The sequence below is a fragment of the Nicotiana tabacum genome, chromosome 8 (assembly GCF_000715075.1).
Source record: "Nicotiana tabacum cultivar K326 chromosome 8, ASM71507v2, whole genome shotgun sequence".
Classification (NCBI taxonomy): Eukaryota; Viridiplantae; Streptophyta; class Magnoliopsida; order Solanales; family Solanaceae; genus Nicotiana; species Nicotiana tabacum.
Genome location: NC_134087.1, coordinates 178,250,614 through 178,322,702, shown reverse-complemented (window position 1 = coordinate 178,322,702; position 72,089 = coordinate 178,250,614). Strand labels below are relative to the sequence as shown.

General features: G+C 37.7%; 3 protein-coding genes across 4 annotated transcripts; 2 read left to right on the top strand and 1 right to left on the bottom strand.

The window, feature by feature from the left end:
- Positions 1-17,776: 17,776 nt before the first annotated feature.
- LOC107778010 (3',5'-bisphosphate nucleotidase AHL-like) lies at positions 17,777-23,193 on the top strand. The gene is made up of 4 exons (XM_016598185.2): positions 17,777-18,120; positions 21,069-21,753; positions 22,061-22,422; positions 22,662-23,193. Exons 1-3 carry the CDS (start codon positions 17,961-17,963, stop codon positions 22,362-22,364), a joined length of 1,149 nt encoding a protein of 382 aa, XP_016453671.1. The 5' UTR covers positions 17,777-17,960; the 3' UTR covers positions 22,365-22,422; positions 22,662-23,193.
- A 1,344-nt stretch (positions 23,194-24,537) lies between these two features.
- Positions 24,538-41,167, top strand: LOC107778011 (peptidyl-prolyl cis-trans isomerase CYP37, chloroplastic). 2 transcript variants are annotated; one of them, XM_016598187.2, is made up of 12 exons: positions 24,538-24,795; positions 25,576-25,841; positions 25,923-26,012; positions 27,037-27,132; positions 27,719-27,826; positions 28,219-28,268; positions 38,081-38,183; positions 39,110-39,163; positions 40,093-40,251; positions 40,341-40,463; positions 40,589-40,638; positions 40,750-41,167. In XM_016598187.2, the coding sequence occupies exons 2-12, from the start codon at positions 25,578-25,580 to the stop codon at positions 40,862-40,864; spliced, it is 1,212 nt and encodes a 403-aa protein (XP_016453673.1). In that variant the 5' UTR covers positions 24,538-24,795; positions 25,576-25,577; the 3' UTR covers positions 40,865-41,167. The 2 variants fall into 2 exon arrangements, with proteins under 2 accessions (XP_016453673.1, XP_016453672.1); XM_016598186.2 differs by having other exon boundaries at positions 24,542-24,795; positions 25,584-25,841.
- Positions 41,168-57,082: 15,915 nt separating this feature from the next.
- Positions 57,083-60,826, bottom strand: LOC107778013 (uncharacterized). Its single transcript, XM_016598189.2, has 3 exons — positions 59,905-60,826; positions 57,701-57,827; positions 57,083-57,621 (listed from the first exon to the last, which is right to left on the bottom strand). Exons 1-3 carry the CDS (start codon positions 60,170-60,172, stop codon positions 57,597-57,599), a joined length of 420 nt encoding a protein of 139 aa, XP_016453675.1. The 5' UTR covers positions 60,173-60,826; the 3' UTR covers positions 57,083-57,596.
- Between the last annotated feature and the right edge of the window lie 11,263 nt (positions 60,827-72,089).

The window sequence follows — 72,089 nt, the reverse complement described above, 5'->3', positions numbered from 1 at the left end:
AATTTTCTTGCTTTTAAAAGATGATCTTACTTGTTTCTCCCTTGCACAGGCCTCACAAATTTTGTCTTCCTTGAACTTGATGTTAGGTAACTCTATCACCAGTTCCTTGGAGACTAATTTGTTGAGTTGATTCAGACTTGCATGACCAAGTCTTTTGTGCCACATGAGATGATCATTGTCCAACACACTCAAGCAAGTGAGTTCATTTTCTAAAAGAGTGGACGAATCTACAATATAAATATTGTTAACTCTTTTTCCCTGCAAAACAATCTTGTCAGTGGTAAGATTAATCACAAAGCATTTAGTAGAGGTAAATGCTACCAGGTTACCTCTGTCACACAGTTGTGATACACAGATTAGGCTATATTTCAAGCCATCTATCAAGTAGACATTCTCAATGGAATGTGTGTCTGTCTTACCTACCTTTCCAACCCCAATGATCTCACATTTCTTCCCATTTCCAAAGGAGACATTACTCCTTTTAGATCCTCAAGTGAAAGGAACTGGTTCTTGCTTCCAGTCATATGCTTTGAGCATCCACTATCCATGTACCATATTTGGCTACTTCCCTTCACTTGGACCTGCAAAATGAAATCAGGGGTTAGTCTTAGGAACCCAAACTAGTTTGGGTCCCTTTCTATAGGTAAAGGGGTGAATTAAATTCCTTTTGGCCCCATCTAGGCAGTCTATTTTTCTCTTGAACAAAGGTTTTGTTCTTTTGACTGGCCTTTTCTTTTGCATTACATTCACTTTTGTAATGACCAGTCTTGCCACAGTGTGTGCAGATTTTGTTTTCAGGAAGTGTGATGTATTTGCTTTTGGGATCTAACTTAGGTGTTGGGGTCCCATAGCCAAGTCCTCTCTTGTTGCTACTGTGGTGCTCTTGTAGCCAGGATAGTGCATCAGAGGACTTATTCCATTTGCAAGTTCTATCTAGTTCATGTTTCACCTTGCCTAGATCTTCTTTTAGGAATCTTATCTGCTCATCTTTCTTGTACAACTCATCCTTCATTTTTCCTAGATTTTCTTCTAAGGTGAGATGTGTGTGATCAGATTTCTTCTTACCTGTTCCTAATATCAGTTTTAAATTTTCAGACCTAAGTTCTAAGACACTGGTGTCAAGTTCAAGAATCTGGTTCTTCAACTCAGCATTTTTACTATCACTCTCACTAGCCCTAGATTCTAGATTTTTGCACTTGGCTTTTAAGATCACACACTCCCTAAATAGTTGTTTCTTCTCATTGTTTATTACCTCAGACTCATCGATGAAATCTAGCAATAATTTAGATAACCTTTCTTTAGACAATAATTTAATCTTGTCTTTGAGATGAATCACACTTACCTCTTGTTCATCATCTGATTCTCCAATGGCCATAAGTGATTGTTCATCTCCAGCTTCATCTCTTGAATCCTCATCTAATGTTTCTCCTCAAGTAGTAACCATAGCCTTTGTTGATCCGTTGTTCCTTTTGGGTTGAACATGTTTCTTCTTCATGTTCCCTCATTCAGCACTTTCCTTCTTCCATTCGATTTCCCACTGAGGATAATTCTTGATCATGTGATCAGTTTTTCCACATTTGTAGCAGCTCTCGTTTGTCTGTTTCTTAGGAGCCCTTGGTTTGTTGAAGGTTGTACCTCTTGAAGAACCCTTTCCTCTCATCAGGTACTTCTTGAAATCCCTTGTGATCATGGTCATTTCATCATCCTCTAGATCTACACCTTCAGCTATTCTGAGAGCCAGACTCTTTTCCTTCTTGGGTGCATCCATTTTCATGGTTTTCCTTCTCAGTTCATAGGCAGTAAGATTTCCAATTAGTTCATCCAACTTGAGAGTAGCAGTGTCCTTTGATTCCTGAATAACAGTGATTTTGCTTTCCCAAGTTACTAGTAAGACCCTTGTCAAGATTTTTTCAACCTTGTCTTCTTCAAGGATAATTTTTCCAAGAGATTTAAGTTCATTTGTTAGTGTTATGAACCTTGTGTACATCTCCTGGATAGTTTCTCCTTCCTTTATGGTGAAATTCTCATATTGAGAATATAACAGTGTTCCTCTTGATCTCTTTACTTGAGGAGTTCCTTCATGGGCCACTTGTAGAGTGTCCCATATCTCCTTAGTAGTGGTACAGCTTTGAATCATGTTGTACTCGTCTGGACCTAGTCCACACACAAGCCACTTCTTGGCCTTGGCATTCTTTTCCCATTTCTTCAAATCTTCAGCAGTGCAGTCAGCGTCTTTGGCACGTCCACTCCTTCTACATTCTTCTTTGTAGTAGCCAGGGGACTATCAGTGATAATGTCCCAGAGTTCATAGTCTTCTCCTATGATGTGGTCTCTCATCCTATTCTTCCACCAAGAATAGTACTGACCATTGTGAGAAGGCACGGGAGAAAATATGATATATTGATATTGTGTGTTCAATACAATACAAAAGGTCCTTATTTATAGCTATACTATACAAGGACATACTACTCCTATTCCAATGTGGGACAAGACTATATTATGTACACATCTAACACTCCCCCTCAAGCCGGTGCATACACATCATATGTACTGAGCTTGTTACACATGCAACTAATACGAGAACCAGTAAGAGACTTAGTGAAAATATCTGCTAGTTGATCATTCAACTTTACAAACTTTGTAACAATATCTCCTAAAAGTATTTTTTCTCTAACAAAGTGACAGTCGATCTCAATGTGTTTAGCCCTCTCATGGAACACTGGATTTGACGCAATATTAAGAGCATCTTGGTTATCACACACTAGTTTTATCCTGTTGATTTCTCCGAACTTTAACTCCTTGAGCAACTGCTTGACCCATACTAACTCACACATTGCCATAGCCATGGCCCAATATTCCACTTCGGCGCTAGATCGAGCAACTACATTTTATTTCTTGCTCTTCCACGAGACCAAATTACCTCCTACTAGAACACAATATCCAGATGTAGATCGTCTATCAAAAGGTGATCCTGCCCAATCAGCATCTATATACCCAACAATCTGCTCGTGGCCTCGATCCTTGAATAGTAATCCTTTGCCTGGAGATGACTTTATATACCGAAGAATACGAACAACTGCATCCTAGTGACTATCACAAGGAGAATCCATAAACTGACTTACAACACTCACCGGAAAAGAAATGTCAGGTCTAGTCATTATGAGGTAATTCAATTTTCCAACCAACCTCCTATATCTCGTAGGGTCTCTAAGAGGCTCCCTCTATCCAGGCAGAAGCTTAGCATTCGGATCCATAGGAGAGTCAATAGGTCTGCAACCCATCATTCCAGTCTCCTCAAGAATGTCTAAGGCATACTTCCGCTGTGAAATAACAATACCTAAGCTAGACAGAGCGGCCTCAATACCTAGAAAATACTTCAGTCTGCCCAGATCCTTAGTTTGGAAGTGCTGAAAGAGATGTTGCTTCATATTAGTAATACCATCCTGATCATTGCTAGTAATAACAATATCATCAACATAAACCACCATATAAATACACAGATTCGGAGCAGAATGCCGATAAAACACAAGGTGATCAGCCTCACTACGAGACATGCTGAACTCTTGAATAATAGTGCTGAACTTACCAAACCAGGCTCGAGGGGACTGTTTCAAACCATATAGTGACCTGCGCAATCTCAAACTGGAGCTATAGGTGGTAGAACTGGAGCTATAGGTGGTGGAACTGGAGATGTAGAAGAAAATGGATGGGAGATAGTGACTGAATCTCCAAAAGAAGAGACTGGTAGTATCTCAGAAATATCTAAGTGATTACCTGGACCTGTGAAGTATGATTGGGTTTCAAAGAAGGTAACATCAGCGAACATAAGGTACCGCTGGAGGTCAGGAGAATAGCATCGATACCCCTTTTGCGTTCTCGAGAAACCAAGAAATATGCACTTAAGAGCACGGGGAGCTAACTTATCTGTTCCTAGAGTAAGGTTATGGACAAAACAAGTGCTTTCAAAGACACGGGTGGAAGAGAGAACAAAGGTAAGTGGGGAAACATAACAGAGCATGGAACTTGGTTCTGGATAGCTGAAGATGGCATACGATTAATAAGATAGCAAGATGTAAGAACTGCATCCCCCCAAAAATGCAACGGAGCATGAGATTGTATGAGTAGGGCACGAGTAGTTTCAATAAGATGTCTATTCTTTCTTTCAGCTACCCCATTTTGTTGAGATGTGTACGGATAAGATGTTTGATGAATAATCCCATGAGACTTCATAAACTGTTGAAATGGGAAAGACAAATACTCTCGGGCATTATCACTACGAAATGTGTGAATAGAACCCCCAAATTGATTTTGAATTTCAGCGTGAAAGGTCTGAAAAATAGAAAACAACTCAGATCGATTTTTTATCAAAAATATCCAGGTGCAACGAGAATAGTAAGTCATCAATGAAACTAATAAAGTAGCAGAATCCTAAGGTAGAACTGACCCGACTAGGACCCCAAACATCTGAATGAACTAAAGTAAAAGGTGCCTCTGCTCGATTATCAATACGTCGAGGAAAATGAGAGCGAGTATGCTTACCGAGCTAACAAGACTCACACTCTAGAGCTGACAAGTGAGATAAAGCAGGTACTATTTTCTGAAGTTTTGACAAACTAGGATGTCCCAACCGTTTATGTAATAAATCTGGTGAATCAGTAATAGGACAAGTTGTTGAAGGAAGACAAGATATGAGTCCATGTGATTTAGCAAGGATAAGGTAATAAAGTCCATTTGATTCACACCTGGTACCAATGATCCGCCTGTACTGCGTTCCTGTATAAAAACATGGTCATCAAGAAATAAAATGGCACATTTAAGTGATTTGGCTAGGCAACTAACAGCTATGAGATTAAAAGGACTATTAGGGACATAAAGAACTGAATCTAAAGGTAAGGAAAGAATTGGGCTTGCTTGACCTATTGCGGTTGCCATGGTTTGAGACCCATAGGCCATTGTGACTCTTAGAAGAGATTGAGAATACGAAATAGTAGTGAAAAGAGAGTTGTTACCAGAAATATGAGTCGATGCACCTGAATCAATGACCCAAGACTTAGAGGATGAAGACTGAGAGACACAAGTCACGTTATTACCTGTTTGAACAATGAAAGCTATCTCAGAAGATGTCTACTTACCTGCTTTGTACTGAAGAAACTCAAAATAATCCACTAAAGAAATCATCCGACTATTCGAAGTATCGGTTCCCATGTCGCTACAATTAATAGTAGTAGGGTTAACTTGAAATAGTGAAAATTAGTAACTCCTTTGGGAAAATTGAAGAAATTGCTGAGAAAACACTGTTTACAGCAGAAAAACAGAACACTATTCTGCGCCGTAAAACACTGTTAACTCCAGAAATACTGTAGCTCTCGGAATATTACTGTAGCAGCCAGAAAAAATTCAAAGTGGTCGGAATGAAATAAAAACAGTAGGGGTAGGATCGGAATTACCAGACGACCCAACTGTTCTGAAGAAACATTTTCAAAAAATGGCCGGAAGTCCATTTCTGAAATCACTGTTCACGCCGGAAAAATATAAAAGTGGTCGGAATTTGGTGAAACCCGGAAGGGTAGGCTCGGAATTGCAAGGGGAACAATCTGTCCTGAAAAATCGTTGCCAAAAAATGGCCGCAAGGTGGCCCACGCGACGTCAGAACTTCGGCGGAAAATTTTCTTCTCACTGCTACACTACCGCCAGAGATTTTCACTGGGGTTTGGTCGTCGGACAGTGACTACTCTTGTGGTAGTATTAGATTTTGCACAACACTAACCGAGACAAATCAGGCGCAAAACAACTTTGAAAAGTCGCCAGAAAAAAGGGTTTCGGTAACTGATTTCACTTCCCGGAATCACTGGAATTTATGCACAGAGATAAATCTCTCACGATAGCTCTGATACCATATGAGAAGGCACAAGAGAAAATATGATATATTGATATTGTGTGTTCAATACAATACAAGAGGTCCTTATTTATAGTTATACTATACAAGGACATACTACTCCTATTCCAATGTGGGACAAGACTATATTATGTACATATCTATCAACCATTAAAGAGTGGGGACCTAGCAGTGGATTGCCCTTCCTAGTTTCTAGGCGGTGCACTTATCTTGATCTGTTCCTAAGGTGTTAACCTCTTCAAGGATAACATGCTCTGATACCAATTGATGTTTTAGACTTCAATACCACACAAGAGGGGGTTGATTTGTGTGGTACCCAATTTTCGCTTAACTTGATTATAGAAAGACCTGGTTCTTCTATGTGTTCCAACTACTAATGTTGCAAAATGATAAGTACAAAAAATAAAGAACACAGAGATTTTTACGTGAAAAACACCTGGCTCAAAAGGTAAAAAAAACCACGACCTACTATTCAATAGGATTTTCCCAAACTTCCACTAAAATCATTGATCCAAAAACTGCATTTAAAAAAACTCTTTTGTAAATCTAGGATTAACTCTAATCCTGTTGTGGCACACAGCCTCAACTGTTGTGACAACTTCAAGTTAACTCTAACTTAAACACTCTAAGTACCTAATACAATTGCTTCTATAAAAGCTGAAAGGTACAATGTAAAATTACTTACTACAATTGAACTAGAATAAAAGATAGACACTTGGAACTGGTTCTTCTATCTGGTTCAAATAGCTTCAGGATTGCACGCTTGAATCACACATAAATTACTTGCAAAATTGCCTTGCTATTTCGCTCTCAATTCATATTTAACTTCTGCTTATGTGCACAACACTGATATTTAAGGAGTTAGTAATTAGAGATTAACTGGGATACATATGCTACTCTTCTACGGTAGAAGAGTTCTAGTTGATCACATACTCTACCTCTATCCTCTTCCTAAACTGCGTTCTCTTCGCGTAATTTCTCTCCTTTTCTAATATGCAACCTTTTCGATCATATCAGGAGATATTACTTCTGATAAGTTAGATTTATCTCCTTCACGTGCATCTCACATACTTGGGTTGATACAACTGTGCTTCACAAGATGGACCTGGTCCATGTCTGAGTTTGTTTATCAGTCTTCAAAACTTCACATTTACTTGGGCCAACACTTACAATGGTTGTTGAGTCTGCTATTTATAGTTATACCTAGCGAAACAAGATCATAGGATCAAACCCCTATTAAATGACAATAAAGGGGCCATTGATGAATGTGTAACGGCAGGCTATGAATGCAAATATTCCTTGCAACGGCTGCCCATTTAATGCTAAGACATATTCTTCATCGAATGCCATCTGGTGACAAATATTTGATCCGCTCACATTGATTGTGCTCCCTTCGGGGCCCGTCCAATACCAATTGAAGTTGTTGTTCCCGATATTGATTGTTACTCAATTTATCATTTGCCTATCTTCGATTCCACGTGTCACTCTATCATTCAATCATTTAATATAAACTAATTTTACCCTATACAAAAATTATGGTTTAATTTGGTTTAATTTAAGGGATAAAATAATATAAAATAGAGGTATAAAAACTATAAAAAAGAAGTACTTGCATACACACATATAATTACGTGTTGTTTTGGAGAAGTGTTAAAAGAGATAAAAAGTTGTTAAGCCTTTGGTAGCAACACTTTTTGCTTAAAATGGCTTAAATATCTTTAAAGCTATTTAAAAAATATAAAATCTAAAATACTTTTTTACATGAAAAATAACAATTGGTGGAAGCTGATGTCACGACCCAAATCTGCGTGAACGACACCTAACACACTATTCAATATGGGTGAACCAAAACCGTATAAGAATACTAATCTATATGCCTCTTACATGCATACAAAAAACTTTTAAGAAACTATAATTATTTTAAATAATTAAAACCATGAATGAAACATCATCTTAAATCATCCACAACTGGAAATATATAAAGATAACAAGGTTTCTTTATGCATGCCATATGAATAACCTTAGATTACAACCCCAAAAGAACAAGAAATGTCTATAAAATCTCTAAGACGCAAGTATAAAGTAAATAACTGAGATATGCGCCTTTGACTAAAAAATATAAGGTAAATATCTCTCCACGGTTACAAGCGGGTCTCTCCAAAAGTGTAGTAGAATATATAAAGCTATCCTATCCTTGAGATTCAGGTTGTTCCAGACCTATTCCTAAAATCAGAAAATAAAAATTTGGTCAACGGGCCTAAGCTCCATATGCCTAGTATGTATCATGAACCGTTTCTCAAAAATCAGACAAAATTTACAGAAAATACGAAATATGCATAGATATTGATTAAGAATAAAATATTTATATCAATTCACAACTTAATTAGAAAATAATATGAAATTTTATTAAAATAAAACACATTTCAAAGTCCACTTTTAGCTTTAAAGTCTAATCTAAAATCAAGTGAGACTTTTTATTTACTTGTAGCACTATACCAACACCCGACACAAATGTAAGGTCAACTAGATAGGTTATGTATCTAGTGGCAAGTATCGTTTATTTGCTTAGTCATCTCATCATTTATCGTATAAATCGACTCAGCACGCTAATAAAGTAGTACAATAGTATCCTCTCATGAGGATATTCTGTCGCAGTTTCAAACAATTAGGTAGGTCCTACACCTAAACCGACACGTGTATTTTTATGTCGTAACATAGAACGATATCCGAACCCGATCTCGATAAACACACTTGACTTCCAAAATATTTAATTTTATCATTTATGACATTCATCGTCAATCCAACCATTTGTGAGCATTTAGGTGTAAAATCAAACATCATATATTTTTATTTAACAAAAATACTACAAGTGCTATTTTCCTTTTATTTAGTTTTTAAAATCAAAATAATATTATATTTTAAATAATAATAATAATAATAATAATAATAATAATAACAATAATAATAATATAAAATCACTAATGGCATTAAGCCTTATTACATCTCAACCCGCTCGTCTCCCACAAGCTAGAATCCACATTTAGAATATAATTCTATATTATTTTCTATATGAATTTGGAGAAAAGGTTTCGATAATAAGTCTCAACAAACCTTAAATTATTTTTCGAATCTTACCCCAGATGCAGTAACATCACTAATGATTTACAATATACGTATACGAGCTAACATAAATCAATAACGTGTCACAACAGTACCAACTAAGTCGACTAAGTGTCTAACACTTTGTTCTAATTTCACAAGTTAACAAATATCCTCATTTCAACATTTGAAGGTTACTCCTTGAATTTTAACTCTAAATCCTTCATTAAACATGTTGTGGAATCTAGTCGCTCCATTAGAAAGAACTTAAAATGATACCGTTTAGGTAAACCTAATGTTATTTATTTTCTCTACTATATATATCAGCATTTCTAATTTCAAGGCTAGTTTTCTAGGATTTCATATCAAATATTTCTTCATAAATATACTCTACTACATATGTAGAGTATAACATATAAGATTGGAGCGAAGGGATTATTTTTTTGTCAAACTCTAAATTTCATGACCTGAGTTTTTGAAGTGTTCTTGCCATTTGTTCTCTTTAAGTTTGTTGTACCTTGATATTAGTACTAAATGATAGAAGCATATTTAGTTCCTCATAGGTGCTCTTGAAGTTCATAAAATAAGCAGCAAGAGATTTATCATACTTTTTAGCATGATAGAAGGTTTTGCACACATTATAAATTCAAGCCACATTTTCTTTGGATTTATTTTTAGAAATAGCTATATTTACAAGTAGTAATTAAAAAATAGTCATTGTTTCAAAGTAATCGAAATTTAACTACTTTCTTCAGGTAAAGATAAAATTTGAATAAAAATACTTTTAAAATTCGAAAAAATTCCAGCATAATATGCTGGAGCTCTAATTTTTCACATATGAGATTGTGCTGGAATTTCATAATGTTCTGAAGTTCCAACATAATATGCTAGAAGTTTATGCGCAGATGTTGAAGTTCCAACATAATATGTTGGAAGTTTATACGCAGGAGTTCCACAATCCAACATATTATGCTGGAATTTTCCGTGTTTCAGCAATATAATGGTTATTTTTCAATAATTTTGCAAATGCTAACTATTTTTCAATTATCAGATCGAAAACTTGCTAGACCGTATTATTTTCACCATTTTCTTTGACACATAACCCATAAACTCTTTAACAATCTCCTAGTGAATAGTCAAACTAACAACCTCATTTTCGATAGAACTTCTAATTTCCAAGAGTAATCGTGTATTATCTCTCATCCAAGTCCGTTTGGTGTCATTCTTAGGAGGATGTTGAGTCAAGTTCATCTTTATCAATACTATGCAAATAAACTCTAATAATTGTACTCCATTCTTAATAATTTGAACCAATCAATATATGTTCAGTACTTTTGGACATTGCTAGATAATTCTAGTCACAAAAGCATTAATAAGTCATTTTGAAGCAAACATATCACAATAACCAAAAATAAAATTCAATTGTTCCAAACAAATAAATTGGGTGAAATTTAAAAATAGCCAGATTTACAAATGGTAATTGAAAAATAGCCATAATTTCAAAAGTAATCGAAATTTAGATATTTTTCATGTAAAGATAAATTTGAATGAAAACACTATTCAAAATCTGGAAACTATTTCAGCATAATGTATTGGGCTTCCAGTATATTATACTGGAGTTTCAGTATAATATACTGGTCCAACATAATATGCTGAAAGTTCATACACAGGTGTTTCAATCTTCAGTATATTATGCTGGAACTTTTCGTGTGTTGGAGTTCCAGCATAATATGCTGGAAGCTTATATATAGGTGCACAAATCTCCAGTATATTATGTTGGAATTTTCTGTATTGCAGCAAAATAATGACTATTTTTTAATAACTTTACAAACACTGACTATTTTTTAATTACTAGTCTAAAAATTGGCTGGCTCGTGCTATTTTGACAAATAAATTATATCAAACCCAACGGAATAGCAACTGAGAAACCCAAATTATTTCCCGACCAGGTCGATCTAAACCGAGAATTGAAGATTGCAAAACTCAAATCTACAAGCTTCTCACACAAATAGCCGTCAAAATTAAAGAAATGAATCAACAATCTGTAGAAAAATGCAAATCTGATCAAAGCAGCGATCAATGTCTTCGAAGACCAAGAAGGATTGAACCTTGGATTAGAGTTCTGGACACTAATTGCTGTAATACCATGTATTCTTTGTATGGGTCAAAATTAGATCAGAGAAATTCGGCACGCGGAGACGTAAGGCCAAGGTCGGACAGGCCAAGGTCGGACAAGCCAAGGTCGGACAGTCATCAATAAGGCCGAGATCGGACAAGCCGAGGTCGAGCATTGATGAAACAACTAGTCTTGTAGAAACCTCAAAAGGAATATTCTATCGAATATTCCCTCTAAATTGTACCTTTTTTTAGGAATTTTCTATGGATACCCTTCTTATAAATAGGAGGGGAGGAGTTCCCAAAAGGGGGTCGAGCTCTCTCTCCCTCTCCCTCTCCCTCTTTCTAGAAAATATGTAAACACACATCTCCAAAGAAATAAGAGGATCTGTGATCTCATATCTTCATCAGATTCAAAAGGGTCTTAAGGTTCTTGTATTTGTCTATCATTCATCTTTATTAAATGAAAGAAGATCCGTCTCACTGAAGATCGGGTGAATATTTTCCTTTATTCACATTTTTGTTACTTAATGCATCTTTCTTTATGTTATTAAATCTGGCCATAATCGCTGTCAACATTTATATTCGGCTATGTTTTCTAATTCGTATTATTCATCTCGGATCTAGAGTTAATTATCCTTACTAGGATTAACCCCTTCATCTTCTTTGATTGATTTGCTTTAAAAGAGTTTAAAATCTTTTGAGACAAACAATTTGGCGTCGTCTGTGGAGATTTTCTAGTTAAGATTCTAGTTTTCTCTAGATCTCTAAAATATATGGTTAATATATTCAATCCAGATGAGTGGTATCTTCAACCTAATCATTCATATTTTTTAATTCTCCTCCCTTTAATCCATGCTTGTTACTGTAAATGGAGGGAATGGAAAAGTACTCCTACTACAGTATTCTAACACTAGCATGACTTCTTATAACCAACCATTTCTTCCAAATATAATATTACATTGTTAAATATTATTCTCTATAAACGAGACAAAGCAAGAATCTGCTCCTGATTTTGATCGTAATATCTCGCTTTTTTTCTATTGACCTGACTTGTCTTTTTGCTTATTTGATTTGATTTCTCTAAAATAATAAAAGTCTTAGTTGAGGTCCTATCTACCTCTACAAAGTTAAGGTGTCTAGCTAACACCCCGCGCCAAGTTTGAAGAGCTATTATAGTCGGCCTTGAGTTTACCAAGTATATGAATAGTACACAAACGAGTTTTACATAGACTACTGATATATCGAATTCTCTCATGGCCCATTTAGAGCTACATACGAAACCAACCAACCAAACAGTGACACTCTACTCAATTACGGCTTATCCTACCTATGCAGATGCCTCCACTACTTATTTGCTCACCTAACTAGCGAGCGAGAAAGCTTACAATTAGTATTCATTTACATCTACCAAGTTTTTTATATATATATATAAGATAAAAGTTTATTAAAAAGGCACCAAGATTGGCAGCTTTCTCACCGGATTGTGTTGCGTTTGGTTCTGCGGCCACTCTACAACTTTGAAACAATCAAACATGGATATATTTCGGAATGTTCGTTGTCAATGAAGTCACAGAGACTTTCCAAATCAAGAAACAAATATTACAAGAATACCACGCCGAGATCCGCAAGCCGTTACCCGAGTTCGACGAATGCCAGCTCGATCAAATCTCTCGAGCACAGGATATCGAAGCAGATGGCCTTGCCAAACTGGTAGCGGCCACTAAAAGCATAACCAGAGGAGTGAACGTGGCCCCTCCTCTCCACTCGCCGACCGATTAAATCTAGGTAAAGAATGATTTCATTTGGTTTAACTGAATATTTTTCTAAATGGAATAGAAGCAGGAGCATTCTCCCAGAGACACGAACAGGGAATGATCGCCATCATAACAAAAATCCGAAGACGCCGAGAGACCATATAAACTGGGACTCCCCCAGGAAATACATCGTATTCTCCAATGCCAGCAAAATTAAGCAAATTGGGACTCCCCCAGGGAACACCCCTTAAGACCAAGGGCCTTCGCCAAAAAAGAAGAGCGACATCGACCAAACGACAACAGGTTAACATTTCGATACGTTCGAAATAACACCCTTAAGGTCACGGGCCTTCGCCAAAGAAGAGTTCGACCTCGATCGAACAACGTCGTGTTAACATTTCGATAAGATCGAAATAACACCCCTACGGCCAAGGGCCTTCGCCAAAGAAGAGTTCGACCTTGATCGAACGACGACGGGTTGACATTTTGACAAGCTCGAAATAACACCTTTAAGGCCAAGGGCCTTCGCCAAAGAAAAAGAATTCAGCCTCGACCGAAACAACATTCGGGCTCGTCTGAATCAACATTCGGCCTCGTCCGAATCAACATTCGGCCTCGTCCGAATCGACCTTACAGCCAAGAGCCATCGCCAAGAAAGAGGTGGTCGACCCTTACGGCCAAGGGCCGTCGCCAAAAAAGAATAGGTCGATCCTACGGCCAAGGGCCTTCGCCAAATAAAAGTTCGACCTTGATCGAACGACGACGGGTTAACATTTCGATAAGTCGAAATAACACCCTTTAAGGCCAAGGGCCTTTGCCAAAAAGAAGAGTTTGACATCGATCGAACGACAACGGGTTAATATTTCGATACGTTCGAAATAACACCCTTAAGGCCAAGGGCCTTCGGCAAAGAAGAAGAGTTCGACCTTGATCGAACGACGACGGGTTAACATTTCGATATGTTCGAAATCACACCCTTAAGGCCAAGGGCCTTCGCCAAAGAAGAAGAGTTCAACCTTGATCGAACGACGATGGGTTAACATTTCGACAAGCTCGAAATAACACCCCTACGGCCAAGGGCCTTCGCCAAAGAAGAGTTCGACCTTGATCGAACGAAGACGGGTTAACATTTCGACAAGATCAAAATAACACCTTTAAGGCCAAGGGCCTTCGCCAAAGAAAAAGAATTCGGCCTCGACCGAAACAACATTCGGCTTCATCCGAATTAACATTCGGCCTCATCTGAAACACTCAACATTCAGCCTAGTCCAAATCAACATTCGGCCTCATCTGAATCAACATTCGGCCTCGTCCAAATCGACCTTATGGCCAAGAGCCATCGCTAAGAAAGAGGGGGTCGACCCTTACGGCCAAGGGCCGTCGCCAAAAAAGAATAGGTCGACCCTAAGGCCAAGGGCCTTCGCCAAAGAAGAAGAGTTCGACCTTGATCGAACGACGACGGGTCAACATTTTGACAAGCTCGAAATAACACCCTTACGGCCTAGGGCCTTCGCCAAAGAAGAGTTCGACCTTGATCGAACAACGACAGGTTGACATTTCGACAAGCTCGAAATAACACCTATAAGTCCAAGGGCCTTCGCCAAAGAAAGAGAATTCGGCGTCCAAAACAACATTCGGCCTCGAACGAATCAACATTCGGCCTCGTCCTAAACATCCATCATTCGGCCTCGTCTGAATCAACATTTGGCCTCGTCCGAAACAATATTCGGCCTCGTCCGAAACAACTTTCGCCCTCGTCCGAACCAACATTCGGCCTCGTCCGAAATAACATTCGGCCTCATCCGAAACAATATTCGGCCTCTTCTAAATCGACCTTATGGCCAAGAGCCATCGCTAAGAAAGAGGGGGTCGACCCTTACGGCCAAGGGCGGTCACCCAAAAAAGAATAGGTCGACCGTACGACCAAGGGCCTTCGCCAAAGAAGGGTTCGACCTCGATCGAACGACAACGGGTTAACATTTCGACAAGATCAAAATAACACCTTTAAGGCCAAGGTCCTTCGCCAAAGAAAAAGAATTCGGCCTCGACCGAAACATTATTCGGCTTTATCCGAATTAACATTCGGCCTCGTCTGAAACATTCAATATTCGGCCTAGTCCAAATCAACATTCGACCTCATTCGAATCAACATTCGGCCTCGTCCGAAACAACATTCAGCCTCGTCCAAATCGACCTTATGGCCAAGAGCCATCGCCAAGAAAGAGGGGGTCATCCCTTACGGCCAAGGGCCGTCGCCAAAAAGGAATAGGTCAACTCTAAGGCCAAGGGCCTTCGCCAAAGAAGAAGAGTTTGACCTTGATCGAACGACGACGGGTCAACATTTCGACAAGCTCGAAATAACACCCCTACGGCCCAGGGCCTTCGCCAAAGAAGAGTTCGACCTTGATCGAACAATGACAGGTTGACATTTCGACAAGCTCAAAATAACACCTATAAGGCCAAGGGCCTTCTCCAAAGAAAAAGAATTCGGCATCCAAAACAACATTCGGCCTCGTCCGAATCAACATTCGGCCTCTTCCGAAATATTCATCATTCGGCCTCGTCCGAAATAATATTCGGCCTCGTCCGAAACAACATTCGGCCTCGTCCGAAACAACTTTCGGCCTCCTCCGAACCAACATTCGGCCTTGTCCGAAATAACATTCGGCCTCGTCCGAAACAATATTCGGCCTCGTCCGAAACAATATTCGGCCTCATCCGAATCGACCTTATGGCCAAGAGCCATCGCTAAGAAAGAGGGGGTCGACCCTTACGGCCAAGGGCGGTCGCCCAAAAAAGAATAGGTCGACCCTACGACCAAGGGCCTTCGCCAAAGAAGAGTTCGACCTCGATCGAACAACGACGGGTTAACATTTCGATACGTTCAAAATAACACCCTTAAGGACAAGGGCCTTCACCAAAGAAGAGTTCGACCTCAATCGAACGACGACGGGTTAACATTTCGATACGATCGAAATAACACCATTAAGGCCAACGGCCTTCGCCAAAGAAGAAGAGCTCGACCTCGATCGAACGACGACGGGTTAACATTTCGATACGTCGAAATAACACCCTTTAAGGCCAAGGGCCTTCTCCAAAAAGAAGAGTTCGACATCGATCGAACCATGACGGGTTAACATTTCGACTAGCTCTTAATAACACCCCGAGGTCCAAGAGCTATCGCCAAAAAAGAAGAGTTCGGCCTCGTCCGAATCAACTTCATCCTCGACCGAATTCACAGTAGGCGACCTCCTCCAATGCCGCCATCCTTGCCAAAGCCGCTATCCTGGCCTCGACGGCCTTCCCCAACTCTACCATCTTCTCGATCGACTCATCACTCGAGTCATTGGCCCTGATCAAACTCTGCTAAAGATCAGCTTGCGGGGATACCACTTTGACCTAAAGATCGGCACCCTCATCCGCGATCCACACTAGTCGACCTCGCCATCCGAATTTCTCGAACTACGATTAATGAAGTTCGCTCACCGAGCTCGACCAAGAGACGACCTTGATAAGCGAAGGGCCTAACTATATGGGTCAAAATTAGATCAGAGAAATTCGGCACACGAAGGCCAAGGTCGGACAGGCCAAGGTCGGACAAGCCGAGGTCGGACAGGCCAAGGTCGGACAATCCGAGGTCGAGTAGTGATGAAACAACTAGTCTTGTAGAATCCTTAAAAGGAATATTCTATCGAATATTCCCTCTAAATTGTACCTTTTTTAGGGATTTTCTATGGATACCCCTCTTATAAATAGGAGGGGAGGACTTCTCAAAAGGGGGTTCGAGCTCTCTCTCTCCCTCTCCCTCTTTCTAGAAAATATGTAAACACACCTCTCCAAAGAAATAAGAGGATCGGTGATCCCATATCTTCATTAGATTCAAAAGGGTCCTAAGGTTCTTGTATTTGCCTATCATTCATCTTTATTAAATGAAAGAAGATCTGTCTCACCGAAGATCGGGTGAATCTTTTCCTTTATTCACATTTTTGTTACTTAATGCATCTTTCTTTATGTTATTAAATCTGGCCATAATCGTCGTCAACATTTATATTCGGCTATGTTTTCTAATTCGTATTATTCATCTCAGATCTAGAGTTAATTATCCTTAACTAGGATTAAACCCTTCATCTTCTTTGATTGATTTACTTAAAAAGAGTTTAAAATCTTTTAAGACAAACATTCTTCTGTCCCAATTTATGTCATACGATTATTTTTGGTCTACCAAAAAAAAACGTCACCATATCTAGAACCATTTTAATTTAAAATTCTTCATTTACCAATATTGACATAATTTACAATCGTACAAATATCTACGACTTATTTTAAATAACAAATTTCAAAAGTATATGTTTTTTTTAAAACTTTGAATTATCAAACGCCATCATATAAAATGAGACAGAGAGAATAATACACGCATGGAGAATAACTTGCAGGGGGAGTTGCACAGCCCTAAGAGTGGTCAATTGATCACCATTCATCGAAAAACTATACTGTATATATAAGTAAAATATTAGATTTTAGAGGTATATAATATATATTGAAAACCCTTTATTGGAGATTTTTTTTATTTCTTTCAAGTTTGAATGCTCTAGATGAAATTTTTGATTTCACCACTAATAACTTGTATGTTATTCCAGCATGTGAGAGGTATACTGTATATACATGTGCAAGGAACTCTAGTTAAAAAAAAAAAGCTAAGTAAGAAAAGAATCAAAAGATCCTTAGACTTTGGCACTATGCACATTACCCTAAAGATGTCTACATTCATTGTGTAACATAAATCTTTTAATCAATAAACTAACATTCATTTTAATATTAAAAAAAAAGATTTATATGTCTTTGATGGTAGACGGCGAGTCAAAAAAGAAAAAGAAAAAAACAAAAATAAAAAGAAGATGCGAAACACAACTGACAGCACCACTTTTTGTGGAATACCGTGGCTGTGCTTCTCATTTTACTCTCTCGAAACCAAAACAAATGCCAATGCCATATAAAGCAACCCTCCACTTTACCAAATCTACAGGTGGGATTTCTGTTTTCTGAAATTTTTTCTCCATCTGGGTCTGATCCAAATTTGTTGGAATTCTCATCAAATGGATCATAATGAGAAATACTCAGAGGAGTTAAATGTGGCCGTCAGGGTTGTGCATATGGCTTGTGCTCTCTGTCAAAAGGTGCAAAAGAGTTTGCTCTCTACCACTTTTGATGATGATGTTAAGTCCAAGGATGACGATTCTCTTGTTACTGTTGCAGGTGCTTTTTTGTTTTTTTTCTTCATTTTTCTCGTATTGGGTTTCTGCAGAATGTTTTTTTGTTAATAATTTTTTTGTTATAATGGGGATTTGAACTCCATCCCCGGCCCCAAAGGAACTAGTAGTTTTGTTTTTTAATATGAAACTCATTTGTTTCGCTAGAAATTTAGCAGCTTTCTTTAGGTGTTGATAGCACACCCTGAAATATGGCTTTGTTTTTAGTGTTTTCTCATATACTGGGAGCTTAAAAGTAGGATTGAAGTTGTAGTGGGAAAAGGATGATAATCCCGAAATTTGAGTCCTCATTTGAATTGGATACGCAATTGGGCCATTGTCCATTAAGGGATAGACGTAATGTTGGTCTTGTCAACCGATTTTATCCGATGCATAGTAGGCTACACGGATAATTTTGCAGAGTGAGCGAACAAAGTCTACATTGAAAGTTGATAAGGAAAAAAAAAACTACATATAAGGTGTAGGAATACTCTTAATGCTAGATTGTTTAGAAAAATCATGCACACTTGGCGCAGAGTGGATAATATCTATCATGTTAAGAGAATTTTTGGGTTGCTAGCCCAACTAGTGGTATTAGAGCTGATGGTTCGGTGAAACGAGTATAAAGATGACATAGTGATGCGTAAAACGAGCCGACTTGATGTATTTGCCCATCTACAGCCCAATTTACTACTTTTACCGTTATTTGGATATGCACACAAAAGAAGAAGCTTGTGGGCTTTGGTGACCATAAATACTCAGATGATGGAGATGATGGATGACACACAGTGAATCTCCAAATAAGTCCATAAATCTTGGTGATGGATCATGCTACTTAGTTCAAGGGGAGATTGTTGGATGTGCGAATCGGTACTCTTAGTAGTGTGAGGCTCTCCGAGGGAACCTGTGTGAGTTTGATCCAAAACGGACAATATAACACCATGTTAAGAGTATCTTTAGGTTGGCTTAGCTTGACATATTCAGCTTGAAGCTTGTAACTACTTTCACACAAGGCAAGAAATTACTGCATTTGATTATGTCTTTCACCACAAAGAAGACTTCGTCAACAATGCCTATGCAGGAACTATGTCTTTATTAGTTAGACTTCATACACTATATAAACAAATAGTTGAAGCGTGCGATAGAAAGCGGAAAAACTACGTATACAGTGTCGGCCTATTGTCATAATTCAGGCTTGTATATGCGTTTGGCCATTTGGGTCTTGGAATATAGTTGTTTTAAGGGCTTTACCCTCTATTTCCAAATTCAAATTTGTTCCGTATTATTGTAAGTGGTATCAACCTTACACACACACACACATATATATATATATATATTATTTGTTAGAAAATTATAATTTAGACAAACATATTTAAGGAAATATTTACGAAATGGTATCGGATGATACCCTTGCTAAAGGGTCTCTAAGCCACTGCTCGTCAGCATAGCTGTTTCTCCTTGGAGTCAAGTAATGTTAGTGGAACACCATCTACAACACGATCCATTAACGTGCAATAGGAGTTGGCTGAATGTGTCACAAGCCATGCCGCTTCCATAGATCGTACCTTGTTTTTATGGATAGAACTCATGACATGATTGGATAGTCTGTTGAGTCTGTTAAGACTTCTTGTATAAATAGCACATATTGCACTACGATGGATATAATGCAATCATCACAGAACCAGTCAATCAACTTCAGTTCAATTATCCTTTGTCTTTCAGTCTTGTACTTGCATTATTTACAGCATGCCTTATACTACTTTTGTCGCTTCTACCTTAGCCAAATGTTGTCTAGTCCGCTTTCCAGGGACAGATTTAACTTGTGACTCCTTAGCCAGGACGCTTTCTTGAATAAGTTTGGGAACCTCCATAGGAGAAGCAAAGTTCCCTTCTCTACGTCAATCATCTGATTACAAATGAGAATCATGTGGAAACGAAGGGTTGGCTACTTCTAAATTTTGACGCAACAAAGAGAAAGTAAGAAGTAGCACAAGAATGAGATAAGAAACAGAAGAAGCTTTGATTCTCTGTTCTCTTTTTAATTATTATATAAAGGTGGTTTTCGGGGAGCTTGCGCACACCTCTATTACTCTCCAGGTAATCATTACCTCCAACCAGCTCAAATAGTGAGTAACTATACCTATGAAGACTTAGGCAGATGAAAAAGAATCACTTAGAGTTTTTTTTTTTTTTGCCTCTACTGGGATCTGAACCCTTGTCTCTCATGGTTTCATCGCACTTCATTGACCTCTAGACCATACTATTGGGATTCTTACCGGACACAAAAACTTCAGTCGAAAGCTTCAGTCTGTTGTCGTCTGCTCTTAATACGTTATAACTGATCTTTATGCTTAAAAAGCACTTTGAGTTCAGTGACATTGCATGTTTCGAAATGACATTGCATGTCTAAGATCACAAGATTCAGAAGTGTATTTTTGGTGTGTTATGCACACTTAAGTTTAAGATCACAAGATTCAAAAATCTTTATTACAATCTTAACCTTTGTGCCTAGTCAAACTAAGACACATGTAATGAAATGGAGTAGCTTTTTTCTTCTTCTTTCACTGAATAGAAGAAATCCAGATGCTTCAGTTTTTATTTTGGCTGCTTCACAATTTAATTTTGGATGATTTTCCAGTAACACTACTCCAGTGTCTGATGTCTGATGTCTCTCGATTATGACTTTGTAGGAGAGCAAAACAGCATCTCTAGATTGTTTGCTCAGACTTTCTAGAATTGTTACTGGATTCTGATAGTGTTTAATAGAAACCTGGCACCTATAACGGGCATATTGTCTGTTTTGTTTGTTTCTACTCCTTAACATATTCAGCATGGAAGTTCTCTTACTGTTTCTACCTGCAATTGTGCATTAATATTTTCATGTCTTCATTTCTTATAGAATATGCATAGATTGCCTCCATGTCTGCTAAGTACTCATTTTGTTTGCATGGATAGATTGGAGTGTGCAAGCAACTGTAAGCTGGATCCTTTCAGATGCTTTTGGCAGCGAAAATGTCTCCATAGTCGCTGAAGAAGATGTGCAAACTCTCTCCAAGTCTGACTCAGCAGGTCTGTTGGGTAAAGTTATTAGCACTGTTAACGAATGCTTAGCAGAAGCTTCCAAATATGGTCTAAAAAATCCTGAGGAAGCCCTGGGGCCTTTAGAAGTTCTTGAGGCTATTAGTCGCTGCAATTCAAGTGGCGGTCCTCTCGGTAGGCATTGGGTTCTTGACCCGGTTGATGGAACATTGGGGTTTGTGCGTGGAGGTCAATATGCTGTGGCACTAGCATTAATTGATAATGGAGAAGTTGTGATGGGAGTGCTAGGTTGTCCTAATTACCATGTAAAGAGGGACCGGCTTAGTAACCAGAAGCAAAATCATATTGCATCAGATATTTCAATGCACTCATCTGATGTTTTGGAAGTAGGATGTGTGATGTACACAAGGAAAGGTACTGGTGAGGCTTGGGTGCAGCCACTTGTTTATGGGGATAGGAAATTTGAGTGGCCAAATTTTGCAAAACAAATTCACGTCTCTTCAATTGATGATGCCGCATTGGCAACTTTTTGTGAGCCAGTCGAGAGAGCCAATTCAAATCACAGCTACACTGCTGGACTTGCTTGCTCTGTTGGGCTTAGGTTTGTTGACAATCTGTCTCCTGTAAACTATTGCCTGTTTAGAGCCAGTCTCCAAGAATTCACTTAGTTTCCAAAAGTTAAATTTGTAGGTTGACTAGCTCTTTCATTAACTGCACTATGAAGCTCCTTCCTTCTTCCTTCTTGAAAATGTAGACTCGTTCCTATGTGTTTTTGGGTCAACAAATTACGCTTGTTTATAAGAAAAATATGTTAATATGTTACTCAAGAAGAAAAATAAATACATGTTGATATGTTATTTAAGCTTTGTGCGAATAGTGTTCTCTAACATTTTATTATCAACTGGCAGAAATAAGCCCCTCCGTGTTTATAGCATGGTAAAATATGCGGCCATAGCACAGGGAGATGCTGAAATTTTCATGAAATTTGCAAGAGCTGGTTACAAAGAGAAGATTTGGGACCACGCAGCTGGTGTTCTCCTTGTACAAGAGGCTGGCGGTGTTGTAACCGATGCAGGAGGGCGCTCACTTGATTTTTCTAGAGGGATATACTTGGAAGGTCTTGATAGGGGAATAGTTGTTTGCTCCGGCGTTAAGCTGCATGAGAAACTAATTGGAGCTGTTTATGCCAGCTGGGATTCCTCTAATCTATGAGCCTCCCTTTTCTGCTCGACAGTCGGTGATGGAATCCTATCTTATTACGCGCTTCCAGGTAAAGTCCTTTTCTATAATTTAGCGTCTCACTGAATTGCATCTGCTTCTCTACGTTAAATTTCATAAAACCAAAGATCTCAGAGTGCCAATGCCCAACCGGAGTTTAGATTCCTATGAGTGGCTTTATGTTTGTTCACTTGATTCTTGTAGTCTCATTATTGGGAAATTATATGACCACTGCAGGTGGTAAATATTTTGTACTATTCTCATTTAAATTTTAAAGTGGTAATATTTCAGGTGACAAACCTTTGCAAATGGAGTTCGCTTTTGCAATGGTTCATGAAGATCCGTGTTTGCTCTGGGACGACATTGCGGACTGGTTATCAAGAAACAGGTAAATCTGAGGCTAGTGTTGCAGAGAAATGTTTCCTAAATGGCTGGTTAGTTTACCAAAAGGCAGAAAATCTGAGGCTACTATACTGCAGAGAAGAGTTTGCTTGTCGTTCTGGGATCGTGGAGGGGAAACTTTATTGCTTCAACGACCAAGTTAAAAGTACATATATGTTCCAGTCTTCAATCCCCTCCCTTAACGAAGATGCAAAAGAAGACTGTTGCTGGATTCTGATACTATTGGTAGATATCTCAGTTTTAAAATGGATTAGAATGTCCAGTAACCCGATTTGACTCATGGGAACTTTTTACCATAACATAATCCTTTTATCATTTATGTATTCCATTGACACACACACACACATTTTAATTTGAATACAAATCTACAAATTGAGACTTGTATCATTTAAGAAAGCCTTTAGAGCTTTGTTCGACTTTGAAAGTCTGAGGCTCAAAATCTCTAGTTGCCCATATTTACGAATTTTGTAGTAAATGAATTAAATAAGTTCAATTAATGGGGGCTTATTTTGTTCAAAACCTAATTGGTTCTGTTGTGTCACAGAAAGCTGAACGTGTCACTGTACGGGTGTAGAAAATCACACCAAACTAAAAAGTCAAACCAAACCGATTAAAAAACGCGACTAGGTTTGGTATTGAGTAAAAAAATTTGAACTAAACCGACATATAAATATATAATTTTAAGATTTATATAGAATTTTCTTTAAAATATGTCTAGAAATATTTAAGATTATCTTGCGGAATATAATATTTAATAGTATATGAAGTGCTCCATATTTATTAACCTTAAATAATGGATTGTATGATCACTTTCTCATCAAGTATTGCTAAAATGCGTCATTGTCTTTGTTCTTCCATATTCATATCATATGTTAAAATATCATATCATATATCTTTTTCGAATGTGAAGTGATTATTATTATTATTTGGGTATCATATTGATTTTTATGTTTAATTACTAAATTCGGTTAACCTTAAAAGTGTACATCAAAACATTATTGTCAGGTGACTAAAAAAATAACTATTATGTGTTACTAACAAAATTCTCTCATACGAATATTTTAATAGATAATATGTATGTCATTTTCTATATTTTTACTAAATATATATGTACTTGTCAAAAATTTAACAAAGTAAGATTGAAATAATATTTAAGTAACAAAAAATTCGAAAATCCAAAAAATTTGATAAAACCAAACCAATCCAGATCGATAAAATTGGTTTGGTTTGATTTTGATAAAAATCGAATCAATCCGGTCCATGTACACCCTACGTCTAAGTAACAAGAAATAACTTTGTTGTAAACGAATTGAATAAATTGTTCTCAAGATTGTAGTAGATAGCTCGCACTAAATATTTACAGAAATTAGAATTTAGATTCCCAAGTTGTTCCTACACCTCAACCAGTCAGCACTTCTCTTGTCAAAACACTCATATTTTCTCATGAAAATCATCAGAAACTACTATTGTGTATGTTACCTGTTGGGGTGACGATTTTTGTTACCCATAAACGATATTGAAACAATGCAGAAAATACTTTAAAAATATCAACAAAAAAAAAATGGACCAATTTGCAATATCAATTTATTAGTTTTAGTAATTGATAATCAGACCTTATGTCAACATGAGCGAATATTTTATATTACCCTTTTAGTTTAGAAACAAATATATTTGTGTAATAAGATAGTAGTGGCTTTCTTGCTTTATTTTGGCAGTATTTAAAATAAAGGAAAAATACCACGTCATCAGTAGAAAGATAAAGGATAGGCATGGACAAGGCGCGCCAAAAACCTCATCTAACAACTACCAGGAACTCAACTCTCTGTCAATGGCGTACCCTTTATCCTGTTCTACTATCATCTCTCACAGGGCAGGGTCCGGTAGTTGTTATCTCCCTCGTTCTCTCAAAAACAATGCCTTTTTCCGTACCCACCTCGTGCTTCCACTCAGCCCACTTCGTAGTACAACTCCAGCAAGACAAATTTATGCTAGACTCACTGTCCCAAAGAACAGTGCTTCACTGGTTAGTTCAATACTAGTCTAAATTTATAAGCTTAAATTTTGTGATTTTTTTTAATTCTCCCTTTGTGCCGTCTACTCCTGAGCTGAGTCATGAGTAGTTTGGGATTATTGTACTTACTACACTTTACTGAGATATAATTTGGGCAAAGGTTTACCTTTTAACAGTTTGATCCAGATGAAAGCATAAGCGACTACGGAACTTTCTTATCAGGACAATCTGCACAATTGCTATTAATCCTTGCCTAAGATTGATACCATCCCAAATTCTCCCAAGTGTGTGATAAAGTTAAACACTTTGAAGATTCTAGCCAAGGCATTTAATGTCTTCGAGGATAATTTTATCCATATAATTAGTTTACGAAGAAAAATGCAAAGTGTAACTTAGGCTATGTTAAGTCCTACGAGGGAATGTGTGTGGTTTCCTTATATGGTCTTGGCTAATCCTCTTGGGTCCACATCTTATGTTATCCACACTCAAGTTGTCCCATGGGCATGTGCGCGGGGGGAGGGGGGTGGTTAGTTTTAAGTCCCACATTGGTTGAGGTAATGGTTTGTGCTGTCCTTATACAGTCTTTGAGAAATTTTCCTATCATGAGCTAGCTTTTGGAGTTTGAGTTGGGCCCTATCCATTTCTTCAACGGCTATGATTTTTCTGATTTTCCTTATATTTTATTTTCCTTGGGACACTAGCATGGTGCATTTGTAACCATATTCCGCACGCTTCAAGAATGATGAGGAATACAACTTTTATAACCCTCTCAGCTCCTGAATGGGTTTTCAGTCATGCAGGAATTGACAAAGAGGCCAACTACTCCGTCCATTTTGTTAACACATTTGGAGAGTACAATGAAGCAATTTCAGAGTTTAATGGCTGTGATGCTTATCTTTATTGAAATTGCATCTCCAATACCTTTTTATGAATGGCAAGTTTGGCCCGTTTCTCCTGCTGAGGCAGTGCTTTATTCCCCTGAAACAAACATCCCAAGAACAGGAGAATTAGCTCTCAGAAGAGCTATCCCCGCCAACCCAAATATGAAAACTATACAGGTGACTTATTTTTGTCTTGCCAATATATTTTGGTTTAGCCAGACTCATGCAGTATCACCATTCCTTTTTGTTTAAATGCAGGATTCTCTTGAGGACATCTCGTACTTGCTGAGGATTCCACAGCGGAAACCATTTGGAACAATGGAGGGTAATGTGAAGAAAGCGCTTAAGGTATTGCTTTATATTTTTGTTTGCAACCAAATTAGATATAAAACAAGGTTTGGTCCTCTACCAAGGTCCCCATTCTTCGATATATTCCACAGCCATCCAACGGAAGTATTGGGTGTCAGGCCATTTCCAAACAATAAAGAATAGAAGAGAACTTTTGGGATAATACCCTGCATAAAATAGCTGCTTATTTACTTTTGTTTGCCAGAAAGATCCTCAACGGTATAAGGAAGGAAGAAATTTTTCCTTTCATGTTATTCTCTTAAACCATCCATCAAATAGACTTATAGCAGTAGAGAACTAAAAGAGTTTCAAAGATGTAGACGCCACGTGCCAACTGATTGTAGCAGGTCATTTGGTTCTGCATATAAGAAATAATATCTACTTATTTTAAAAGGATGTGAAGGTATGAAATACTCTTATTCTGTGTCTGATTCAGGTTAGGTATAGGGTTGTAGTTATGTTATCATCTCTGAAAATTATACCCTTAATTTAGATAATCATAATTGAAGTACATATTAAAATGAAAAACTAGTTGGGATGGTGAGGTTGGGTAGGGGGATTGTAGGAGTTAGGTGTGGGGAGAGGAGAGGTAGATGATCAAGCCAAATCGTTTCCTTCTACGTCATGAAGTTGTCGTGATCTCTCATCCTCCAATGGGATACAAATAATTCCATTGCCCTTGAAGCGAGATAATAATCTGGCCTTGGACTAAATATGGACTAATTGGTTTGAACTGTACTCCATTGGTGTAAGTTTCAACCTAATGACGGATCTTAATCTGGCACTCATTTGCTCCCTCCCCCAAACCCCCCAACCACCCCCAAAAAATAAATCTTGTCGCATATATTAGAAATACGCGGCCCCTAAAGATAAGCTGGCAGGGATTCCTTTTGTGCAATTTTGACCTATAACAACCATTCTTTTTAATCTCCCATGTATGTGAAGTTATTACATTCATCAAATGTGAAACCGGAACTATTTCTGGTTTCAAGTACATTATTCTAATGCTTCAATATCTCTTCAGATTGCAACAGATGAAAAGGCATCCATTTTGGCTAGCATACCAGCTGAACTGAGGGATGAGGGTTCAGTCTTGTACGCTTCTCTTATAGAGGGAAAGGTAAAATGAAATAACGAGAATTGTTTAGTTTAAAAGTATTTTTGGTTAAAGGACTTCATTTTACGTTCCAGGTTGTCACAAACCTGCACCAGTGTCGAGGTTCATTCTCTACTAGCTACATTTAGGCCCCAAAAGGGATAAAAAGAAAGAGGAAAAATTTTAGAAACTCGGAACTGTTATACATGTGATCCTTTAATTGATTGAACCAATAGCAGGGATGTCTTTCTGAACCAGGAGCACATTTGTTGTTGCTTTAGGGATTATGTTTTGTTGCAGAAGTTTGTGAAAATCCTATGCATTTGTGATAGTACATTTTCGGTTTGCATGATGATATTCCAGTGATAGTACATTTTTGGCCTATGTTGCGTAGACTCTCCAAAATGTTACTGCACCCGTGACGGATCCTCCAAAAATACACTACTTTTGCAGGATCCAACAGGCATCCAACGACATTTTTGGAGAGTCCGAACAACATAATTTTTGGCTGTCTCATTGATTTCTTAAATTTCAGAAATCATCTAAACAGATGATATGTTTTAACATAAACCTACTGCGATTAAGATGACTTTCTCGTTTATCTTGTCAGGGTGGATTACAAAACCTTCTACAGTACATAAAGGATAAGGATCCAGATAAAGTATCAGTTGGTCTAGCATCTACACTAGATACTGTTGCGCAGCTGGAGTTGTTGCAGGTATTTATAAGCTCCTTTATACTTTAAACACCTTTATTACTACCGCACGTGACATTTATAAATGACGCCCATAAACGCTGTTACTCTTTTGTGGTGAAATGGAGCAAATCAAATAGTGGAAAGCACAGCTGATGAGTCCACATTTACCGTTTAGAGTAATTTGCGCTTTTGTGGAGTTTTAGTAAGCAATAAGATTGTTATTAAGGTTCAAATCTTGCAGTTAGGAAATTTTCTTGCGCATTGAAGAATATAACAAAGGGCAAAGCTTGGGGCAAAGAGCCTGTAGCATCAAACTATCCAAATCTCTCATGCATTACGATTTTTAGAATATTTAATTCGTTAATTCAATAATCAGTGTATGACAATATCTCAAAGACATAATCTCTCTACAGGCCCCAGGGTTATCATTTTTGTTGCCTCAGCAGTACTTGAAATACCCAAGGTAAGGCTTCTCATGATTTCTCTTCTAAATATAGCATTTAGAGTTTAGGCACCTAAATTGCTTTGTTTCTCCTCTCTTTTTTTTCTCTTTTTTAAGTGATAATTGTGGTGTACGAGCGAGCTTGTGTGCACCTTGACTTTCACCGAGTACGTGCTACACTTCCACCTTCATTGTGCTCTGTGTGTTTGTGTTTAGACAGTCCGTTATAATAGAAGTTAAAGAGGGTATGTATGCTCGTCGTGTTCTTTATATGGACATCTGAGGCTAGGGGTCCATTCCCTTGACCCGTACTGATGAGAATTTGACTCCACGAGAAATTGAGGAGAGACGTGATTGTTTTTTGATTCTGTGGATATTTTTACTGTGATACAAAGGCATGGATTGGTAAACAAAAATTGTCCTGTACACAGTGGAAAGTACAGGCACATCGCAGATGCACCTGTGTAACTCCTTTTTTATCCTTTTTGAATCGCTAAAGATGAGTACTTGCTTCACAAGCAGCAGCACCAAGGATTTACCGCTTATATATAAAAGTTGGCTGGAAGTTGATGTAAATTGTAAGGATTCCAAAAGGTCCAGCACTATACCTATATCATTTACAAAAAAAGCCTTGCACTAAAACTTTAAATTTGAATGCACCTATACTTAACAAAAGTTACATTTTCTGATTTCTCTTAAAGAACCTTTGGTTTCTTTCTAACCAGTCTGTTCCAAATATACAAAGAGGAATGGTCTTCAAAATCTGTTTTCTGTTTTTTCCCAGCCTTCGCCCTGCCAACTGCACAGAGCTTGCTTCAAGTTTCCAGTCACTACCACACTGCACTCCTTAGAGGCTAAAAAACATGCATCAGATTGGGCAGACATATTTACGGAGTAGCATGATGGGTTTTACAGTTTCTGAGTGTCCTTGCAGAGAAAGCACCAGCTGCACAGATGAAAACCTCCTTTTTGCAGGTTATCTTGTCTCAACCATGCTTCACGTATGGCTGTCCAATCAAAGCATGCCACTTTAGTTTGAGCCCTTCTGTAGTCCCTGTTGTTTCTGCTCTAATAGGCATGACTTCGCTGAGAATTTACCATCCTTCTTTACTATCCATAAGAGGGAATCTTTTTGTTGTGCATCCAGAATTACTTCTGAGATTCTGAGCAATGAATAATGTTCCATCCCTTTCATACAGCGTAGAGCAATAGTAGTGTTTTGCTGATTCCCATGCTATACTGGAAAGATTCTGCCAGAGTGTCCTCCCCATGCCGTTTGTGCAGCCAAATCTTAATTCTTCTTCCATTAGGAATTACGAGTCTTACTTTTTTCTGGAACTCACTCCATAAACATCTGATGCGTTTCCAAATGACACACACCATGAGAAGAAGTGACGGTTAGTTGCCAGCAGTTCTGCATCCCATGCTTATGCTTGATCACCTCTTTCCACAGTTCATTCCTTTCATCATTAATTCTCCAGTCCTCTGACTGTTGTGGAAGCCAAATGTATATAGTGTGAATAAGTCACAACTACTATACCAAAAATTATGATAGCCACCAAATAATAAATAAGACAATAAAGCAACAATAAAAGGAACACCAGAATTTACGAGGTTCGGCCAATTTTGCCTACTTCCCCGGACACAACCAATATTTTATTCCACTCCAAAAATACAAGTGAAATAATACTAAAGAGAAGATACAAATGCCTTAAGAAGATAAGAACGCAAATGAGAGGTGTGTCTAAATCCTAAACATTTGGCCTTCTTTTATAGGGTGAAGTACCAATTGGTACTTCATCGATGTGGGAGTTCTGCCACTCAACAAATCTCCACCTTGGCAAAATTCTACATCTTCAATTTTCTCTCAATAACGAATTTTGGTTGTGTCTCCATTTTCAATCTTTAGTGTTCAACAATGTTGATCAAATCCAAACAATGTTGAAACTTGACCGCAGTCACCACTTTTGTCAGTATATCAGCGGGATTCTCTGTAGTATGAATTTTCTTCACCATGGCTCCACCTTCTTCTATGATTTCTCGTACGAAATGATACCGAACATCAATGTGCTTCGTCCTTGCATGATAAACTTGGTTCTTCGCTAATTGAATAGCACTTTGACTATCACACAAAATTGTGATACTTTTTTGTCCAATACCAAGCTTTTTTAGCAATCCCTGAAGCCAAATTGCCTCCTTCACAGCCTCTGTAATAGCCATGTACTCTGCCTCTGTTGTAGACAAAGCAACTGTTGACTGCAAAGTAGACTTCCAACTAACTGGTGCCCTTGCAAAAGTAAACACATAACCAGTAGTTGATCTTCGTTTGTCCAGATCACCCGCAAAATCTGAGTCACAATATCCAACTACAGATTGATTGCCTTCCTGCTCGAAAACTAACCCAACATGTACAGTATTATGAATATACCGTAGAATCCACTTCATAACTTGCCAATGCTCCTTTCCTGGATTATGCATATATCTGCTAATAACTCCAACAGCTTGTGAAATGTCAGGTCTCGTACAGACCATTGCATACATCAAGCTACCAACAACATTTGCGTATGGTACCTTTGACATATACTCTCGTTCAGCTTCATCTTGGCGACATAGTAGTACTTAGCTTAAAATGGGGAGCAAGTGGAGTACTAACTGGCTTAGTCTTTTCATCTATGCCAAAACGTGTAGTACTCTTTTCAAATACTCTTTCTGAGATAAACAGAGTTTCTTTGAACGTCTATCTCTTATTATCTCCATGCCAAGAATTTTCTTTGCCTCACCTAGATCCTTCATCTCGAACTCCTTCTTCAGTTGAATCTTCAACTTATCAATTTCTTCCGAATTCTTGGAAGCTATCAACATATCATCAACATATAGGAGAAGATATATAAATGACCATCTTTAAGCTTGCGCAAATACACACAATGATCGTATTTGCTTCTCTTGTACCCTTGCCACAACATAAACTTGTCAAATCATTTGTACCATTGTTTAGAAGATTGTTTCAATCCGTATAACGATTTTTCAAGTTTGCACACCATATTTTCCTTTCCAGCAACTTTGAATCCTTCTGGCTGAGTCATATAGATTTCCTCCTCCAAGTTTCCATGTAAAAATCCATCTAAACTAGTTCCAAATCCAACTGTGCTACCAAAGTCAACATAATTCTAATGGAGTAATGTTTTACAACTAGAGAAAACATTTCATTGTAATCAATTCCCTCTTTTTGAGCATATTCTTTGGCCACCAATCTTGCTTTGTAGCGAACATCTTCTTGGTTAGGAAATCCTTCTTTCTTTGCAAATACCCATTTGCACCCAATTGCTTTCTTTCCCTTCGGGAGATTGGCCAATCTCCATGTATGATTCTGATGAAGGGACTGTATTTCATCATTCATGGCAATCCTCCACTTATCTTCTTCTGAACTTTGGATTGCGTCTTTATAAGTGGTAGGAACATCATCAGCTACAATTGAGGTGGCACAAGCAACCATCTCTGTAAGACGAACGGGTTTTGTTATTGTCCTTTTTGGCTTGCTGGTTGCTATTGATTCAAGTTGTTGTTTAGGTTCCTGAGTTGGAATCTCCCTCTCTACTGGCTCTTCTTCTAGAGGATAATCTTCATTTGTTTCCTCCTCTGCTTCTTGTGTACGAAAAATAAATTTTCCCTCAAACTCCACCTGCTTAGAAGCACCCTCATTTTGTTTGGTATCTTCTGTTACCTTATTTACCATAGCAGATTCATCAAAGGTAATATCCCTGCTGAATATTACTTTCTTTGTCATAGGACACCATAAGCGATATCCTTTGACTCCAGAAGTAATCCCCATAAAAATAGCCTTCTTTGCCCTTAGATCCAATTTTGACTCTGTCACATGATAATATGCAGTTGAGTCAAATACGTGCAAAGAGTCATAATCTACAGCAGACTTTCCATACCATTTTTCAAATGGTGTTTTGTCATCAATAGCAGCAGATGGTAAGCGATTAATAAGGTGACATACATATGTAATTGCCTCAGCCCAAAATTCTTTGCCCAAGCCAGCATTGGACAACATACACCGTACCTTCTCCAGCAAGGTTCGGTTCATACATTCTGCCACTCCATTCTGTTGTGGTGTATGTCTGACAGTGAAGTGTCGGACCATGCCATCATTTTCACATACCTTATTGAAATGATCATTTTTGTATTCACCTCCATTGTCTGTGCGAATACACTTGATCCTCCTGCCTGTTTGATTCTCCACCATCGTCTTCCATTTGAGAAAAATTCTCAACACTTCATCTTTGCTCTTCATTGTATACACCCACACTCTTCGGGAAAAATCATCAACAAAGGTTACAAAATAGTGTTTCCCACCAAATGAAGGTGTTTTGGAAGGACCCCAAACATCAGAGTGTACATAATCCAAAATGCCTTTAGTATTATGGATCGCTGTACCAAATTTAACTCTTGTCTGTTTCCCTTTGACACAATGCTCGCAAAACTCTAAGTTGCAAACCTTTACTTCATTTAACAATCCTTGATCTGATAGAGTTTTCAAGGATTTTCCTCCAGCATGTCCCAAGCACATGTGCCATAGTCTTGTTGCTTCTGCCTCTTTTTCGTCACTGGATGTCACTGTCGCTGTCCCAATAACTGTACTACCACGATAACGGTACATGTTATTGTTTTTCCGATTGGCCTTCATTACCCCTAGTGCACCGGAACATAGTCTCATCACTCCATTTTCTGCAATGATTTTGAACCCTTTTGATTCTAGGGCTCCCACAACGATGAGATTCTTCTTCAAATCCGGTACATATAGAACATCTATTAATGTTCTGATCATTCCATCATGGTTCCTTAATCGTATTGAACCAATTCCATATGAGGTAAGAGGGTTGTTCTCCGCTGTGTGGATGACTCCATATTCTCCTTCTTGAAAATCCACGAACCAGTCCCTGTTGGGACACATATGATAGCTACAAGTCGAGTCCATCAACCATATGTCTGATGATGTTGATGACTCTGTTGTAACTAATGAGAAGTCTGAATCATCACAATCAGCTACATTTGAATCCATAATGGCCTTTCCATTGTTATGTTTGGCCTTATTCTTCAACTTCGGACAGTCTTTCTTCTAGTGTCCCTTTTCTCGACAAAAGGCACATTCATCTTTGCTGGGTCTAGATCTTGACTTGGATCTTCCCTTCCTTGTCCTCGTTTGATTTTGAGGACGACCTCTCACAATAGTGCTTCTCCTTCTCCGCCCTTCTGTTTTTCTCCTTTTCTTTGTTCATAGCTTTACAAAGCCGAACAAACTTCTCCGAGAGAAATTTCATCATTTCCATGGAGTAGAGTAGTTTCAAGGTGCTAGTGACCCCAACAACATCAAGGCCAAGTCACCATCATCAAAAGTTGCATCCATATTTTGTAAATCTGTGACCAACTTATTGAAACTGGTGATATGTTCATTCATCGTGGTACCAGGAACATATGTGAAGCAAAACAGTCTCTTGTTCATGTACAATTTATTTTGACTATTTTTCTTCAAAAATTTATCCTCCAGTGCTTTTCATAATTTACTTGCAGAAGTTTCCTTTGTGTATGGATATTTCTGCTCTCTAGCAAGGTAGGATCGAATGGTACCACAAACAACACGGTGGATAATTCTCCAATCTTCTTCTCCAATAACATTTGGTCTTTTTTCTTCAATGGCAAGATCTAGCCCTTGTTGAAAAAGGATATCTAGAACCTCGCCTTGCCACATCCCAAAATGTCCTGACCCGTCAAAAATTTCTACCGCAAATTTCGCATTTGACACAATTCTTGTCATAAGCGAAGATGCAAATGATGACGTATTGTTGACACTTGATGTAGTTTCTTCTTGTTTATTGTCTCTCATCGTTGACACAAATATTATTTAATAGCTGACGACACAAATCAAGATTATTTCCTTTCTGGTGTGGAAGATCAGACTAAGCTACAACCACAGAGCATACTCAAACAGAACCTTGACTCAGTTACCAAGATAAATCTTTTCTGATGTGGAAGATCACACTATGCTGCAACCACAGAGCATACTTAAACAGTATCTTGGCTCTGATACCAATTGTTGCGGAAGCCAAATGTATATAGTGTGAATGAGTTACAACTACTATACCAAAAAATATGACAGCCACCAAATAATAAATAAGACAATAAAGTAACAATAAAAGGAACACCAGAATTTACGAGGTTCGGCCAATTTTGCCTACTTCCTCGGACACAACCAATATTTTATTCCACTCCAAAAATACAAGTGAAATAATACTAAAGAGAGAAGATACAAATACCTTAAGAAGATAAGAACGCAAATGAGAGGTGTGTCTAAATCCTAAACATTTGGCATTCTTTTATAGGGTGAAGTACCAACCAAAATTGGTACTTCACCGATGTGGGAGTTCTGCCACTCAACAAATCACTAAGATTTTGTTGTGTAATCTTAGGTTTTTGACACCTGGTTCCCGCTTCTTGTCTTGCATCAATCTTTGCCATTATACCAGATGAATCTTCCGTCCTGATTTCTTACTCAGAAGAGTTCCTCTGCTTATCTTTGTAAATTGTTTTTCTACCTTTGCTGGGATAGGTATGACTGAAATCAACTTGGCAGGGATGCCATCAAGTGCACTACTCACTAGTGTCAGTTTGTCACTGAAGGAGATACTGCTTCTTGCAGGAACTTACTTTCTCTCACATTTCTCTGTAACTCCTCTCCAAACACTTTCGTCTTTAGCCTGGATCCTAATTGTAGTCCAAGGTATACTGTGGGGAAAGTTTTTAACCTTATAGCCGTTGTCTCTGCTAACTCCTGAATGTTTTGATCTGCTTTGACTTAAAACCTAATAGTATTCCTCTTCAAGTGTAATAGCTGTTTCTCTTCTGCATCACGCAAAACCAAAGTATCAACATAAAGAATATAAGAAACATCCACTCTATTGCCTTCTGTGTTCCTAATATTGAATTCTTTCAACCAGTTTAATTCCAAAGCGTTGCGAGTTTCAGGCTAAATTTTCCATAGCCAGTATAGATGGAAAAGATGATGATGGATCACCTCTTTTCAAGCGTCTTTGTGGTGTGGAAAAGCCTACAAGAGAGCCGTTAATGATAATTGAGACTTCTAGCTGATACTGATTCACCTTGAACAGTATAAACCAGAGTACAGTTCACTTGAGACTGAGAGCTGATGTGGATTCACTTTGAACAGTAGAAACTTGAGTATAGTTCACTTTAGAGAAGATTTCAGCGCCAAAATATTTGCAGAAATAACATAGGAGTGCAGGGATAACTTAGAATTTTTTTTGAAATGTTGTAACTCCCAGACTAGTTCACTAAATGATACACATGATATGTTAAGGACAAATATATCTGGATAAGAACAAATTTTCCTAGAGGGAATAGGAGTAATAGGGAAAGAAAGAATACCTAACTACCTCAATTTGGCACGATATATTCCGAGCCCACCTGAACTATTTTTGGTCCTAATTACCCCTTAACACTGGACTATTTGATATTCTGACCCCCTGGGCAAACTCTGTCTAAGAAGGTGAGAGACACACGCTGCCATGTGAATTTGTTTGTCCATGTGGCATTTTAAAAAAATAACATATTTTTTTTATCTTTTTAAATTCATTAACTTTTAGGGGGCCAAATTTGTAAATAACTTGGCTGGAAATCCGTTATTTAGGTTGAAACTTTTTCTATTTGGCTAAAAGTAATGGATTTTCAGCCCAGGTTTTTACAGATTTGTCCCGAAAAAGAAGAAATACACATTTGAAACAAATAGTCATTGCATCTAAAGAAGACATAAAAAGAATACACACTTGGAACTCTATTATTTGGCTTGACTTTTTTTCTATTAACCGAAAAATAATGAGTTCCAGTCAAGTTTTTGTTGGATTTGTCCTGAAAAAGATTAAATACATAGTTAAAACAAATAGTCATTATATCTAAAGAATAAATAAAAAGAAATACACAGTTGGGACTCCATTGCTTTTGCTAAAGCTTTCTAATTTGGCTATAAATATTGGAGGTTCAGCCAAGTTTCTTTTATAGATTTGGGTCGAAAAAGATGAATTGCATTGCTGGAACAAATAGTCATTGAATATAAAGAAGAAATAAAAAAGAAATACAAATTTAGGGTAATATATGCATTATATACTATGAAGAATCAAGAAGAAATACATAATCTAAACAAATAAACTATTGTATATGACTGTGTGACTATTAACGGTTGAAGAATACCCCACCTGGAAGTTAATTTTTTTTATTTTCTTCGCTCTTTCGTGTCTTAAAGAGAGTATATCCATGCTCTTTGTCATGTCAGCATGGGTTAAAGGCTATCAAATGCCCAAGTCCAAGGGGTAATTAGGATTACGAAAACTTTAGGTGTGCACAGAACCCGTGCCTAGTTCACGGGAGTAGTTAGGTATTCAGTACTCTTCCACAGGGAAAAGTAAATTTCATCGAGATAAAATTGAGTAGCATTTGTGTAGGTTTCTTCCAATTAGCAATAAGACAATGATATAAGAACTTTGGTATGAGTAAAGCAACATTTCAACAGGGTGACCCTTCCATAAAGTAAGTAAAGCAACCGCTTTAGGCCCCATATTTGTGGAGGCCCAATTTTTTGTTACATCTAATAGACTATGTATAAGTTTAAAAAAAGTTCTGTAAAGTGAAAAAGTTTGATTTCTTTCTTTAAGAAATATAGAGAAGAAGGATTTGCAACTGTTATGATTTCTACCAAGGAAATTGCACTTGAAATGAATATCAAACCTAAATTTCGTAAGAAACGTGTGATATATAGGAAGTAATAATTTGATGCAAATGTTGATAATTAAATTTCAAAATTTTTCGAAGAGTCTCTTAGAGTTGATTGCTTTTATAAATAATAGACAAGACTATTTTTTCACTTCAAAATAGATTTGAACAATTCAAAGCATATGAAAATATTTTTGGTTTTCTATTTGGCAGTAAAAACTAAGATCACTAGATGTTGGAAGTTTGAAAAAATTAATCTAGAATGTTCCTTAAAGCATAATAATCAATTCGATATTGATGGTTTAAATTTATTCTCTGAATTAAAAGTATTAAGGAAAATAGTACAATTAGAAGATAACAGTTTAATTGATACATTTAATCAAATAAAAAGATTTAGTTCTTTTTCAAATACCTAAATTTCTTATGGAATAATGTTAATAACTCATGTTACCGTTGCTTCAGTGAAAAGATATTTTCAAAATTAAAATTGATAAAATCTTACCTAAGAACAACAATGTCACAAGAATGGTTAAGTGGATTAACTATATTGTTAGTTGAGAAATACTTATTGGGAGTTATTGATTATAAGAAAATCATTAATAACTTTGTATCTAAGAAAAGCTATAAAAAATAGACTTCAAATAAATAATAAAAAAAAAAATTAAAAAGTTAAGGCCCTTCATAAAGTTTGGCTTTAGGCCACAAAATTCGTCGGGCCGCCCCTGCATTTCAACTGCTCGTTATAAAGTTAGTTGCTTAATGACAAATATGTACAGTACATTGATTATAGAAACCGAGGACACTACATATGCATGGTTATTGTGCCTTGTTGACACTTATGGTAGCTTTTGTATATCCAAATGTTCACATTATGATTCCTTAGCTCTTCAGCAGCAACATTATGCATCTTTATTGAAGAAAACTTGAGTTGGGGTATTCTTTTTAAAGCACCACGCATTCAATTTATAAGCAAACCATGTTCGAGCAACTACATAATGATTTCTTCAGGGAAGATGGTTTATGTTCTATTCTTCTACTAAATACGTCAGGCTCACAGGGAGAGGAATAGTTGAATTTACAGTTGAGAAAGTAGATGGTTCAACATTTTCTCCTGAAGCTGCTGGTGTAGCCAAAAGCACTGCAAAGATTCAGGTATGCTGGATCCTTTACTTGAGTGTCAGATTAAAACTGTGGTGACCTAGGTGGATGTCATGAAAACCTCTTGCACTGCCTATTTCTTTGTTTGATCTTTTATTCTGAATTTGATAATTGGCACACGGGGGCTTTGCACTTCACCATTCCCGTTCTTTTGGCATATTCTCTAGTAGATATCTGATGATTCTATTCAATTGTCCAAAACAGCCCCATTCTTTCAGCGTATGCACCAAGGATGGCATAAAGGAGAGCTTTCATCTATTTCCTGCTTTGTCTTCTAGAAGAGCTATGTTGATCATATGAGTCATCTTTTGCAGAGTGAATGCATATCATTGTCATCATCATCAGTTCCTTGTACTTTTCTCATGAATATTCATTTGTATGCTACACTGCGTCATTTATTAACATTACTATCCTCTCCCCTTTGACAGGAAATTGATTACATAATCATTTCAAACAATCTTTTCCTAATTAAATAATTCATTGTATACTAAAGTTTTAAGCATCAGTTCAGACCTTTCAGTTAAAAGATAAATACTTATGGAAGTTATTTGCTAATGACTCAAAACATATCACTTATTTGTTACCTTGAATATTAACCATAATCTCATGCAATTTCTTTAGCTTGGAAACATTATTGCAATTTAATCAATCTGGAAACGGCTATACTGTCTCTTTCTCTTTATTTGAACTGCCTATCGTATATTGTGTTTTTGAAATAAAAAGTATGTTTCTTTTGTATGATGAATTATTCCCCAATTAAACGCTTACTTCGGCTTTTCTGAGGGGGGTGACAATTTGTCGTATGATAGAGCCTGCAGCAGAGGAGAAAGTTTTTTATTCTACTATTATAACTTATAGTATTCTTCAGACACATATTTTGGTCAACACAAAAGTATTAACTGTATAATGACACAATGCAGGTTGTTTTAGATGGGTATTCAGCACCACTGACAGCAGGGAACTTCGCAAAACTGGTAAGGTATTGGAATCTCACTTAATCCTTGTAAGTACTCATTATGCAGCATAACAACAACTATGCCTCATCTACAAACTAGTTGGGGTTTGCTATGATCCTCGATATCATTTTGATCCATTTGGGTCCTTTCCCTTCCAATATCAATAATTTGTCTTTTAGGACAGATTGAAGGATTATAGCATGATGTCTGAAAATATTCAACCACCTTTAAGTGATGAGCTGAAGCACAATGCTCTTCTTGCATCTTTTGGCTTGTAACGCTCTGTGTTTGTTTAGTCCTCAACGTGTACATCAAAAAAATGTAGAAACTGTTTTAGTTCTTGCATATTTACGTCTGCTTTCCACCTGACATGTTCATGTTTTGACATGTTCATGTTTTCCTTCGTTTCCATCAAATGACATCTACATCACAAGGATAAGGACCTTCTTTACTACTAATAATTTTGTCCTGTCTTTTCCCCTTCGAAGACTACCCTGTACTTCTGTTAGACAAACTGATCAGACTTCAGGGTACACTTGAAGCATGTCCACACGTGATGGTGGTTTTTCTCCTTTCTTTTTCCCGCATCTTTCTTCTTGGGACTAATAACTGCTTTAGTTGAAGAGCATAGAGGTCATAATTTCCTTCCTATAGCTCTAGATTATCAGCTTCACATTCTGCTTGAATATGGAAAACCATCATAGTGATGTCTTGAGGAGTTATGTTTTTTGAATTCTCGATTATGTTACACTTGCTGACCCAAGATGAGTGCTACCGGTCCCTGACATTTCAAGCTACTATCTCACTGTGATCTTGTTCAGATATTTATATCTTGTTATATATGGATTGTAAAAACTTGCATCCTTGAGACTTCTCATCTTTAGATTTATTTGAATAAGAAATTCTGAATTTTCTGTCATGATAACAACAAATCTATAATTCTGTAGGTGATTGATGGGGCATATGATGGGATGAAGCTAACTAGTGCCAACCAAGCAATTCTTTCAGACAGTGAATTGGGAAAGGCCACAGGTTATAGTGTTCCCTTGGAAATCAAGCCATCCGGACAATTTGAGCCCCTTTATAGAACAACTTTAAGCGTTCAGGTATGCATAGTTTCATGGATTTTAACAGACCACTTTGGTGTTTATTTCTGCTGCGCTGTGCTTATGGTTTATTCCTTTTGTTATGGAAGGATGGAGAGCTGCCTGTGCTTCCATTATCCGTTTATGGTGCAGTTGCAATGGCTCATAGTGATGTATCAGAGGAGTTATCATCACCAAGCCAGTTCTTCTTTTATCTTTACGATAAGAGAAATGTAAGTAGTAATTCATCAGTATAGACTATTCCTGCCTTTCTTCTTGTTTATTCTTAAAGCTACCACTTGAATCTAGCTATAGAATATCGCCACCCAACTTATCCAATTAAAATGTTGTTTTGCAGTCTGGTTTGGGAGGTTTGTCATTTGAGGAGGGTCAATTTTCCGTTTTCGGGTATGGTTTCTTCAAATTTTTTTGTCAGATAATTTGCGAAAACCTATTGTATATTCAACAAACCAGTGATTGTAGATGTTTTAATGGTAAATCGTGTCTTATGATGCATAGATATACAACTATCGGGAGAGATATCCTTCCCCAGGTCAAAACTGGTGACGTAATTCGATCTGCGAAGCTGGTGGAAGGCCAAGACCGCCTCGTCTTACCACCCCAGGAGAACTAACCTTCTTGACTCAATTTTTTGAAAAAACTATATCTCATTTATTGTTGCAGATCATTAGTACCAAAAATGGCTGCTGCTTCTTGTAAACATAACAGTGGAGTATTTTATTATTGATGTCTTACCACTTTCACTACCTTTCTCTGCAATTGGATCTGGCTTTGCTAGAACATGATAATGTACAGTACATGGGGCGAAGCTACACTTTGGCAAGGGTGGTCTTTGTCGGAAAATTACATTGCCCATATAGGTAAAATATCATGTTTTAGAGGTACATAGTATATATTGAACACCCTTTGTTGGAAATTTTTTTTTTACTTCTTTCAAGTTTGAATAGTTTAAGGAAATTCCTGGCTTCGTCACTATGTACTATATACAATCTGGGTTGGATAAAGTTAAAGCTCCAAGTGGTTCAGTTCGGACTGAAAAATGAAAAGTATATCCATTGTGTGATCATAAAATGACAGATCTTGGACATAATTAAGTAAATTAAGCGTGTTCTCTCTAACCGTTAAAACTTTTATATGAGATTCACACAATTCAATCCTGAGTTGCCAAAACTGAAATGGCTGGCAATTTTGGAAAGTTCACAATCATCTATGAAAAGAATAAACAGATGAAATTCTGATTCATTGGGTATCTTTTGTACGTCACAATTCACATCCTATATCCAAGTGGCTATAACATACCAAAACTATGCAGCAGACATATTACAAAGACGGCTAGGAGTTGGCTTAAAATCCAACCATCTCAAGGTTAGTCGACGAGCCGGTGGTGTTAATGCTCTCTTTATGATCTCTTTGTTTGCCGATCCATGTAGTTTCCGCAGACTATAATGGCTTGTTGCTGTTGCCCTCACTGTTCTTGAAATGCGTGGCGATGAATCTCTGTGTTGTTGAGACCTTGGTGATGATGGAAACCTACTCTTGCAATTGTATTTCCTATCTGCCCTGTTGGTTCTGTCAACTGGTGGTGACTTTGATGGTAGAAGTGAAAACTTTTGAGTGATGGTTTCCATTGAAGGAAGAACCTCCATCTTTCTTTTGAACCAAAAAGGAAGTGTTATCAAGAATTATAAGAAGAAAGAAGGATGATGGGTTTGTTTACTTTGAACAAAGGGGAAAGTGTTTTAAAGAAATCTAAGGAGAAAGGATGATGGGTTTGTTTACTTGGCGAAGAAACTTTTTATAGTGGCGTTGGTATTTAGGGGGTGTGTTGACCAGTTCGTTTGAGTGGGGGAGACTTTGGAATATTTTGACTTTCTTTGGCTGGGAAACTTCCACTAGTTAGTATGTACGTAGTAGTCTTAATAGTATGAAAATTGATAAAATATCTTCATGGTCAAAAGTTGCTCCTTCAGCAGTCATATGTTGACTTTTCCCTTTGAATTGCCTTCAAAAATTGAACGTACCTAATCTCTAGAACGTTAAATCCACACGATCTATTAGAGGGAATTGTTAACAAATATCCTGATATATAACAAATATATCAAGCCTAATATTTCAAACTTTTAAGTACAATCCATTTGAACTTTACTTCATATGTTTGGAGTAATATTTTCTTGCTATTTCATATCAAAATGTTTTTGAAAAAAGGATATTATGTTTATTTTGTTTATGATAAAATGGTTAATCAACAATGGACCATTAAACGTTCTTATGAGTTTGAAATAGTTATTACGATGTAGATTTTGTAAAAAGAATGTCCTTGTTAAACTCAGAGGAAAAAAAATGTTGCTACCTAATTAATATTTTTGAAGGTAAAAAGGGATGTTTTAAAGTGTTGGAAATGGTGTTGATCAAGCTTTGTGCCGTCGATCTCTAGAATATTCCGGTGGTGATAAGTACGATGAAAGAGGAGATGGTTGGGTTGAGTTTATGTTCTGTCTGAATGGTTACAAGACATGTTATATTTGTATAAGAGATAGGTGACCCGGTTTCATATGGGTTTAGTTTGCATTGGGCCTGAATGAAGACATTAGCTTTGGGCCTTGGCTTATTTCAGCCGTGACTCAATGTTTTGGGCCTACATGCATTCCAGACCATGGTCAAGAGATTAACTATTGTGGTTATCATTTTGTAGATAATTTTATCCTTCCTTGTATTTATCTGATAGGTGGTTAGACATTAGGAAATAGGACACTGCCACTTGGCAATAGTTAGTTATAGCCAAATTCTTTTCTTGTTATATTTATACGTGTACCCTATACACAATGTATTTTCATTCTCAATACACAGAAGAAAAATTCTCAAAGTGACTTATTCTTTATTTGGCATGGTATCAGAGCAGGTTTAATCTACTCTTTACACTTTGAATCAAATTTCCATTCTCTTCTTTTTTTTTTTTATACAATGGGTACTGTTTCCAAACCTACTGATACACTAGCTTTAGCTACAGATTCTTCTACTATAGCTGGTACTAATCTATTGCTTCAGGGATGAGTGGTGTAGTAGATTCAGCTCATCCTTACTATCTTCATCCCTCGGATTATTCAGGGATGAATCTTGTTTCTTCAGTGTTCGATGGAAAGAGTTATGGGGGTTGGAGAAGAGTTATGGTAATAGCATTATCTGCTAAGAATAAGCTAGGGTTCATTGATAGATCCCTAGTTGTTCCAACTACTGATTCTAGGCTTCAAAAGCACTGGGCTCGCTGTAATGACATGATACTGTCATGGCTGCTCAACTCTTTGTCAAAGGAAATTGCAGAGAGTGTCTTGTACTCTCAAAGTGCCAAAGATCTTTGGGAAGACTTGGAAGATAGGTTTGGTCAGACAAATAGGGTAAAATTCTCCCAATTGCAGAAAGAGTTAAGTGCAGTAATTCAAGGTAATTGTAGTGTATCAAGCTACTTCACTAAAATGAAAAGTTCATGGGATGAATTAGATGCTTTAAACACTTTTTCTGCTTGTGTTTGTGAATGTGATTGTGGAGCTAAGGCTAAAAACCTAAAGACACATCAAGATGAGAAGCTACTGCAGTTTTTGATGGGTCTAAATGAGACTTTAATTGAGGTCAGAAGCAACATACTGTTGTCTTCCCCTTTACCCTCTATTGGTCAGGCTTACTCACTTGTCATGCATGATGAGAAGCAGAGAGAAATACATCCTACACCTTTTTATCCATGTGAATCGGCCTCTTTTGTGTCAGCAAATCAGTCAGGAGGGGGGGAAGAAGTTTAATGATTATAAAGGATAGAAAACAGGTTATGATGTGAAAAGAAACTCCAACATTTGTGCCTATTTTAAGAAACCAGGTCATATCATAGATAAGTGTTACAGAATCCATGGATTTCCCACAAATTTCAAATTCACAAAACAGAGGAAGTTTCAAGGTATAGCCCAGGCACACAATAATATTCTTAACACAATTGAAGAAGCAGAACAAGGAACTAACAGTAGTTCAGAGGTGAAGGCCCTTACCCAGGAGAATGTGACCCAGCTGCTGCAGCTTTTTCAGCAGGTGAACTTGAACCAGCAGGGTGCAGGTTCCTCTGATGCTCTTGCCAACTTAAACTATGTTGGTATATCAAAATATTTTGATACTTATGCATGTTTCATAGAAATTGATAGTCAGTCATGGATACTAGATAGTGGAGCCACTGAGCATATAACTTTTAACAAAGCATTCTTTTCAGATTTCAGGGTTTTGCCAAAATCAATAATAGTTAAACTTCCAAATTCTTGTAGAGTTAGAGTTACTCATTATGGATCTGTTACTCTTTTGCCTAATCTAGTTACAACATGTCTTATACATACCTTCATTTAAATTTAACTTTTTGTCTGTGCACAAGTTGTGCAGACAACTTAGAAAGTTCATATTATTCACTCCTTCTTGTTTTCTGCTACAGGGGCCCTCTGGAGATTGGTAAAGAGAGAAGAGGTATGTACATCCTTGAGTCAAGGCATCCAGCAACAACTTCTAAGAGTTTCCCTAAGACTAGTAATAGTTTTAATTCCAACAATCAATTAAAGCCTAGTGCTATTTCTAATTCATGTTTTACTTTTTCTGATTCCAATACAAAAGACAAATTGTGGCACAATAGATTAGGCCACATGCCTTTGAGTAATATGAAGAATATATCATCTATTCCTATTCCTTCATGTGTCAAATTTTCTGTTCCTTGTGTTGTTTGTCCAATGGCAAGACAATCCAAACTCCCTTTTCCTTCTAGCTCTATTACAACTAACTCTCTAATTGAATTAATTCATGTAGATACTTGGGGACCTTATAAACATTCAACCTATGATGGTTTCAAGTTTTTTATTACAATAGTTGATGATTCCAGTAGAGGTACACAGACCTATTTAGTAAGTGCCAAATCCAATGCTTTCACAATTCTAAAGTCCTTTCTAGCCATGGTAGAAAGGCAGTTTCATACCAAAGTAAAAGTCATAAGGTCAGATAATGCTTTTGAATTGGGAAATGGAAATGTTCAGTTAGAGTTCTTTCTTTCTCAGGGAATCATACACCAGACTACTTGTGTGGCCACTCCACAACAAAATGAAGTTGTGGATAGAAAGCATAAACACTTACTAGAGACCTCTAGAGCTTTATTATTTCAATCTCATTTACCTATCTCATAACGGGGAGACTTTCTTTTGATAGAAACTTACTTGATCAACAGGTTTCCTTCAAAGATTTTGCACCTAAAGACCCCATATGAGATTCTTTTTAATGTCAAACCTAATTATTCCAATCTTGGGTGCTTTGGGTGTTTATGTTTTGCTTCCACATTTTCAAGTCATAGAGGGAAATTTGAAGCAAGGGCAGTTCCTTGTATTTTTATGGGATATCCACATGGTAAAAAAGGTTATAAGGTGCTTAATCTAAAGACTCTTAAACCTTTTGTTTCAATAGATGTAGTGTTTCATAAGGAATTCTTCCCTTTTGCCTCTATTAAAGCTGCTAATCCTAATGTGTCTTTTCTGCCTAATGCTAACTAGAACACATGAGTTAGCCATTCCTCTGATGTGCCAACCCAAGATGTTTCATATCCAGATAATAGTCTTTCAGCTGATCCTCTTTTGTCTAGTCCTAGATCCATTAGTCCTTATCAATTTTCTTCATCTAGTTACACACATAGATCTCTTGTTGCTTTTTAGCCTCCTTCATCTAGTTATACACCAAAATCCTCTATAGTTTCCAGGAGTTCTCCTATTTTTTCGCACTAGAATCAGAAGCTGTGGTAGACACTCTCATAAGAAAATCCGCCAGAACACTAAAACTCTATCATATCTGAAGGACTATATCTGCAATGCTCTTTAACTAACAAATGTTATTTCTTCTTGTTTTCTAGCCCCAATAACACCTACTTTAATTTTTTTAGTGGCTTATCTTCTTCAAATCAACATATGCTCAACTCTATGTCTAATGGTTATGAACCTACTAGTTATGTTCAGGTTACACATCATCCAGGTTGGTAAGAAGCCATGGATAAAGAAATTGAGGCTCTAGAGTTGAATAACACCTGAGACCCATCTTTACCCAAACTCGAAATTGAAGACTAGGGGTTAGAAACTTAGCAACACTCAGATGGGAGCATAGAGAGACTAAAATCACGATTAGTGATCAGAGGTGATATACAACGTGAGGGGATTGATTTCAATAAAATATTTTCACCAGTGGTAAAAATGACTACCTTAAGGTGCATTTTGGCTACAACAGTAAAGAAATGATGGGGTCTCTACGATTTAGATGTAAATAATGTGTTTTTGCATGGAGACCTCGATGAAGAGGTCTATATGAAGTTTCTTGTTGGGGTCACTCCACCTAGCCCTATGCATGTCTGTCACTAAAAAAGTCTCTTTATGGACTTCGTCAAGCATCTCGACAGTGGTATGCAAATCTCACCTCTGTCCTAAATTTTAAGGGGTTCACTCACTCTTTAAATGATTACTCCTTATTTTTTAAAAAGACAGATTCTTCCATTTTTATTGTTGTTGTATATGTAGACGACATCTTGTTAACAGGAAATGACAATGCTGAATTATATGCCTTGAAAGACTTCCTAAATCAGGAATTCAAAATTAAGGACTTGGTGACTTACATTTATTTTTGGGAATGGAGGTATTGCGTGAGCCACATAGACTGATCTTGTGTCAGTAGAGGTTCACCATGGATTTGTTAGCATAATATGATTGCTTGCATTTGACCCCAGTATCTTCACCCCTTGATCTATCAGTCATTGCTTGCTAAAACAAGGGAACCTTTCCATGATCCAACACTGTATCGTCACCTCTTAGGCAAGTTAAACTACCTAACTTACACAAGACCGGATCTTTGCTTCACCGTTCAACATTTAAGCCAATATATGCAGGATCCTCGAGCTCCTCATCTTGCTGCAGCACTTCGAGTTCTTCGCTATCTTCTCAAGGATCTAGGTCTTGGACTCCTTATGTCACCTTCTTCATCATTTCATCTTCTAGCTTTCTACGACTCCGATTAGGGAACTTGCCTAGATTCACGGAGGTCTGTGAGTAGGTTATACATCTCCCTTGGTTCATATCCAATTTCTTGGAAATCCAAGAAACAATCTGCCATTTTTCTTATCTCTGCCGAAGTCGAATATCGCTCTATGCGACGAGTTTTAGTGGAATTAACCTGGCCAGTCCATCTCTTGGACGATCTCTCTCTATTCCAATTTCACTCCCAATTCCTCTTCATTCGGATAGCTAATCTATGATTCACATCTCTAAGAACCCTGTGTTTCATGAAAGAACGAAGCATGTGGAGATCGACTGCCATTTTGTTCGCCAGCAGTTCCTAGCCGGCTTGATTTCTTTGTCTTATGTACGATCTGCTTCTCAGTTGGCAGATCTATTTACTAGATCCCTAACTGGGCCTTTGCATCAAAATCTTCTAGTTTAGTTGGGGGTTTCTTCATCCCCATCCAACTTGAGGAGGGGTGTTGGAAATGTTGTTTATCAAGCGTTGTGTCGTCGATTTCTAGAATATTCTGGTGGTGATAAGTACGATGAAATAGGAGATGGTTATGTTGAGTTTATGTTCTGTCTAAATGGTTACAAGACATGTTATATTTGTATAAGAAATAGGTGACCCGGTTTCATATGGGTTTAGTTTGCATTGGGCCTGAATGAAGACATTAGCGTTGGGCCTTGGCTTATTTCAACTGTGACTCAATGTTTTGGGCCTACATGCATTCCAGACCATGGTCAAGAGATTAACTATTGTGGTTATCATTTTGTAGATAATTTTATCCTTTCTTGTATTTATCTGATAGGTGGTTGGACATTAGGAAATAGGATACTGCCACTTGGCAATAGTTAGTTATAGCCATATTCCTTTCTTGTTATATTTATACGTGCACCATGTACAATATATTTTCATTCTCAATACATAGAAGAAAAATTCTCAAAGTGTCTTCTTCTTTATTTGGCATAAAGCAAGGAAAATTAACTAATTTCTTATAAATTTTCAATATTTTTTTTATTTAATTTGGAAGAATGTGTAAAAGTTAGTTTTTTTATTTTATTTTATCGAATAAAGGTTAGTTTAAAATGAGCGGGGTGCTGCTAATAATGCATATGTTAAAGGCAAACATTTCACGGGCGCCCTATTTGGTACCCCTCCCCCCCTCTTCCTCCTCTCTTTGTTATTCCTTAGGATTTCTTCTTCTTCTTAATTGCAAAATCGATTTGTTAGATTTATTGTTATTTTGACACATTGATGATTGTGGTTTATTCTTTATGATATTTGGAGGTTATGTTTCAAATTTAAGATCATTTGGAGTAGATTTAGGTATTGAATCGTGTATTGAATTGTTGAAATTCAAAGAACATATTTCTATTTTTGGGTATCTATTTGACCTTAAATACAATATTTTCACTTCAGACATATTTGGCCTTAAGTGCATGAAAATATTTGTTGCACTTCGGATCTATTTGGCCTTAAGTGCATCTTAAGTGCAATTTTTTCACTTCAAACCTATTTGATCTTTAAGTACATGAAAACATTTATTGCACTTCAGACCTATTTGACCTTAAGTGCATTTGAAGTATAATTTTTGCGCTTTAGAGTTGGCCTTAAGTGCATTGCACTTCAGATTTTTTTTCAACGACAGATCCGATAAGTCTAAAGTCGAACCTAAAGTGGGTATACTTGTAAATATTTGTACAAAGTGGGTATAAGTTCAATAGTAAACCTAAAATTGGGTATAAATGCAAATGCCCGTGTTAAAGCTCAATTGGATTTCAAAAACTCATTAGAGTCCAAATTCTAAATAAGATCTATTAAATTATTGTTTTCAAAAGAAAGAGATTTACTGTCGTGCTTTACTTGAAAGTAAGAGAAAAGTCTTGAGTGAGAAAAAAACTATTTTCTTCAATTTGTAAGTAGTATTGTAAGGTTTAATTTTAAGAATAGAGTTTGTTAATAAAAAAGTCGAGTCGCTTTCTTTATAATTAATATAGCACTAAAAACAAAAGTCAAAAAGTTTTTTTAATCTATCCACCCAGTTTTTCACCTCGGTGATGAGGAGTTTTGCATCAACCCGTACCATGTATATTAAAGCAAAGGGAGAATTGCAATGGAGGATAACATAAACCTAACCTCCAGTTCCTAAAGATGACACATGTTCAGGTTATTAACTAGACTCCAGGAGCTAAGTTAAAAGTAGGGGTGGTAAATAGACGGGTTAGGCTGAATTTGAGTGGGTCAAGATGGAGTTAGGTCAATAAATAGGTCACTACTCAACCTAACCCAAAGAGTACTTGGGCTAAGATGGGCTGAGTCAAGATGGGCTAAACAATGGGTCATAGACTTAGAAGCTATACTACCTAGCTAGCAAGTTAGAAGTTATACTACCTAGCTAGCAAGCATCTAAAATGAAGGGACTCCTCCCCCCTAATTTACATAAGACCTAGCAATGTAAACGAGGGAGACTCTCCCCTTACAGAATTATATACAATGTACAGTTAAGGTACATCAAAAGTGAAAGTAAAAATAACCTAATTAAGGAGTACCTTAGATGAGAGAAATTCTCCATGAAGCTTTCGCCTTATCAAAGTAGATAGACTTTTTGAAGAATCTCAACGGTAATCTATCAAAAAATAAATCAAGTAAAGGTAATTCACATTAAAATTAGTATGATGCGGTGAAGCATTCCACAATGCCTGATTAGGCTCTTTGCTACCAATGTATGAATAAAGATTATCCATTTGAGCTGTTATTATTATTCTGTGTTGGAAGGATAATAAACTTAGTCCTTATATGCCGGATTGCAGGTTCGTCTCTCTATAGTTATGAGAAATTCTTACATCCCTACATTGCTGGCATAATATCCTGATTTGCATCAGTTGTCCTAGGGGATTTGTCATTGCTTTGATGAGTGCACCTTGGCTTCCTCTTATAGTCACACTTGCTCTAATACTACATGGATTTGACAAGGTTGTTTGACCAAGAAATATGAACCTTTAGTTAAACCAATTAATTTAATATATAAAAGGTTAAACCTAGTTAAAGATAATAACTTCCGATCTATAATCAGCCTGTGTGGATGATATGGAGCAGTGTTGGAACAGAATTGAAGTAGCGTGTATTTAATGTTTCAAAGTCATTAGTGGGAGAGGAATATCAAGCATTAAATAACAATAAATAGCACTAAATGTAAATAAGGAAAATGATTCACCCAATATCTGAATGAGGTGGATGATTCTCCCTTCTAATAATGATGAATGACAAATAACTATGAGAATATTGGAAACTTTCTGGGATATGATGGAACAGTATAGAATAATAGACAAAGCGAATCTCCTTAGAAAGATTGATGTTTTTATTTATCTAGAGAGTCTGCTTTTCAAGAGAGTTCTTATCAGAGAATATTATCTGCCTTTCACCGTATCCCTCTTTTATTTATATGGGACATATCACCAATTAATCCTAAAAGTACAAATACAGAGAATATTCAATGGAATATTCTTCTAAAGATTCTATTACAAAACTAGCCGTTACTGCTCCTTCTGACACTTGACCTCGGCCACGATGGACTACTCGACAGTGAGTTCCATTAGTCATTGGTCGACCTCGACCAAATTACTTCTAGTAAGACCACTTCTCTCTGAATATCCTCAAGCCAGATTTTGACCCATATAATTAGTCCATCCGCTTATCGAGGTTGTCTCTCAGACGACCTCGATGAGCGAACTTCGGTAGTCGTTGTTGAGAGATTTAGGTGGGTAGGTCGAGTACTAATGCTCATGGAGAGGTGACAACGTGGTGCTTTATGAGCCATAATTTACCATTATGTCAGTTCAGAATGACGTCATATCATCATGCGCCATTATTACACATTTTCCTGATGCGTTACATCATTACCCGTGCCTTTGCCATTTCGATATTCGTGCAGTGATGGTTTGTATTCTCGATTAAGGTGCTTGTATTTTTTATAAATAGGGATAGAAAACCCTCTATTTGATCCTTTGTGTTTTCAAGCATTCGAATCTATATATCTTTCTTCTTTCAGTGTTCCTACTATTACCTTCATTCTTGCATCCCTGTTTTCACCAGTTCTGTTAATTTTCACCGCTTATACTTTCTTTGCGATTGAATCTTCTCCATATCACAACAAGAATGGTTAACCCAACTACTTCAGAGGGATTACCGGATCCAGTTCCCTTGGCAGTTCGCATGCCTCCCCATGATGATGTGATGGCCATGTTTGCTGAAGATAACAGTTTTCCTACGATGGAGGAGATAATTCTCCGTAGGGAACTTCTCCAAGTTGCCCGAAGATGACCTCGAAGTTTCGGAGTCATTGATGAAGGAGGCAGCCAGAGTTTAGGGCTATATGAAATTTTTGCCCATGTAGACCTTATCCCGGCGGGGCACGACGTAGTGCAAATAGACCGCCCTGGGTACTGCGCCTTCTACTCATACCCCTTCTTCGCGGGCTATTCTTTTCCTATCCTCCCCCTAGCCGAAGAGTTTTTCCGCTATTACCGAGTTTGCTTGGCTCAACTTTCCCCTATATCTACAAGCTCATTCGTATGATCTCAAATTTCGTGGAATTAGCCAGGGTCGAGGTGACCCTCCGTCACTTGATGCATCTCTTCGCTCCCAATTTTCATAGGGGGATGATGTTACATCTTCGCTACTGAGGTAACAAATGCCTATGGTAAAAATGAACAACAAGGCCAACCGCCAGTTTTGGCTCAGCTAATTATACGTCAAAATCGAGGACGTGGTGGCAAATGCGAATGGGTTTCCTGAGATTTGGAACTGCGCATGTAATCACCTTTTTCTATTGCATTTTGCGTTGTTCGACTTTGGTTATGCGGTATCTTATTTTCTCTTTCTGTGCAGCAGAGGCTGAACCCCCTCCTTTGGTAGAAGATATTCATGAGTGGGTTAGCCGAGTTCTTCCTTATACAGCGGGGATCCGCGAATGGTCGGCCTTTCGCAATACATTTGGGCCCAAGCTTCCCAACCTTTTTCCTCTTTTCTTTGTATCAGCGTGGGGAGGTTTGAGGAAGGTTAAGGCTCATATTCCTGCGTTTCATTAGGTGTCCACTACAACGGAATCCGTCCCATCTATAACCGCATCCAAGCCTGCCCAATCATCTTCCCCCGTTCGACCTCGGACTTCGGCGCGACTAACTCTGCCATCGGCGGCCTCAGCATCAGGGACATTGGCTTTTCCTATGCTGCATTTAGTGGATAACTCGTCATCGAGCGGGGAAAGCTTGCACCCATGAAAGAGTAGATCGGTGGATGTCGACGATTTTACACCTCAGGCAGTAGACTCTACAACGAGTGACTGTGAGTCAGCCATTTCTACCCGTGAGAGCGGTGCCCATTTATCATCCGAAGCTCCGATGTCTACGGGGGTTATGGAAGATATTCCTTTACCCGAGCTTGCGGTTGAGGTTGGAGGATCGTTCGAGGCATGGAAGTCGTGCTGAGAAACAAGCCGTTATCCTTGAGAATGGATGGTGTTACCTCGTTGACCGAGGAGAGAGGAAAAGGCATTGGCGAAGGCGGTTACGAAACTGGCTCCGACATTGACCCCGAGGAGGTGCGAATGTTGAGTGAAGGATTCACTCGGGTGGAAGTGAGGTTGAAGGGGTATACTTGTACCATCCTTGGGTCCCCTTTGTTATGATGTGGAGGGCAGGACCCTAAAGACGTTGAATGATGTTTCTCTCTCATCTGTCATAGCCAACCTCGCCCTTAGGGTAAGTTTTCCGTCCTCTAATTTCCGTGCTTTTCACTTTTTGTTTTTTGACTGATTTCCTTCTTTTAAGTTTTCTTTCTAGACCATCATTTTGGAGATTGAGAGTGCCCGTCGAGCGGAGAGGCGTAAGAACATTTTTGAGAAGATGGAGAAAAAGTATCATGAGTACCGCAATAAGCACCGCGAGATCTGTAGGCGATTTGGCGAGAGCGGCAACTTTCAAGCCATCAGGGACGAGCTGAAGCAGAAGGATGAGGAGTTAGTAAGGGTCATCGGAAAGTGTAGCGTCCTTGAAGGGGCGTTGAGATACAAGGAAGAGGATCTTGAGGTGAGCCGGGGAGTCGAGGCTCAATGTGCGGACCTTCAGGCCTAGGTGACATCTCTACGGGCCGAGCCCGATCGATGTTTGGTCAGAGCTACTTAGACCTATCTTCTAGGGTCCAAAATCAATGCTTTTGATATGTTAAAAGCCTTTATTGCCATGGTAGAGACTCATTTTCACATTAAAGTACAGAATGTAAGAACTGACAATATATTGGAATTGGGGTCTAGTCTTTATGGTTCTCAATATTTCTCTGCAAGGGAATTGTGCATCAAACCTCTTGCCCTCATACCCCTCAACAAAATGGGGTGGTAGAGAGGAAGCATAGACACTTGCTTGATACTGCTAGGGCTTTACTTTTTCAGTCCCATCTTCCCATTAGATTCTGGAGTGATTGTGTCTTGACAGCCACCTATTTGATCAACCGGTTTCCTTCTCCCCTTTTGTCTCACAAAAGCCCTTTGAACTTCTTTATGGTAAGCCTCCTTCCTACTCACATCTTAGAGCCTTTGCTGCATCTGTTATACTACTGTGCCTAAACTTCATAGAGATAAATTCCAACCCAGGGCTGTATCATGTGTGTTTGTGGGGTACCCTTTTGCCCAGAAAGGCTACAAGTTGTACAATTTGGAGTCTCATTCCTATTTTGTTTCCAGGGATGTTGTATTTCATGAACACATTTTCCCTTTTTCTCAAAACCTATTGTCTTTTCTAGTATGTGTCCTTTCCATTTCTCTACTTGTTTAGATGACTTGCCTCCTGCCTCTCACCCTGTTCCTGCTCCCTCCTTTGGTGTAAGCCCTATTCCTTATTCTTTTCCTTCTCTCTCTCCTGCTTCCACTCTTTCTGTTCCTTCTGTTTTCACTCCTTCTTCCTCCTCTTGTGCACCTCAATCTTCATCATCTCCTTCTCCTATTTCATCATCCCCTTCTCCTCCTTTGAGAAGGTCCACTAGGGAACACAAATAGCTTGCCTAACTTCAAAGTTATATCAGTAGCTCCACCTCAGCTGACTCCGCCTCTGATCCTCCACCTCCTATTTCTACTCAGTTGCCTGTTTTTGAGCCTTCAACTTATTTTTAGGCAACATCTATTCCAGAATGGCAGGCTGCCATGAGAACTGAATTTGAGGCCTTAGAGGCTAAACAACACCTAGGAGGTTGTCCCTTTGCCTCTTGGGAAGAAGCCTATAGTCTGCAAATAGGTCTACAAGATTAAATATAGAGCTGATGGTAGCATTGAAAGGTATAAGGCTAGGCTAGTGGTTCGGGATGATACCCAAGTTGCAGGTATTGATTTTTAGAAAAAATTTCCCCAATTGTAAAAATATCTACTGTCAAAACTCTTGTTGTTGTGGCAGTAAAGAAGGGCTGGCCCCTATTTCAATTGGATGTTAATAATACTTTATTGCATGGTGACTTGGATGAGGAAGTATATACGAGGCTCTCTCCTGGTTTGTCTGTTTCTTCCCCACTTTCTTCTGTCCCTTTAGTGCGCAAATTGCAGAAGTCTCTTTATGGTTTGAGGCAAGCATCCAGGCAATGGTATGCTAAACACTCTCAAACATTATAGTGTAGAGGGTACCATCATTCTTTCAATGACTATTCTCTATTCACTAGGGGTTCAGGTGATTCTTTGGTTATTATAGTTGTGTATGTGGATAACATTGTCTTAACTGTGACTGATTTGTTGTGCAATACCTTAGCCAATTTATGCAGAAACCTTGTGTTCCTCGTATGAAATCTGCCCACCACCTCCTGAGGTATTTGAATAGTACTTCTGATCTTTATATTTTTCTTAATAACTCCTTAGATTTTTCTGTTCAGGTTAATTGTGATAGTGATTGGGAATTTTTTCCTGATAGCAGAAGATCAGTGACTAGTTTCTACATCCTGTTAGGTGGCAGTTTGGTTTGTTGGAAATCTAAGAAGCAACCATTTGTCTCTCTTTCTTCATATGAAGTTGAATATAGGTCTTTGAGCAAGGCTATGGTAGATATTACATGCTTAGCTACACTTTTGGCTGATTTGGGCATTACTGATCTCTCTTCTATTTCTGTTTATTGTGATAATCAGGTTGTAGTTCACATTGTTAAGAACCATGTGTTCCATAAAAGGACCAAGCATATTGAGGTGAATTATTACTTTATTCACACCAAGCTGGCTGATGGTTTGGTTACCCTGCTCCATACTTCCAGTTCCACTCAAATGGCTGATGTATTCAACAAAAGTCTGCCTGGTGCTGCCCATCATTTACATTTGTCCAAGTTGGGTATTTTATCACACTCCAACTTGAAGAGGGTGTTCGGATAACTAAGTGTAATGCTGATGTGGGCTAGTTTTGTTAGTTGGGTTATATCTTGTAACTGGGCTTGGCCCAATTTGTATTTGTGCTTTCATTTTTGAATAGTTAGGAGCTTGGTCAATTTGGTCCACTACCGGGTCATATATAGTATGGGCATTGTCTCATTTGTGAAAAATATATTGACTTCTTCAAAATAATACCTCCCGATTCTCTCTAAGGTCATTATGAACCCTAACAGTTGTTGCTCAATTGGAGCTTTAATTCTGCATTTCTAACAAAATCATTGCAGTTTGGTCTTCTGCTTTAGAATATCTTTTTCCAATTTGAGGAACCTGGTGTACTCCGTAGTAAGTTCATTTATGATAGATCTATCAATTTTATTGTTGGTGTTTATCCAGGTTTCTTCTGCACTTCTAACTTTATCTTCACACTCTTTGACATTTAAAAGATATCTCCATATTCTCTTTTAGACAATATGCCCAATATATTGCAAACCTTATTCATTTTTTGGTAAAAGATTTACATAGGATTTCCCGTGACTTAAGTATCCCATGCTTCGTTTACTGTGGTCTGTGGATTTAAAGGATTTATTTTCTACCCATATGTCCAAAAACTTGAAGTACTTAGGGCCATCTACATTACTGACATTTAGTTCCATTAACAATGGATAATGATCTGGCTATGTGGCTGCTAGGTGTGTGACTGTGGTAATTGGAGCTACTGATACCCCTGCATCATTAACCATCCCCTGTCTAGTCTTTTATACACAATAACAGTTGAACCTCTTTAATTTGACCATGTAAAGGCTCATGATACCCCAAATCTATCAGTCCACATTCGTCTATCACACTGATGAATTTAATGCTTTTTTGAATTTTGTATGGAACCCCTCCTATCTTTTCTTCCACAGAGGTGATAACATTAAAATCCCCAATTATATACCAAGGTGCAGTAACGTTGGCCGATTGTTGTCTGTGTCTATCCTGCATGGGTCTTCTTAGATGATTTCTACACTTGGCATACACCACAGTAATATAGAGGATAGTTTCCATCTCAACATGTTTTAGCTGACATGTAATTTGTTGTTCTACTATACAACATGTAAACTCATGGTCCCAAAATATTCATATTTTGTCATTTGGATTGCTAAATGCATAATTCATAGATAACTGTAATTGTAGTTGTTAATCTATGAGCTATCCAAGAAAGGTTCCAGGACATCTATAAAGGACAATTTGTGTGACTGCTTAAGTACTTTCATTCTCTCTATTGCACCTGAGGATCTAATGCCTATTTTATATGAGTGTACTTATCATAATTAAAGATGAATGGGTTTTAATTCTTGATTTGCTTCTAGTATTAGAAGCAATATTGTTCTTGGTATCTATAATAAACCAAATATCGACCAAACCAACTGGCTATATTGATTCACTAAATTGAATTACAATCAACTGGAATTTGCAATGAAATAGTAAAAAGGATAACTGCAGGATAACAGAAGGGATGCGAAGTTAGAAATACACCATGGAAGAAGGAGATGAGAAGCTTGGACAGAAAGAGATGAGAAGTACAGAGCTTTCACGTAACATTTGCCTAATCCTCCAAACCCAGACGATGGCCCCTTTTACTCACTTCGTCGCATACTTCCTTAACCCGGATCCCAGATAAATCTCTTGTTGGGCTTTCTGATTCTTGGGCCTCTTCACAATTTAGCCACTGGCCCAACAGCCTCTGTCCAAATAACTAGCCCATACATATCATTTGAGTTATCCTGGTTTACAACAATACTCCCGCTCTCAAAAAGAACCTTGTCCTCAAGGTTCAAATAGAGCCACACTAACATTATGTTAGTGAATCTGTCACGACTCGAACATGCGTCAAGAGCTGACCAATGTCTTTCAACCTTAGATTTGATGAATCAATTCCAGTGCCCTTTGCCAATTCTAAATTACCAAGAGGAAGAACATAAGCCACAAATCTAAAAAAAATTTCCTTCAATCTAAGTGCAACAATTTCCATTACCTTCTTTGTACACCAAGGGAGCCATGAGCACCAGTAACACTTACTGATTCATAGCGATAAGACTGATTGAGGTAGTCAAATGATTCAGGATCCCCCAACCTACACTTTTTCTTCATCTCCGCGGGTACTGCATAGAGAAGATAGAAACATTGATGCTTCTGTTCAAGAATTAAACATAATAATTCTTGAGATCTTTCAAGGAGGAACGCTCCCATTTCTGCACTAGATACTCTTCTAGACTTGCCAACCCGAGTCTCCAGAAATATACAACAACTTGAATTGTCCGTTTGTAATGTTTTTGCATTGCTAATTAGTTCAAGCACTAGATTTGACTCAATAATTTGTTGGTCCCTACTGTACTCTGCAATGCTTGTACAGCCACCAAAATAGGCAAGATAACACATAAGCATTCAAGTAGTTGTAAACTTTCCAAGTCTAATGTTAGGACCAACCAAGATAAAAGTGCCTTTACCTTCAATTATCATTGTTCTATGAACAACATCAGCAACAACAATTGAAGCTATTTTCATCAAATCAACTTTTATATCATCTAAAAAAATACATTTTCCATCATAGTCAAGCTACAAGTATGTAGTGCAGCAAAATAACACAATGAGGAATCGGGCATTGAACTCAATAATTCTGTTACTAGGATCTAAAATAGATTGTAGTATAAAAATAATGAAGTCATCGGCACCACATCTAGCAACTGCTAATGCAAAACTAGTTAGCAAACGGGATGAATGAATACCCAATTTCCGTACAAGATCCCATACTTGAGTCATAGAGTTAGCATATCTAATGAAGTAAAACTCGCCAGTAGATCCCAACAATAGTACCGCCGCAATGTTCACTGTATAGTTTCTTAGAGATATGTACTTGGAACGTATTCCTGGATCCCATACAAAAAGATTCATCACAGGCTGTTGAGCTTGAACTAGTAAATAACAATCAGTTATTTTTGCATGATGAAACTTAATATTTCTACAAGGTGAAATAGAAAAGTTAGGAAAAAGGACATTTTGGTTGCAGCTAGGCATATTATTCTCAATTCCACCACAGCAGCAACTCCTCCGGTCAAAGAAAATTTGCTCTTCACTCAACATAGACAAAGCACAGTAATCCAAGATTGCTAAGTCCATAAGAGGCCAAAGCTTAACCATCTCTTCATTAACATTCATTCCCACAAGGACACTACTAGCAGACCAAATGCCAATCACAGTAGTGTACTTTGTTGCTCCAAATATAATCTCTGTCGCTCTATAATACTGAGAGCATATGTGAGAAATATTTAGTTGTCTTTCAACCAAAGCTTTAGCATGTCCCAGTCACATAAATTAACCAGAGGAGCATGGAAATCCACCAAAAGATTATGATCATTAATGTCTTTGTGAATTATGCCAATAGTGCGACGAATGTAGGATAATACCCAAAAAGTCCGGAATGTATAAAGCTTCACAAGTAAGAGAGTGTGTATAGATGTCCTAGGTTGCAATCGAACAACCAGGGGGCGTCCGTTGGGGGTTACCATGAACAAATTCACACCAGGATCCAATGGGAATTGATTCAAAAAGCATAGATCATTGGATATGGAATCAACATGACACTCTAATATCCTAATAATCTTCTTGAAATCATCCACAACCATGACTGAATAATATCTTTCAGCGCCAACAAATGTGGTGAAAAAACCAAAACTAAGAACAAATGAAAATTTGGCGGAGTAGACTTTGTCTTATAAACTAGACCACACATCGCAAGCGACAGTCTAACAGCTTTATGGGCCTGAATATTTGGGGACTGCTTGGAGTAACTTTCAGCAAATGTACGGAGTAATCCCTGTATATTCTCCGCCATAGTAGGTTCATATGTTACAGACAATAAACCATGAAATCTCCTCTCCTGTCCAGTATCAACCCAATTGTATTTGTGTAGGTTAACATCGTGGTAATGGAACAATATATTTTGATTAGCACTAGCAAATGGAAATGTTATCCCAGAAAATTTTCTAATAGCATTCGACATGACATATCCTTGTCTAGCGAAAGGAATTTGATAACTAGTTATATCCGTTAGAGGAGAAATTTCTAATACCGCTACATTATCCTTTGTATTTTTCTCCTCTTTATTTTTAGATTCTAGTAGTTTAGTCACATTACAATTGTAACGAGTTAAACAAGAAGGAATAGAGTTTGAAGAAATACCGATCTGATTAACTAGAACCTCAGTAGTAACCTTGGTTTTCAAGGTCTTAGAGTGAGACTGGTGCGTGTTGCCATTTCCCTGAGAGCCTTCATCAAACACCTGGACCTCCTCTGATTTTGTATTCTTTAAAGCAGATTTCATTGTATCAGTAAGGACTTCAATATCTGATCGCTCGGTAGCAAAGACCTTAGAACAACAACATCTATGTAGCATATTATCGAACACCTGGGCTTCAATTTCAGTAGAATATTCCTTGATTGTAGCCATGTGACCTTCCAGCGATTAGAGATGCTGCTTACGAAAAAGAATTCGCACCTTTGCGACAAAGTGTTCCCTTCAATTGCTTGTTCCGGAGAAGCCATCGGAACCAATCCAATGCCTCACCTTCGAGATAAATAGACATGCGTAATAATTTGTTATTTTCTGATATGCATAGAATTCAAAGTAGCGTTCAGCCTGAGAAATCCATAACTCTGGATCCTCGCCGCTAAGTCGTCGGAATTCCAATGGAGTAGGCTTACTCATTGCAAGGTTTTCAACAAACTCATGTAACAATGAACGAATTTCAGCGATATCCTTTGACTACGAATCCTTCACGACCTTAATTGAATCATCAGTAGTTAGAAATATTTGGTCTTTCATTGAAGACCTCTGGATGAAAGCACCAGTGTAATAAACCAAATATCGACCAAACCAACTGGCTATATTGATTCACTAAATTGAATTACAATCAGCTGGAATTTGCAATGAAATAGTAAAAAGGATAGCTGCAGGATAACATAAGGGATGAGAAGCTAGAAATACACCATGGAAGAAGGAGATGAGAAGCTTGGACAGAAAGAGATGAGAAGTACAGAGCTTTTCACGTAACATTTGCCTAATCCTCCAAACCTAGATGACGGCCCCTTTTACTCACTTCGTCACATACTTCCTTAACCCGAATCCCAGACAAATCTCTTGTTGGGATTTCTGATTCTTGGGCCTCTTCGCAATTTAGCCCCTGGCCCAACAGCCTCTGTCCAAATAACTGGCCCATACACATCATTTGAGTTATACTGGTTCACAACAACATCTTGCATGTTCATATATCTTCCTCTTGGAGATAAGCCTCGAGAATCTGTCACTTTGAGCTTATTTTGATAATCAAAATTTTGATTGGATCCAGAAGCTAGGATGAGCTGGTGATCTCGTTCTTTTTTGTCTGTATCTTCTCTGAATTCATCATCTCCTTCAGTATCATACCCCATTTCATCCTCTATTTTCACTGATTTGTACTCATCTTTGTCTTAGCCTTCAAGATGACTACTACACTCTGCAGTCCCAGAATCATATGTAGCATCGATAGCTAGGGCATTTTTTAATGTTAGATTGCTTTCCCCCTATTCTGCTTCTTTTGAACGTTAGAAACGTTTGTCCTTACCTTATCCTGAGGTTATTGGGTAAGAATTTCGATGATAGGCTATCATTATGTATTTTAGTCGCTTATCACACTCTAATTTAATGCACTTTAATTGAGTTTGAGCTTTAATCGCTCGTGTTTTGCACTAAATATGTATTTTATGCCTTGTAGGAGTGATTACGAGCTATTTAGACATTATGGAATGGATTCAAATGATTTGGAGCTTTGAAGTCTGAGTAAAACCCCAAGGAATCAAGCTGGGATCGTGTTCGGGGTTCAACGGATGATAGTTAAGAACAAAACGGAGAATCGAGCAGGCATACGACGCATTGTCTAGTAAAATGTACATAAGTTTTCGCTCAAAACTCCGTTTGGGTTCTATGATATATTGTTGGAAAGAGCTACAACTTTTATGTTTTGCATTTTCACAAATTCTCACGACCGCAGTGCATGGGACGCCGCAGGGTGCGGCGTAGCAGTGTAAAAGCTGGCCTGACAAGAAAATGCAAGGCTGCTAATAATCTCCACTAGCGCGCCGCAGGGTGCGACACGCCTATACAAATTTTATAGAGCCAGAGTCATATTTCACATGGGAGAAGGTGTTTTCATCTAGGCCAGACCCTACTTGGTATAAATACATGTAAAAACGTTATTTTTGGGACTTTTGACATATCTTAGACCTAGGGAGAGCACAGAGCCGCCGTGAAGGCCGGGTTTCATCTTTTATTCTACCGAACTTAGTAATTTTTATGTTTCTTTGTATGATTTATTGTTTGGCTACCATGTCTATGTGGAGCTAAAACTTCACGTTCTAGGGTTTTGGTTCTTTCATGACTATTGCTATTCGAATATTGATTTGATTTCTTAGTTTATCATATTGGTTTATTTATTCAATCCTGCGCTTAATTATTTGATTGCTTGATCACCAATTAAATACTATCTACGAATCTAGAATTGAACTCAAAAGTGGGAATTCTAGATTGCATATAGGTTTGAGCAGAGCAAGTTCTTGAACCTGGGCAGCGGGGAACGAATTCGCGGTTAGGATAGACATATACCTAATTGTCTTGCTTGATTGATTTCCAGGAATTATGAATGCGTTCTTGTTGATAACTCCATAGACATATATGCGTTAGGTTAGCTTAAATATGCGAATAAGAACTCGACAAATTCTTATGAGCAATACTAACCCTGTTAACCAATAAGCTAGATAAATTAGTCAGTCAATTCAATTAAAGAATACAATAGGATTGTTAGATAGCCCATAACCCTAGATCGTTTTCATCACATTGATATCATAAAAATCTATTCTCTCTGTTCAAAGTTTATTATTTATATTTTTTATTTAATTAGTTCAGAATCAAATATTTCTAGGTTTAATTCTTGTTTATATAATTAGGATAGTCTAATTAGTTAATAGTTAATCGCAAGTCCTCGTGGGATCGACATCCGACTTTTAGTCACTTTATTACTTGACGACCGCGTAGACTTGCGTGTGCGTTTAGCCGCAACAAGGTTTTGGCGCTGTTTTCGGGGACTTAGAAATTAACTTTTTCTAGATTAGACATTTAATTTTTTTTATCTATTCATTTTTTTTGTTTTGGTTTAGTTAATATTTTTTATTTATTTTAACAAGGCATCTTAGAATGAAAATTATTCGAATGATGGTTATTTTTATTTTGATGATCCTTGTCCGTATTATGGAGGACCTCACTGGTGGAAAAATTGTAAAAATGTTCCCGTGAGTGAGTTGTGCGCACAATTTCAATCCTTTAAGTGGAATATTTATAATATGGGTGGTGGTCAATATGGCCACTGGGATGGTTGTCCTAATTCTTTTCATCCTTCTCTGAGCCCTTATTATGATCTTTGTAATGATATTTGTGAGTTTGATAAGGGCAACGAAGTGCATAATATGGAACATGATGCATATATTAGGGATATTCTGAGGCAAGTAGCAAAGCAACAAGATGAACTCAAAAAAGATATGAAAAGAATGAGGGCATCAATCACAAGAATGAAGGCTAATATGGAAGAATTGAACGAAGAGAGCGAGTACCAGCAAGAGGAAAATTTTGAAAAGAGGAGATTTTGAGTCAAACTTGGCTGGTGGAACAAGCTGAAATATTAGAAATATATGAGGCTCAAAGTGAGAAAATTACAGATGGGATACAAGCCCTATTAGAAGGAAGAGATAAACTAGGACAAGAGATCGAAAAATTTGGCACTGCTATTCACGACTTGGGAGCCCAATTGATTGCAAAGGTTGATGCGTCTAACGCCCAACAACTTAGTTCTGAGTTGTGTGAAACTGAAAAAGGAGCTTATACACCAAATTGAGGAGCTAAAAGTGGAGAGTCAATCATTCGACCATACTTTTATTGATGATGCCCACGTTGAGGAAAACACACTAGAGTTATGTGTGGAAGTAGATAATGTTATATTTGAAGAGTCTAGTGCATGTAAATATGAGGATATAAAAAGTAATACAATTCTAGAGTTAGGGTGCATTGGTCCTTATTCCATATATTTTTCAACATTGTGTTTGGATGATGACATGAAAATCGAGTCATCTGAGCTTTTGGAGGAGCTAATGGATGAGGAACGGGGTGGTTACATTCTTGTATTCGTCGTGCCAGAGAGACATAATTACATACCTCATTTGAAGGCCAAGAAGTGTAGAATACGATATAGGTTGTTTGACCCAATTAAATTTGTCTCACCGCCTCAGGAGCATAACAGAAAGCTTGATACCATGTTGGGGGCGCAATTCATAAGTTCGAGGTGGAGGCAAAACGTGATTCACGACGTGCCGCGACATTAAAATCAGATGCTTGTTGGGAGACAACCCAGCTTTACTTTTTTTTTTATTATATTATTTTTGTAGTGTTTGTTTTGATTTTGTAGGATTATAAGCATAAGAAGAAAATCCAATAGGTGAGTGCAAAAGAGAGCAGGTGGTTGAAACTGAGTGTGAGGTACCCATACAAAGGATCAAACTTGGGAGAAGTCTGAGTATCCCATGAACTGCTAATTCTTCGACCTTTGGCCTACCAGGGAGTCTCTTTTACTCTCTTATTAATTATAGTGTGCATTAAGAACATTGCACAATTTTAAGTGTGGGGTGGGGAGATTGTTTGAGTGACTTTCTATGCTATTTTAGTTGTGTTAGTTTAATTGAATATTTTTTTTTAGAAAAACGAAAAAATTGGACTTTTCCCGACGATGGATCTCCTAGACAATTTTCTTGAGGGATTTAAGTCTAAAGAAAAAGGACAAAAATATTTTCTTTGTAGATAGTGTAGTAATTCCCCCTTGATTTTTCTTTGTGCCACGGTTCTTTTTCAACGGTTTTGTTTGAACTGGGTGTAGTTAGTTTTTATTTTGTTAGAAGTAGGAAACTTTGTGCTATGTTTTGAATTGAAGCAATATCTCTTGACTTTGTTGTGCCTTGAGAATAGTGAGTACTTTAGTTGTGACGCTTAGGCTCAGTTTTTGACTCTTGTATAAGTACTTTAAATTGTATAATCTTAACTTTGCTTAACTTCTCTGACTAGAGTGTCTTGATGAGTCCAATCCTGAGTGAGTTGTGTGCCATGTGTGTGTGAGGGTTGTGTGTTATTTTGTGCATTGTATTTGATGTCTAGAACTTGCCCCGTGTGTTTGCAAAGCGAAATAGTACTTTTGTTCAGTCTTGGAAGTGATATAGGCATTTCTTTGTTGAGCCATATATATATATATATTACCCGCCTAATTGTTATATATCATAGCTAACCCCTTTGAGCCTGTAATCATGTTTCTTTGGCAACCGCATTACAAGCCTTACCCATTTGTTTGAATTAACCATCTATTTGAACCTTTTCACCTCTCATGAGTACTTGAATTGCTATGAACTTTGTAAAAGTTAAAGTGTGGGGTGGTCGGTTTGGCTTTTGAGTGGAACTAATGGAATAAGGAGAAAGGTGCAGTGTTTTGAAAAAAGCAAGAGCCACTTGAAAAGAGAAAAAGAAAAGAAAAAAAATAGTTGTATTGTTATGAAAAATATTCTTTGATAGTGGTGACTTTTGATGTAATTGTTCTTAAAGAAATATGGAGTTAATATACATTGATGTGAAAATGGAGTTATGGTTTGACATAAGTGTGGGTTTTTAAATATTAAAGTGTATGTATTAAAGTACTTAGGGAGGTGTAGTCACTGTTATATCTAAATGTATCCTACCCGACCCGCAGCCTACATTACAGCCGAATAAAGTCCTACTTGATCCTAGACTGAATGAGTTCGATTAGTAGAGTAATACACTACGGGCAAGCCTATGGTGCATATCTTGTGACATATGAAGGTTATTTCTGAGAGTGAGTGAATTCTTTCTATCATGAGTTCCTAAGTGTTCTTAAATTTTATTTTGTGGAACTACTCTCTTTTGTTGTGTGAGGGAATTTGATTCATGAAGGAAAGGTAATTTCAGTGACTTCTATGTTAGAGTAAGTGGGTGAGTTGCGAATAATGCGTGGTACTTGTGAGTCAAATCTTGATGTACTCTTGTGCTTAGTCTATTTTAAATATTCTTGGTGTGATGAGTTAGGAGAATTGTTTAAAGAGGTCGTATCTATATAAAATGTAGTTTGATTGCTCGAGGACGAGCAATGGTTTAAGTGTGGGGTGTTGATGATAGGCTATAATTACGTATTTTAGTCGCTTACTATACTCTAATTTAGTGCACTTGAATTGAGTTTGAGCTTTAATCGCTAGTGTTTTACACTAAATATGTGTTTTATGCCTTGTAGGAGTGACTCCGAGCTATGTAGATATTATGGAATGAATTCAAGTGATTTGGAGCTTTGAAGTCTGATTAAAAGCCCAAGGAATCAAGTTGGGATCGTGTTCGGGGATCAACGGATGATAGTTAAGAACGAAGCGGAGAATCGAGCGGGCATACGACGCATTGTCTAGTAAAATGTACATAACTTTCGCTTAGAACTCCGTTTGGGCTCCACAATATATCGTTGGAAAGCTATTTGAAAGGGCTACAACTTTTGTGTTTTGCGTTTTCGCAAATTCTCACTATCGCGGCGCATGGGACGTCGCAGGGTGCGACGCAACAGTGTAAAAGCTGGCCTGAAAAGAAAATGCAAGGCTGCTGATAATCTCCACTAGCGCGGCGTAGGGTGCGGCGCGCCTGTACAAATTTTACAGATATAGAGTCCTATTTCACAGGGGAGAAGGTGTTTTCGTCTGGGCCCGACCCTACTTGGTATAAATACATGTAAAAACGCTATTTTTGGGACTTTTGACACATCTTAGACTTAGGGAGAGCACGGAGCCGTCGTGGAGGCTGGGTTTCATCTTTTCTTGTACCAAACTTTGTAATTTTTATGTTTCTTTGTATGATTTGTTGTTTGGCAACCATGTCTATGTGGAGCTAAAACTTTACGTTCTAGAGTTGTGGTTCTTTCATGACTATTGCTATTCGAATATTGATTTTGATTTCTTAGTTTATCATATTGGTTTATTTATTCAATCCTGCGCTTAATTATTTGATTGCTTGATCACCAATTTAATATTATCTACGAATCTACAATTGAACTCGAAAGTGAGAATTCTAGATTGCATATAGGTTTGAGCAGAGCAAGTTCTTGAACCTGGACATCAGGGAACGAATTCGCGGTTAGGATAGACATATACCTAATTGTCTTGCTTGGTTGATTTACAGGAATTATGAATGCGTTCTTGTTGATTCTAACTTCATAGACATATAGGCGTTAGGTTAGCTTGAATAGACGAGTAAGAACTCAACAAATTCTTATGAGCAATATTAACCCTGTTAACCAATAAGCTAGATAAATTAGTCAGTCAATTCAATTAAAGAATACAATAGGATTGTTAGATAGCCCATAACCCTAGATCGTTTTCATTACATTGATATCATAAAAATCTATTCTTTCTCTGTTCAAAGTTTATTATTTATATATTTTTATTTAATTAGTTTAGAATCACATACTTCTAGGTTTAATTCTTGTTTAGATAATTAGGATAGTCTAATTTAGTTAATAGTTAATCACAAGTCCTCGTGGGATCGACATCCGACTTTTAGTAACTTTATTACTTGACGACCGCGTATACTTGCATGTGCGTTTGGCCGCAACAAATTTCACTTAGTAGGACCCTATTAGTGTTCTCACTGGGTGCTTGCTTCACCTTAATTTCATACAGCTCCAAGTCATGGACATCTTTTTTGTTGGTATAGCTATTCTTTGATATGTGTCTGGATTGAATATTCTGAGTTATCAAGAATTTGTCTACCTGAGTAGGTTCAACTTGGACTGCAACAACAACTAATTGAAGATTATCTCTACCAACATTTTGTTGTTTATTTTTCATAGCTTATCTTTTCTTCTTGCTAGGCTTATTTTTGGAGCCTGATTTATTTCCCTGGGTTTTTTCAGATCCTGTAAGGGTAACGTTTTGCTTATCTTTGCCTCTAGAAGTGGCTTGTTCCATGATTCAGGAAGATACTTTCTGGGGAGGGGGGGCGCAAGCATGCTTCTGTAAGAGGAACTTCAGAGAGTGGATCCTCTTCTGCAGGTTGATTAAGTGAGGGAGGCAGTGAATCAGCTCTAGTCCCTTCCCCTACATCTCTATTATGCACAATGTCCTCTATTCCTCTTATATTCTCTCTCTAGAATCCTTCTCAGTTTCTCCTTTCTGCCCATTTTGCTCTTTTCTATTCTCTGCGTTCTCTGGATTTATACATCAACAATCTCAGGTTCATTGGTTTGAGTGTTTTGGTCCTGATCACTTGTGCTAGCTTCTTGGCATACATCAATATATTTAGGTAGTTCACCTAAGTCGTCTTTTGATTTTGACTTTTCCTGATTCAGGAAATTGGGCTCAGCTATGGTTCTTGCAACATAGATTTGTTTAGTTGATGTCACAGCCTTACTGACCTCATTAGCTGTTGCTGCTACCTTCTTTTATTGATATCTTCTTTGCCAGTGTTCTCACCTCTATTATTTCCAATTTTTGGAGGACTTCCTTTCCTGGTAGGAGCCTTGATTCCTGAAGGTGCTGGATCTCCTTCATCCTTTTTCCTTTGGATCTCCTCGTCTCGAAGTCATACAGGACATGAGTGAAACGAATGGCCTTGATGCTTATAGTATTGGCAATAGCTAGGAATATTCTCAAATTGGAGTTCTTGCTTGTAACTATCACCGTATTTATCTTCATCAAATCCTACCTATACAAATCTAGGTCTCTCTTGGCTAAGGTCTACTTTGACCTTAGCCACACTTTCTCTAGTTTTATTGAAAGTTGCTACATCTAAAGATAAAGCATTTCCAACAGGGGAAGGGATTTAATTGAGTGCTTCTATATAGTAACAGTGCCACTTCAATTCTGGTGCTACCATCCACACTAGGATAATTGGTGTCTTCTCTTCAGGGGTAAAGTTAGTGGTCCAAGTGGAAAGCCTCATGAGTCTGCCTTTTACCCACATGTTCTGTTTGAACCATACAGTTGTAGTCTACTTCATTCTTTATATAAATATAAAGATGAGTAGAGTTGTAGTGAGTGATTTTTGCTTTTTTTCACTGAGTTGTGCTTGCGCATTAAAACTCCCTCTAATCACTTCCATTCTAGGCATTGGGGATGCAAATTTCCCAATCACTGTGAATCAACATCTGTAAGACAGCTTAACCATACAGTCTTTTCGCTTGAATATCACTGTCGGGTGCATTGTTTTGTAGTTCTTTTTGTTGGACTTAGTTCAATCCTTGGTACTGCAGTTGCCGCAATATTACTGGATTGGAGTTGGATTGCATACGAGGGCTTGACTGATGGGGAAGGTAGCTCAAGCTCTGAGTTAGATTGAGCATTTGCAGAGTTCCCTTGGCATTTTGTCAAATAGGTGGTAGCTTTGACTTCAACATAGTTATTGCATTTAATTTTGATGAATGTGGATAATCAAAATTGGAAGAGATCTTGATTTCTTTAATAGAAGCAGTTGTTTTACCTCGACTTTGATTGTGAAAGATCTCTTCTCCAAAGATCTGAGTTGTGTCCAGGGGCGGAGGTAGTGTATTTCTTACGGGTTCGGAAGAACCGTAGCTTTTGCTTAGACCATATTTTTGTATTAGAAAATCCATTAAATATATATATAAATATTTAATTGCGAACCCAGTAACTAAATGAGTTATTGGTTCGACTAGAATTCACAAACTTCAAATCCCGGATCCGACTCTCGTTGTGTCTTGTGTCTCACTAGTTGGAGTATTCATGTCACATTTCTGTTGGTGATTCTTTCCTTCTGTTGCGGAAGCCAAATGTATAGAGTGTGAATAAGTCACAACTACTATACCAAAATTTATGACAGCCACCAAATAATAAATAAGACAATAAAGCAACAATAAAGGGAACACCAGAATTTACGAGGTTCGGCTAATTTTGCCTACTCCTCGGACACAACCAATATTTTATTCCACTCCAAAAATACAAGTGAAATAATAATAAAGAGAGAAGATACAAATGCCTTAAACAGATGAGAAGACAAATGAGAGGTGTATTTAAAACCTAAACATTAAGCCTTCTTTTATAGGGGGAAAATCCCCCCAACTTTTGTTTTCCCACCGATGTGGGACAAATATTTTGTCAAATTCAACAAATCTCCACCTTGGCAAAATTCCACATCTTCAATTTTCTCTCAATAACAAATTTTGGTTGTGTCTTCATCTTCAATCTTCAGTGTTCAACAATGTTGATCAAATCCAAACAATGTTGAAACTTGATCGCAGTCACCACCTTTGTCAGCATATCAGCAGGATTCTTCGTAGTATGAATTTTCTTCACTGTGACTCCACCTTCTTCTATGATTTCTCGTACAAAATGATATCGAACATCAATGTGCTTCGTCCTTGCATGATAAACTTGGTTCTTCGCTAATTGAATAGCACTTTGACTATCACAAAAATTGTGATACCTTTTTGTTCAACACCAAGCTCCTTTAGCAATCCTTGAAGCCAAATTGTCTCTTTCACAGCCTCTGTAATATCCATGTACTCTGCCTCTGTTGTAGACAAAGCAACTGTTGACTGCAAAGTAGACTTCCAACTAACTGGTGCCTTTGCAAAAGTAAACACATAACCAGTAGTTGATCTTCGTTTGTCCAGATCACCCGCAAAATCTGAGTCACAATATCCAACTACAGACTGATTGTCTTCCTGCTAAAAAACTAACCCGACATCTACAGTATTATGAATATACCGTAGAATCCACTTCACAGCTTGCCAATGCTCCTTCCCTGGATTGTGCATATATCTGCTAATAACTCCAACAGCTTGTGAAATGTCAGGCCTTGTGCAAACCATTGCATACATCAAGCTACCAACAGCATTTGCGTATGGTACCTTTGACATATACTTTCGTTCAACTTCATCCATTGGCGACATAGTAGTACTTAGCTTAAAATGGGAAGCAAGTGGAGTACTAACTGGCTTAGCCTTGTCATCTATGCCAAAACATTGAAGTACTCTCTTCAAATATTCCTTTTGAGATAAACAGAGTTTCTTTGAACGTCTATCTCTAATTATCTCCATGCCAAGAATTTTCTTTGCCTCACCCAAATCCTTCATCTCGAACTCCTTCTTCAGTTGAATCTTCAACTTATCAATTTCTTCCAAATTTTTGGAAGCTATCAACATATCATCAACATATAGGAGAAGATATACAAATGAACCATCTTTAAGCTTGTGCAAATACACACAATGATCGTATTTGCTTCTCTTGTACCCTTGCCGCAACATAAACTCGTCAAATCGCTTGTACCATTGTCTAGAAGATTGTTTCAATCCGTACAACGATTTTTCAAGTTTGCACACCATATTTTCTTTTCCAGCAACTTTGAATCCTTCTGGCTGAGTCATGTAGATTTCCTCCTCCAAGTTTCCATGTAAAAACGCAGTTTTTACATCCATCTGAACTAGTTCCAAATCCAATTGTGCTACTAAAGCCAACATAATTCTAATGGAGGAATGTTTTACAACTGGAGAAAACACTTCATTGTAATCAATTCCCTCCTTTTGAGCATATCCTTTGGCCACCAATCTTGCTTTGTAGCGAACATCTACTTGGTTAGGAAATCCTTCCTTCTTTGCAAATACCCATTTGCACCCAATTGCTTTCTTTCCCTTCGGGAGATTGGCCAATCTCCATGTATTATTCTGATGAAGGGACTGTATTTCATCATTCATGGCAATCCTCCACTTATCTTCTTCTGAACTTTGGACAACGTCTTTATAAGTAGTAGGAACATCATCAGCTACAATTGAGGTTGCACAAGCAACCGTCTCTATGAGACGAACAGGTTTCGTTATTGTTCTTTTTGGCCTGCTGGTTGCTATTGATTCAAGTTGTTATTGAGGTTCCTGAGTTGGAATCTCCTCTACTGGCTCTCCTTCTAGAGGATAATCTTCATTTGTTTCCTCCTCTGCTTCTTGTGTAGGAAAAATAAATTTTCCCTCAAACTCCACCTGCTTAGAAGCACCTTTATTTTGTTTGGTATCTTCTGTTACCTTATTTACCATAGCAGATTCATCAAAGGTAACATCCCTGCTGAATATTACTTTCTTTGTCATAGGACACCATAAGCGATATCCTTTGACTCCAGAAGTAATTCCCATAAAAATAGCCTTCTTTGCCCTTGGATCCAATTTTGACTCCGTCACATGATAATATGCAGTTGAGCCAAACACGTGCAAAGAGTTATAATCTACAACAGGTTTTCCATACCATTT

Bases quoted from the DNA above. Each gene is read 5' to 3' on its own strand.
- LOC107778010 (XM_016598185.2), top strand. From the start codon at position 17,961: ATGGATCATAATGAGAAATACTCAGAGGAGTTAAATGTGGCCGTCAGG. The intron at 18,121-21,068 runs GTGCTTTTTTGT...TTGCATGGATAG, and splicing joins TTCTCTTGTTACTGTTGCAG to ATTGGAGTGTGCAAGCAACT. The intron at 21,754-22,060 runs GTTTGTTGACAA...ATCAACTGGCAG, and splicing joins GCTTGCTCTGTTGGGCTTAG to AAATAAGCCCCTCCGTGTTT.
- LOC107778011 (XM_016598186.2), top strand. From the start codon at position 24,601: ATGGCGTACCCTTTATCCTGTTCTACTATCATCTCTCACAGGGCAGGG. The intron at 26,013-27,036 runs GTATTGCTTTAT...ATATCTCTTCAG, and splicing joins ATGTGAAGAAAGCGCTTAAG to ATTGCAACAGATGAAAAGGC. The intron at 40,252-40,340 runs GTATGCATAGTT...TTGTTATGGAAG, and splicing joins GAACAACTTTAAGCGTTCAG to GATGGAGAGCTGCCTGTGCT.
- LOC107778013 (XM_016598189.2), bottom strand. From the start codon at position 60,172: ATGGCTACAATCAAGGAATATTCTACTGAAATTGAAGCCCAGGTGTTC. The intron at 57,828-59,904 runs GTATTTCTTCAA...TTCTCTATGCAG, and splicing joins GGTTCTAGTTAATCAGATCG to TACCCGCGGAGATGAAGAAA. The intron at 57,622-57,700 runs GTAATGGAAATT...TTGGTAATTTAG, and splicing joins TCCCTTGGTGTACAAAGAAG to AATTGGCAAAGGGCACTGGA.